Below are 72,089 nucleotides of genomic sequence, written 5' to 3'. Positions count from 1 at the left end.
TTTGCTAGCCCCATGCGGTAGGCAGTGGGACAACATGAAGCTACAGAGTATGTTTACCCAAAGTGATATTGAGGATATCAAGCAAATCAAGGTGGGTGGACCAGGGATGGATGACTACCAAGCCTGGAACTATACGAAGTCAGGACAGTTTTCGGTGAGATCCGCTTACCACTTGAGGATGAGGCTTAGCAAGGGGGCAACCGGACGGCCGGGCCCCTCGTCCTCAGTTAAGCATCACCAGGGATGGATGGCATTATGGAGTACAAATGCGCCAAATAAGGCAAAAATTCATATGTGGTGAATCATGCGGAACGGACTAGCGGTGGGTGCTGAGCTATACCGAAGGAGAATAAAGGACGGCGTCTTCTGTGCGGCATGTGGACGAGAAGAAACGCTCTATCATCGCTTCTAGGCGTGTTCACACTCTCAACTGTTCTGGAAAATCCTGTGGACGGAGAGAGGAGCTGCGGTGGCGATCCCGCCGTGTTCTGTTAGCTCTTCTAGTGCTCTTGCATCTTGGCTACTAGGTTGGTTTGTGGCAGCCTCGGATGATGAACGAGCAGCCATGGTACATGCCACTTATGGGCTGTGGCTAGCACGGAATGATGCAAAGGATGGGAAGAGGATCGCTGCAGCACATGACATTGCGGTGTCGACTGCATCCTACATGGCGGAGTGGACAGCCACTCACAAGCAGAAGCCAACCACGGTGACTACGAGGGAGGTGCAGCGATGGGCGGCCCCGGAGCCAGGTTGGCTAAAAGCTAATGCTGATGGCGCAGTATCTAGACTTGGAGGAAAGGGCGGTGGCGGGGTCATCATCAGAGGTGACCAAGGTGACTTCCGTGCGGCGGCGTGCACTTTCATTGACGGTCGCGTGGATGCCGAGATGGCGGAGCTCATGGCCTGCAGAAGGGCGGTCCAACTAGCACATGAGATTAATGTTCAGCGATTACACCTCGAGACGGACAGCCTGGGGGTGGCAAGCATGCTTGCAGACCCGAACAAGAACCTCTCGGTCTCAGGTCCATGTGTTGAGGAGATCAAGCAGATGATGCATGGATTCAGCGAAAGGAAGGTTTCGTGGGTAAGACGATTGGCAAACTCCGCTGCTCATAAGCTAGCTAAGGTAGGAGTAGGAGATGAACTCTGTAAGATTTGGCTTATGGTGCCACCAGACTTTGTGTTAGATGTGGTCTCCGAGGAGATCCCAAACTTTCATTAGATGAATAAAGCGGCGAGAGTTATCCTAAAAAAAAGGTCTTAGTTGGTTGAATAGTACCACGGTTATTTTCGTTTGGTAATATTTCGTTTGGTTTATTTTCGTCCGATTTATCTTGGTCTCACATCCCACCACCATATGTCCTCACGTTGATTTTTTATCCTCGCAATAAAAAGTTTCCTAACTTTTTCAAAGTTTCCTAACTAGACACGTTATAAACGGGCAGGAACCGATAGCACGTTAGCAATAAAAACTTTCCTAATCTTTTCACCTTTCCTAACTAGCCACGTTACAAACCGGCAGGAACCAATAGCATGTTACCAAACAATAAAATCCAGTTTTTTGGTAATTAATTTCAAATCTCAACTTTCCTAACGCAACAATCTGTACTTTCCTAACAATTAAATAGAGTATGCGGTGACAATTTGTCTCGTTTGTTCCTATCCATCCCAAAAAATCGCCATTCAACCTACCACTAGTGGAAAAAGGCCCATTTGTCCCGGTTCGTAAGGCCCATTTGTCCCGGTTCCCGAACCGGGACTAAAGGGTCGGTACTAAAGCCCAGTACCTTTAGTCCCAGTTTTTATACGAACTGGGACAGATGGGGCTCCACGTGGCCGCTGCTGCTTGCCCAGGCAGGTGGGCCTTTTGTCCCGGTTGATAGCACCAATTGAGACTAAAAGGCATTCATGCGGCAGCAGTTCAGGGGCTGGGGGTGTTTTTTTGAAGGAGGGGGGGGCGTTTTTGGGGATTCTGTAGGGTTAATTCAGGGGTTTCATATATTATGTTAGCTAGCTAATAGAGAGAAGTGTCCTCTCTTATCTCCGTGCTTGGTCGACACAATGTATTATACGTATAGAGATGACTCGACACGCTAGCTAGTAAGCAAATGAAGGAAACCATTAAGTACAGAAGATCATCATGAACAAAAAAAGAGAGAAGTGATCGTCATCAAATTATGTTGGCTTGTTATGGATGACATACTTAGCAATAGGGCCTTTGTACAGATTGAATAGTACCGTATTGAAAATTAAAATTTTGAAATACAATGAGTAGGAGAATCAGCGTCTTTTGTGGCCGCCGAGGTACCTGCAAATGCACTCAACAATACTATGTGGCTGCACACGCTCTTTGCCTCGGTCCATCCGGACACAGTCGGACTCGGCGGTGATGAACGGCGACAACCCCGCCGGCACGGACAGCGTCCGGCGCATGCCGATGAACAGCTTGCGCCCGCCAAAGTTGCCATTGACGATTGTTGTCGTCCCCGCCTCCAAATCAACCCGGTACGACTTTTCGCATATGGTATAGATATCGAAGCTGATGAAGGCTATGCGGGGTATTCGGTGCACCACCATCAGCTCGCCGCCATTGTCTACCAGGTGCAAGGTGTCCAACACATTATGAAGGGGCCGCGACGATCTTTCGATCGGGTCCCCGATCATGGCGACCTTGGCCAGTCGCGGCGGATGCTCATCCGGCGAGGTCTCCACCACCATGACGGTCTCACACACGATGCAGTACACGCGGCCTGCGAACGACAGGATCGGGCCGCGGATCCGGTCTTCTTCGCAGCGCAGCCTCGTCCAGTGGTCGTTGCCGGGCCTCGCGACGGCCAGCTGGCGGTGCTCCCCGAAGTTGACCACAACAGTCGAGTCGTGCGTGATCCCTACGCCGTACACCTCGAGCGCCTCCTCGTTGCCAGTTGATCTTTGGAAGAAACGGTCCGGCTTGTAACCGGAGAGTAGCGCGGTCGCCGGCGGGAGGTCGGTGCGGGAGCCGGTAAGCGGGTTCAGCAGGCAGACGGCGTGGGTCTCATCGTCGTTCAGCAGGAGGAGGAGGCCCTCGGGCGTGGGTGCGAGGACGACACGGCCAGTCAGCTCCGGGAGCTCCATCCGGACGCACTCCCCAGTGGAGACGTTCAGAAAGCGGCTGTGGCGGGGGCGGACGCGGCCAACGCTGTCATCGAGCATTATCCATTGTCGAGGGTGGAACCTTCTGTCTAGGGCGCCGCCGCGCGCGTCGGCGCGCGGGTCCTCAGTGCACCGGCGCCACGTGCTGCACACCGCACGGAGGCGCACGTAGTCGGCGAGGTTGGCGGAGAGCACGCGCTCGGCGATCAACACGGCCGGCCCGAACGACAGGCTCGCCCAGTCCCTCCTGCGGAGGGCACATACGTCAGAGTTAGGCACAATAGAGGTACAGATGAGCAACGGAGGCGGGCGATCGCGATCTTACCAGTCAGAGTGGGCGATGGAGGCAACGACGCGGGAGCGCTTCGCCCGGCGGCGACGGCGACGCCTTTTGGCCAGCGGGATGCTTGATGGCGTCGGTGCCATGTCCGGCTAGATCGGATGAACCTGGCCTGCTGCGGAATTGTGATCGAGAATCTCAACCTGCAAGTTTAATTTTGTGGCGAACAGCAAAGAGATAGACGCCTGACCTACGCAAAGGAATTCAAGAGTTTTTTTTTACACTCCAAGGGATTGAAGAGTTCAGGGTTATATCAAAGGGGGGTTTCCAAAAATCTAGATCAAACCTTCTTAACAAAGTAAAGACAAAACATCTGTCAAAGTCACCTAATGTTTTGTTGCTTCGGCAAGGTCTGTAGTTAGGGTTGGCCTAGTGTTTCCTTGAGGTGTTGTTTTCATGGAGGAGGTGGCGCCGCGTCGAAATAAGTTGCCTCTGCTCTTCCTCCATCTCGTCGTCGCTGCAACTGGTGTCGTCGGGGGGCAGTTGGCCCGGTCGTCTCGCCGATCTCTGGATCCGGCGTGGCTCGTGTCTGGTGGTCGGCCGATGGCGCTCTCGTGGGTGACCGTTGTGTCGGCTGTTGTAGTTGTGTTTACTGTCTTGCAGTTGGGTGTGTGGATGATGGAAGCGGCGGCGTTCCTCTTCTTCGACTACAACAGATGAAGTTGACGGCGTCGAGATCTAGTGACCATGGGGATGATCCCCGGCCTACGTGCCACAGACTCGGTCGTCGCTTGCGGCGACCCACTTCAACGGCTCAAAAAGCATATTTGTGTGCGATGGTGCTCTCTTAGATCTTGGTATGGCGTCTGTTCTCATCTTTTTCCGGTGTTGCCATGGTGGCGGCGGAGGATGTTTGTGGACTATGTTTCGGCGATGCACGAGTTTCTGCAAGGGTGGAATAGTAGTTTCACATCTTGTGGAATTCTTTGTGCAAAGTTGCTTGACAAGCATTTGTGTCTCGTATGGTGAACAGTTTGTCTAATTAATGAAATATACGGTTGCTTCAAAGAAGGTGCATCATAAGGTTTCATCAGGTGCTTGTTTCTTTCAATGAAGTTGTCATAATGTGTTTCCTCGAAATAAATGAATGTACTTGTTTCAAACCGAATAAACCAGTACACAATAACACACAGAAAAACATTTTGAAACGCAGAAACAAGGCTAAGAACTAATGTAGTTATGAAACCAGACAAAATTTGCCACACACACACAGAAAATATAATGTGAATCTTGAAGCAACAATGGACGGCACAAGATAATAGCGTTTCACCAATATATTTTTGACCACCGAGAAAAAAAGGGACGCTCAGGTGTCAACATGCACATGGGAATACACATAGGTTAGTGTCGTCATGCAACTCCACGGAGCAACAGCTGTCGGCCGGCTCACAACATCGCTGGCTGCAATAGTAGCATTGGTCGCATAGAACACTGATGCCTTGTACAATGCAAAGTGCTTCGGGAGGTGTGCTTAGTAAAATATATTTTTTCTTAAGCTTCAGTCATTATCTCTATAAAAAGAATGCTTAATTAAGCATGTATCCTCTATAAATAAACACTAGTGCTTAAACAAAAACCGATTTATTTAGTCAAGCACCTCCCTAGTGATTTAAATGGGGGCTTCCTCCATAAATTTGAGAACAACCAGGAATCTTGTGGTAAGAGTCTGCAGACCACGAGGGCTCATGCATATTTGTCCTCGATGTGTAGGGGCTCCTACACAATTGAGCCAAAATACAGGGGCCCTCCTGTACATTATAAATGTAAAAAACAATACTCCCTCCTATGATCCTATCCATATTACACATTGTTTAAACGGATGTATTTAGCACTAAAATACGTCTAGATACATCGACAAATGATATAAATCGGAGGGAGTACTACTAATTTTCGGCCGCGGTCGGTATGCTCTTTCGATGATGTTGTTTTAGAAAAACCAATTGCAATGTTTTTTATGTCCTTAACTTATTTATTTGATTTCCCACACATGCCAGACAGTCCATGTTTCCTTTTAGGATATTTTAAGAATTTGTTTACAATCCTTCTAAGGATTTCAAGTAAAATGTGTACATTGTGTGTGTGTTCCAATATTTTTGCAGTTTCAAATACTTATTTTTTTCTAAAATTCAATATAATAAACAATTTATAAATTATATGGTTAGTCGTGCATTGCATGTACATGTTAAATAGTTCCCATCAACCGCGGATGGGAGATGTACCGTAACGGTGCGTGACCGTCACGACGACAAACTCCCCTTTAATAATAGTATAGGTTCTAAACCACAATCAATAACTTATATGTATTTTATTTTCAAAATGCATATTATTAATCGAAAAACTAATATTGCATACAACCAAATCTCATGAAATAATTGCAACAGATCTTGCAAAAAAGTTTTTATATTTTCTAGTGATTTAATGGGGGCTTCCTCCGTAAATGTCGGAACAACCAGGACTTTTTGTCCAAAAGGACCACCTGCCAACGCTATTGTCAAAAAGGACTACACGTTGATCAATTTGACAAAAAGGACCCCCTCAGCCGTGGCGGCAGGCGACACGTGTCACCTACTGCCATGCCTGGAGGGGGCGGTGTCGGTGTCAAAACCGGCAGATCTCGGGTAGGGGGTCCCGAACTATGCGTCTAAGGCTAATGGTAATAGGAGGCGGGGGACACAATGTTTTACCTAGGTTCGGGCCCCCTTTATGGAGGTAATACCCTACTTCCTGCTTGATTGATCTTGATGAATATGAGCATTACAAGAGTTGATCTACCACGAGATCGTAATGGCTAAAACCCTAGAAGTCTAGCCTACGATTATGATTGTTGTTGTCTCTACGGACAAAACCCTCCGGTTTATATAGACACAGGAGGGGGCTAGGGTTATACAAAGTCGGTTACAGAGAAAGGAATCTACATATCTGAATCGCCAAGCTTGTGGGAAGAAGTCTTCTATCTTGTATCTTCATAGCCCAATAGTCTGGCCCATGTATATAGTCTGGTTGTCCGAGGACCCTTTAGTCCAGGACTCCCTCAGTAGCCCCTGAACCAGGCTTCAATGACGATGAGTTCGGCGGGCAGATTGTCTTCGGCATTGCAAGGCGCGGGTTCCTTCTCCGAATACTCCAAAGTAGATTCCGAACATAAGAATCGTGTCTGGCTCTGCAAAACAAATCCCACACACAACCGTAGAGAGTATGATATTTTCACAAGTCCAATCTGCTGACAATTTTGGTAGCCCGACATTACGTCATCACCCGACCATTATTTTGAATCATTTTCTAGCCTGCCACTCCATGTTTGGAGAGGCGGTGTTTATTGGCACGTCTTGTCAAAGCAGAGATCGTGTCCCCTTATTGCAGGATCTTCATCAACACATGCGTGGGTAACCCAACCGTTCTGTTGGCGTGATTCCTTGGGAATAGGCATGTTTTAAGGCTGTGGAGGGGACGTTTGATATTCGTCGCCTTTATAAACGGGCTAAGACCTGTCCTTTTCTTTCCACGCCAATCCTTTCCTCTACCTCCCACCTCAAGTTCCAACACCCAAGGGTCAATCCAGTTGCTTCGATTTTCCAGCCATGTCCGGACCCGGCCTTCAAGGCCGGTGGATGGCCTCTTCCGTCACAGAGGAGGATATCTCAAAGCTTAGGGAGGCAAGATACCTGACTGCGGAAATCCTCCACAGGCTTCCTGCTCAAGGGCAGGTTATTCCTAATCCCAGATCCAATGAGTGGGTCGTGTTTATCTCTCACTTCCTCCGAGGGCTTGGTTTTGCTCTCCATCCCTTTGTTCGAGGGCTCGTGTTTTATTACGGGCTAGATTTTCATGATCTAGCTCCAGACTCCTTCCTTCACATCTCGGTGTTCATCATCACGTGCGAGGCCTTCCTCCGTATTTCCACACACTTCGGCTTATGGCTTAAGACCTTTAACGTGAAACAGAAGGTAATTGACGGGAAACAAGCGGACTGCGGAGGTGCTTCAATAAGCAAACTTACCACTTCTCCTTGGCCAAAGGGCTCCGTCGCAGAATCTTCTGACTTATGGCAATAGGAGTGGTTTTACATTACCGAACCCCGTGGTAAAAAGTGGGCAGCTACACCTGCGTTTCGATCCGGCCCTCCTTTACAGCTTGCATCGTGGATTAACAAGGGGTTGGACTAGGGATCTATTGACAAAGTGCAGACGTTGCAAAGTTGCATTCGGAGCCTCATTGAAAAGGGCACCGGTCTCACCAATGTAATCCAAGTAATGCTAGTCCGCCGGATCCTTCCGTGCCAGCGGCGTCCTCTTCATATGTGGGGTTCAATCCGGAAGGTCCACGGACCCTTCAGCACTTCTCCGGCACAATGCTCAGAGGGATGTGGAATTTATTCTTCGGCGCACGAAAACAGTGGCCGGATACTACAGAAGACCTCGGTCTTGATTGCAATCATCCGGATACTCCGGTAAGCACTTAGCTCCCGAACACAGTTTAGTCAAATTCCTCATAACAATGTACTGAAAAACTCTACTCGGCCAGGCTAGCTAAAGAAGGTAGAGAGAATAAGGTGTTCGGCTCCACTTCCCGAAGACTTTGCCGATCCGGTGTTAACAAGGATGCTGGCTTCGGCACCATATCAAGTGCCGGCGAGGGAAGATAATGAGGAGAGTGAAGAGGCCAAGGTGGCCTCCATTCTGGAGGTACACCGGACAATTCATCCGGGGAGATTGAAACTTCCACTTCCGAAGGAGGAAGGGAAGGGCAAGCTGACATCCCTTCTCCTCTTGGGAAGAAAAGGACTGCTTCTGTAGAGGAAGATATCTCAGTCAGGGGGTGATGTTGAGATGTAGTCATTCCGTAAAGATAGGCCCTTAGCCGAATCATAAATGAATCAGGGTGTTTTAGACATATCCCATTCTTTCCTGGCTGTAAGGGTAACATTTAAAATATATGTTTGCAGTCAGGTACGCAGCCCTCCTTAATAGTCCTCCTCTTCGGGGGATCTTCTTCCGGAGATGATGGAGAGCGAGACGCCTCCACAGATCTCCCTGCCTGATAAGGCAGATGACGCCGAGGTGTCGTCCCGGAGGATTTCCCGATCAACGAGTGGCGCGTGGGGCAGTGAAGACCGGGCCCGAAGTTAACACATCGGCAGCCCAGGGTCCGGGGTGTGCGGCCCCTATAGGGACCAACAGCAAAAGTCCAGGACTATCCAATGTCTGAGAGATGGCACAACCTGTTTCGGATCCGGAGGCGCCGGATACATTGATGGACATATTTCAACGTGCGTCCGTCTCGGAGGAACATCGTTCCTTGATGGGTATGGTGGTTGAAAGAGTTTGGTCCGTGAAAAGCGGATTGAATGAAGCCTTTACGAGCCTACTAAGAGGTTTCGAGGTACGTAGTGTAATTTTATTTATCTTATAAATGCAAATTGTGCCTGTGTATAGATAGTAGCCCCTGAGAATATGGTTGCCATCCAAAGGGAGGCGATCAGAGGATCAAAAAATATATGCCCGGGAAGTGATCTGACTAATTGAAACACAGGCTATTACATCTGTGGCAACTGCCCAAGCTACAGAGGTAGCGCATCTGAAGCAGAAAGTTGATGTAGCGGATGATGACATCACACTTATTAACAGGCGGCTCGACAAGGTGCAAGGTATGTCTTTGGGGCACTTAGTACATGCTGGTATTATGAAATGAGCATGATACTGAGAATTTGTAAATGCATAACTGCAGATAGTGCCGCCGCAGTTGAGACTCTTCGGGCTGAACTTGCCCGGGCCAAGGAGCAAGCCAGGTTGAGTAATGCGGCTGCCGAAAAGGTAGCCGCCGATTTAAAAGCTAAGCAGACTGCTCGGCGTCAGTGCGAGGAGAGAATATTTACTATGGCACTTGAGCTGAAGGATGGCACTAGCCGATGCCAAGTTCTTGAGAAGGATAACAAAGCCAAAGAGGCCGATCTTGACAAGGCCTTACAAGAGGCGAGGGAAGCCCGGTCTGAGTCTAGAGCAGCTCGGGAGGAGATCCGGCAAGCTGGGGAGATCGCGGCTGGTAAGCCCTTTTTATTGCAAACTAAGTTTGTCGATCCGAAGTATGCCCCGCTTAATCAACTATGGAGTTCTCCAGACGCCTTTTCGGGCCTGCCGAAGAGTGTTGCCGATGCGAATCAGTTTTTCCACGTGCAAGAAGGGCATGCGACGGAAAAGCTATTCTGGTCACAATTCGACACGCCAAAGCATCCACTGTTGAATGAACAGATGGCCCAGTGGGCCGAGCTCCACAAGATGTCCGAAGCTGCCATGAAGGACGTCATAGTCCGGCTGTGGCCGACTGAGCCTATTCCGAATAGTTATTTCGGTTTGGTGCGGCAACTTGTTGATGCGGTGCCGCGTATCGACGCTGTTAAGCGGTCATCATGCATAGAAGGTGCACGGATGGACCTTGCCCGCGTCAAGACATATTGGGCGAAGATGAAGGCTACCGATATTGCAGCGCAGAATCCACCCGATGGCAAGGACCCTAACATGCCAGAACATTACTTTGAAGATGTTCTAGAAGTTGCCCGCTTGATAGAGGGTCAGTGCTCGAAAGATATTATGTTCGAGTGAAGTGTACTGAAATTGTAAAAACAATGTTATGATATATTTTAAGGCTATGTTTTTATACTTTTGCCCAAAAAGTTTTGGTGCCTCCTGTGCGGCCGTTTTTATATATAATCCGGAAGTTTGCCAGTCGTCGGCTTCAGCCCTCTCGCGTATAACGCGGGGGTGTTTGGAAAAAGCACTTGATCACACTTGACCCAACGTCTTGGTCCGTTAAGGAGGTGTCAGTGGGGCGAACCAGGTAATCAGACTATAGGGCTTTAACACTTTCACTTAGCCATAGGAGTTCGACGGTGGGTCTACGATATAGCCCTTGGTATGTTCACGTTTATCCGAATATGGCACGTTTACATACATCACTAGAATAACGGTCCTTCGTTTAATACGAAGGGAATCACGAAGATTCCGATGAGTCATCGAGTGGTTGACCAGCTCTCACCGCATCATGACAGTCAGTTTTCGGCTTTCTCTATTGAGGTGCTCATCCGGACGAGCCAGGACACAATCGCGGTAGTTCTCCCTTTACTACCCTAGCCGATATAGCGGAACGTAAGGTAGTAAGCACATGAGTCGAGCAACCCAACTATTGACCAAAGACATGATTCGGAGCTAATGCATATAAGGCCAAACTCGCGACGCCAACTCCCTACAGGTGTTCGGACTTTTCAATATATAACGGGATGAATACAGCCCCTAGTAATAGACCTTGTTATCAAGGCACGTATGGCAATCCAACGTGGGGAAAGAACATAGGTGGCGAGAGCATAAATCTCAAAACACAATACGAACCAAGCTGCTTCTATAACATCCACTTTAGTATGGCAAGCCGTATATTTACAGGTAATGCCGATATCTTTCTTGGACATACATGCTAGGAAAGTATAAAACAAAAAGAGATAAAAAGGTTTACACAGGGTCTTGATCTAAAAAAACCTTAATGCGGGGCCCTGCTGCACGTCTGTGCCTTTTTCTCCGTTGTGAAGTGTCCTTGAAGGGTATAGTGTGATGGCCATCTATAAAAGGGGAAACAACCAGGTAAAAGAGTCTGGTGTGGCCATAAGTAAAGCTGGTTTGTTTGAATGAACCGTGAAATATAACTTCTAGAGTCCGAATAGGGTCGAGCCGAACTATGGACTTTTTGTGTGCAGCGTGCCCCCGGCGCCACCCAAGGAATTTTGAGTGTATATTTGTGTATTACGTGGCATGTGTGCTATCTCCTTATGGGGCGGTCAATGGGGGCGTAGCTGCTAATCGAGCTCGGGTTCACCTGAGCTGCCGCACTGAGGTATGCGCCGGATACGCTTAGCTGTGTTTCCGGTCTTAACGATCGATGAGCTGCTCGGCTTGAATAGGCCGTTTTGTGCTTCGAATGCTAGAGTCGCCGTGTATTCTTCTGTATGAAGAGATCTCTCCGTGTTTCCGCTGACCGTAATGACGCCACGTGGTCCGGGCATTTTGAGTTTTAGATAAGCATAATGCGGGACTGCATTGAAACGGGCGAAGGCCGTTGTAACGATTAGTGCGTGATAGCCACTTAAGAACGAAGCTATGTCGAAGATTAGTTCTTCGCTTCGAAAGTTATCGGGAGAGCCGAATACAACCTATTGTGTTAGAGAGCCCGTGCAGCGGGCTTCTACGCCCGTTATAACTCCTTTAAAGGTAGTGCTGCTTGGCTTGATTCTTGACGGGTCCATCCCCATCTTGTGGATAGTGTCCTGATATATCAGATTGAGAGTGTTGTCGCCGTCCATGCATAAGGACTCGAGTGAGGTGGTATCCGTCGATTATTGGGCCGAGCACTAAGGCAGCCGAACCCCCGTGACGGATACTAGTCGGATGATCCCTGCGATCAAAGGTGATCGGGCAGGCCGACCATGGGTTGAATTTGGGGGTCACGGGCTCGACGGCATAGACATCTCGTGTGTGTTTGCGCTCCCTCTTTGGGATATGAGTGACAATAGATCATGTTCACTATTTTGATCTTCGGTGGAAATTTCTTCTGTCCCCCCGTGTTCGGCCGGCGAGATTCGTCCTCGTCTTCACTTTGAGGTCCCTTTCCCTTGTGTTCGGCGTTGAGTTTTCCAACCTGCTTGAAGACCCAACAACTACGGTTGGTATGGTTCGCTGGTTTAGCGGGGTTGCCGTGTACCTGGCAGGGCCTGTCTAGAATTTTATCCAGGCTGGATGGACCGTCTCTATTGCCTTTAAATGGCTTCTTCCGTTGACCGAGTTTGGAGCCCCTGAATCCGGCGTTTGCCGCTGTATTGTCTGGACTTTCTTCATTGTTCCGACGTTTGTTTTTGTTGCGTCGTGGATGCTACGAGCTAACCAGCTGTCCTCGCCCGCGCAAAAGTGGGTCAGGAGTGTAGTTAGGGCTGCCATTGTCCTTGGCTTTTCCTGGCCAAGGTGTCTGGCTAGCCATTCATCCCGGACACTGTTTGAAGGCCGCTAAGGCTTCGGCGTCCGGACAGTCGACGATTTGGTTCTTCTTAGTGAGAAACCGTTTCCAAAGCTTACGAGCTGATTCTCCGGGTTGTTGGATTATGTGACTTAGATCGTCTGCATCTCGGGGCCAGACATAGGTCCCTTGGAAATTGGCCCGAAAAGCGTCCTCAAGTTCTTCCCAGCTTCCGATGGAGTTTTTAGGGAGGCTTTTCAGCCAGTGTCGAGCTGGTCCTTTTAGCTTGAGGGGTAAGTATTTGATGGCGTGGAGATCATCTCCGCGAGCCATGTGGATGTGAAGAATAAAGTCTTCCATCCAAACTGCAGGGTCCATCGTTCCATCATATGCCTCGATGTTTACGGGTTTAAACCCTTCCGGAAAATCGTGTTCCAGCACCTCATTGGTGAAGCACATGGGGTGTGTTGCACCCCTGTATTTGGCTGTCGTGGTGTGGGTCCGACGGTTGTAATGTTCGGTATTGGTTCAGAACTGGTAAATGACCGGCATATTTAGTTTCATAATCATCGTCCCGTGTAGGAGCACGTTCCCTGGATCCATAGATGGACCTGGTTTTGCCAGCCTTTTTATCCAGGTCCTCACGTAGATCGTGTTTCTGGTCCTGAGCCGCAACCTCCCTTCCTTTAAGGGGAGGGGGTGCGGGCTTGTGTGCGGCATTGCTAGTTGCTCTGTCTCAACCACAAGATGGTCGGTCCGGCTTGTCAGCCATATTGTTTTTCGGCGGTATAGGCGCAATAACCTCGTCATCGAATTCGGGCAGCAACTTGCGCTTAGGATAGCTCTTTGTTTGGAGATTACCGCAATATTTTTCCTCAGCATCTAGCACTTCGTTCCATCTGTCATTGAGTGTATCCTGTGTGGCTTTAAGCCGTTGCTTTTGCTTCTTCAGGCTCCTTGCAGTGGCGATAAGACTTTGATGGAGGTGTTCTTGTTCTAATGGTTCTTCTGGGACGACGAATTCGCCGCCGCCCAAGCTGATCTCCTCTTCGGAGACAGGTTGATAGTTGATATCTTCGGCATCGCTGTGGTCAGACGACATCCCCGGACTGTGTTCGCCGTCCTCTCGCGTGTCCTGCTCCAATGCTGGGTCTGCGGGGTCCTTGGCTTGGTCCGGATTATCGTCGTCGTCTGTGACAATGTTGCTTTTTTTTCCTTTTGCCGGATCGAGGTCGGCGCTTCTAACGCCGCCGCTTGGGAGGTTCATCGACAGGCATACCGTTATCGTTGTCGGCCTCATTCTCTTTAGGTGTGTCCACCATGTATATGTCGTATGAGGATGTAGTCGTCCACCGCCCTATGGGTGGTGGTTTTGGTGCCTGCTCCTCTCCGGCATCGTCGTCCATACCGTCGATGTCTTTGGAGTCATAATCAAGCATGTCGGTTAAGTCGTCGACAGTGGCCATAAAGTGGGTGGTGGATGGAAAGTTCTTCGTCGTCCGCATCCCCTTCGAGCCGGACATAGTTCGGCCGAGAGTCCTCCGACAAGGAGAGGGATTTCAACAAGTTTAACACATCACCTAGAGGTGAGTGTTGGAAGATGTCCGCAGAGCTAAACTCCAAGATCGGCGCCCAATCAGGTTTGATGGACGCGGACGCACGCGGTCCAGAACCTATGGTCGGAGACAAATCCGAGGTTCCGGTCACACAAGCCCAGCTCGATGCTGGGTCCGTGTGCGGCTCGAACGCCGCTGAGTCTGCGGCTTCCGTGGCGGGTTTGAGCTTCCCGTCCTCGGACGGCGCGGTCCGCTTGGATCTAGGACCAAAGCGGTTATGGGCGCTATCTCCTGAGCGTGGCCAGATGACAGATTTAGGTCATGTTCATCATGGTGGCAGTGGACAACCGTTATGGGCTCGAATCCGTCGAAGATCAAGTCTCAGCGGACACCGGCCAAAAATTCCAGGCTTCCAAATCTGACCTGATGACCAGGGGCGTCGCTATCGATCTGCTCTAGATGGCCAAGCGAGTTGGCCCGTAGTGCGAGGCCGCCGAATACGAAGATCTACCCAGGGAGGAAGATCCGGACGATTCTAAATCGCAAACCGGATACGTGTTTACATTAAACGGTGGAGCTGTCAGTTGGTGCAGTTCTAAACAAAGCGTCATAGCGGGATCTACATGTGAAGCGGAATACATAGCTGCTTCGGAAGCAGCAAATGAAGGAGTCTGGATGAAGGAGTTCATATCCGATCTAGGTGTCATACCTAGTGCATCGGGTCCAATGAAAATCTTTTGTGACAATACTGGTGCAATTGCCTTGGCAAAGGAATCCAGATTTCACAAAAGGACCAAACACATCAAGAGACGCTTCAACTCCATCCGGGATCTAGTCCAGGTGGGAGACATAGAGATTTGCAAGATACATACGGATCTGAATGTTGCAGACCCGTTGACTAAACCTCTTCCACGAGCAAAACATGATCAGCACCAAGGCTCCATGGGTGTTAGAATCATTACAGTGTAATCTAGATTATTGACTCTAGTGCAAGTGGGAGACTGAAGGAAATATGCCCTAGAGGCAATAATAAAGTTATTATTTATTTCCTTATAATCATGATAAATGTTTATTATTCATGCTAGAATTGTATTTACCGGAAACATAATACATGTGTGAATACATAGACAAACATAGTGTCACTAGTATGCCTCTACTTGACTAGCTCGTTAATCAAAGATGGTTATGTTTCCTAACCATGAACAATGAGTTGTTATTTGATTAACGAGGTCACATCATTAGTAGAATGATCTGATTGACATGACCCATTCCATTAGCTTAGCACCCGATCGTTTAGTATGTTGCTATTGCTTTCTTCATGACTTATACATGTTCCTATGACTATGAGATTATGCAACTCCCGTTTACCGGAGGAACACTTTGGGTACTACCAAACGTCACAACGTAACTGGGTGATTATAAAGGAGTACTACAGGTGTCTCCAATGGTCGATGTTGGGTTGGCGTATTTCGAGATTAGGATTTGTCACTCCGATTGTCGGAGAGGTATCTCTGGGCCCTCTCGGTAATACACATCACATAAGCCTTGCAAGCATTACAACTAATATGTTAGTTGTGAGATGATGTATTACGGAACGAGTAAAGAGACTTGCCGGTAACGAGATTGAACTAGGTATTGGATACCGACGATCGAATCTCGGGCAAGTAACATACCGATGACAAAGGGAACAACGTATGTTGTTATGCGGTCTGACCGATAAAGATCTTCGTAGAATATGTAGGAGCCAATATGGGCATCCAGGTCCCGCTATTGGTTATTGACCGGAGACGTGTCTCGGTCATGTCTACATTGTTCTCGAACCCGTAGGGTCCGCACGCTTAAGGTTACGATGACAGTTATATTATGAGTTTATGCATTTTGATGTACCGAAGGTTGTTCGGAGTCCCGGATGTGATCACGGACATGACGAGGAGTCTCGAAATGGTCGAGACATAAAGATTGATATATTGGAAGCCTATGTTTGGACATCGGAAGTGTTCCGGGTGAAATCGGGATTTTACCGGGTTACCGGGAGGTTACCGGAACCCCCCCCGGGAGCCATATGGGCCTTCATGGGCCTTAGTGGAAAGGAGAAAGGGGCAGCCCAAGGGGGCTGCGCGCCTCCCCCCTTCCCCTAGTCCTATTAGGACTAGGAGAGGTGGCCGGCCACCCCTCTCCCTCTTTCCCCCTTGGGAATCCTAGTTGGAATAGGATTGGGGGGGGAGTCCTACTCCCGGTAGGAGTAGGACTCCTCCTGCGCCTCTCTCTCTTGGCCGGCGCCCCCTCCCCCCTTGGCTCCTTTATATACTGAGGTAGAGGCACCCCAAAGACAACAAGTTGACACAAGTTGATCCACGTGATCTGTTCCTTAGCCGTGTGCGGTGCCCCCTGCCACCATATTCCTCGATAATACTGTAGCGGAGTTTAGGCGAAGCCCTGCTGCTGTAGTTCATCAAGATCGTCACCACGCCATCGTGCTGACGGAACTCTTCCCCGACACTTTGCTGGATCGAAGTCCGGGGATCGTCATCGAGCTGAACGTGTGCTCGAACTCGGAGGTGCCGTAGTTTCGGTGCTTGATCGGTTGGATCGTGAAGACGTACGACTACTTCCTCTACGTCGTGTCATCGCTTCCGCAGTCGGTCTGCGTTGGGTACGTAGACAATACTCTCCCCTCGTTGCTATGCATCACATGATCTTGCGTGTGCGTAGGAAATTTTTGAAATTACTACGAAACCCAACAGTGGTATCAGAGCCTAGGTTATTTATGTTGATGTTATATGCACGAGTAGAACACAAGTGAGTTGTGGACGATACAAGTCATACTGCCTACCAGCATGTCATACTTTGGTTCGGCGGTATTGTTGGACGAGACGACCCGGACCAACCTTACGCGTACGCTTACGCGAGACCGGTTCCCTCGACGTGCTTTGCACAGAGATGGCTTGCGGGCGACTGCCTCTCCAACTTTAGTTGAACCAAGTATGGCTACGCCCGGTCCTTGCGAAGGTTAAAACGGAGTCTATTTAACAAACTATCGTTGTGGTTTTGATGCGTAGGTGAGATTGGTTCTTACTTAAGCCCGTAGCAGCCACGTAAAACATGCAACAACAAAGTAGAGGACGTCTAACTTGTTTTTGCAGGGCATGTTGTGATGTGATATGGTCAAGGCATGATGCTGAATTTTATTGTATGAGATGATCATGTTTTGTAACCGAGTTATCGGCAACTGGCAGGAGCCATATGGTTGTCGCTTTATTGTATGCAATGCAATCGCGATGTAATGCTTTACTTTATTACTAAACGGTAGTGATAGTCGTGGAAGCATAAGATTGGCGAGACGACAACGATGCTACGATGGAGATCAAGGTGTCGCGCCGGTGACGATGGTGATCATGACGGTGCTTCGGAGATGGAGATCACAGGCACAAGATGATGATGGCCATATCATATCACTTATATTGATTGCATGTGATGTTTATCTTTTTATGCATCTTATCTTGCTTTGATTGACGGTAGCATTATAAGATGATCTCTCACTAAATTATCAAGAAGTGTTCTCCCTGAGTATGCACCGTTGCCAAAGTTCGTCGTGCCCAGACACCACGTGATGATCGGGTGTGATAAGCTCTACGTCCATCTACAACGGGTGCAAGCCAGTTTTGCACACGCAGAATACTCAGGTTAAACTTGACGAGCCTAGCATATGCAGATATGGCCTCGGAACACGGAGACCGAAAGGTCGAGCGTGAATCATATAGTAGATATGATCAACATAACGATGTTCACCATTGAAAACTACTCCATCTCACGTGATGATCGGTCATGGTTTAGTTGATTTGGATCACGTGATCACTTAGAGGATTAGAGGGATGTCTATCTAAGTGGGAGTTCTTTAGTAATATGATTAATTGAACTTAAAATTTATCATGAACTTAGTCCCTGATAGTATCTTGCTTGTTTATGTTGATTGTAGATAGATGGCTCGTGCTGTTGTTCCGTTAAATTTTAATGCGTTCCTTGAGAAAGCAAAGTTGAAAGATGATGGTAGCAATTACACGGACTGGGTCCGTAACTTGAGGATTATCCTCATTGCTGCACAGAAGAATTACGTCCTGGAAGCACCGCTGGGTGCCAGGCCTGCTGCTGGAGCAACACCAGATGTTGTGAACGTCTGGCAGAGCAAAGCTGATGACTACTCGATAGTTCAGTGTGCCATGCTTTACGGCTTAGAATCGGGACTTCAACGACGTTTTGAACGTCATGGAGCATATGAGATGTTCCAGGAGTTGAAGTTAATATTTCAAGCAAATGCCCGATTGAGAGATATGAAGTCTCCAATAAGTTCTATAGCTGCAAGATGGAGGAGAACAGTTCTGTCAGTGAGCATATACTCAAAATGTCTGGGTATAATAATCACTTGATTCAATTGGGAGTTAATCTTCCGGATGATTGCGTCATTGACAGAATTCTCCAATCACTGCCACCAAGCTACAAGAGCTTCGTGATGAACTATAATATGCAAGGGATGAACAAGACTATTCCCGAGCTCTTCGCAATGCTGAAAGCTGCGGAGGTAGAAATCAAGAAGGAGCATCAAGTGTTGATGGTTAACAAGACCACTAGTTTCAAGAAAAAGGGCAAAGGGAAGAAGAAGGGGAACTTCAAGAAGAGCGGCAAGCAAGTTGCTGCTCAAGAGAAGAAACCCAAGTCTGGACCTAAGCCTGAAACTGAGTGCTTCTACTGCAAGCAGACTAGTCACTGGAAGCGGAACTGCCCCAAGTATTTGGCGGATAAGAAGGATGGCAAGGTGAACAAAGGTATATATGATATACATGTTATTGATGTGTACCTTACTAGAGCTCGCAGTAGCACCTGGGTATTTGATACTGGTTCTGTTGCTAATATTTGCAACTCGAAACAGGGACTACAGAATAAGCGGGCACTGGCAAAGGACGAGGTGACGATGCGCGTGGGAAACGGTTCCAAAGTCGATATGATCGCAGTCGGCACGCTACCTCTACATCTACCTTCGGGATTAATATTAGACCTAAATAATTGTTATTTGGTGCCAGCGTTGAGCATGAACATTATATCTGGATCTTGTTTAATGCGAGACGGTTATTCATTTAAATCAGAGAATAATGGTTGTTCTATTTATATGAGTAATATCTTTTATGGTCATGCACCCTTGAAGAGTGGTCTATTCTTATTGAATCTCGATAGTAGTAATACACATATTCATAATGTTGAAACCAAAAGATGCAGAGTTGATAATGAAAGTGCAACTTATTTGTGGCACTGTCGTTTAGGTCATATCGGTGTAAAACGCATGAAGAAACTCCATACTGATGGACTTTTGGAACCACTTGATTATGAATCACTTGGTACTTGCGAACCGTGCCTCATGGGCAAGATGACTAAAACACTGTTCTCCGGTACTATGGAGAGAGCAACAGATTTGTTGGAAATCATACATACCGATGTATGTGGTCCGATGAATATTGAGGCTCGTGGCGGATATCGTTATTTTCTCACCTTCACAGATGATTTAAGCAGATATGGATATATCTACTTAATGAAACATAAGTCTGAAACATTTAAAAAGTTCAAAGAATTTCAGAGTGAAGTTGAAAATCATCGTAACAAGAAAATAAAGTTTCTACGATCTGATCGTGGAGGAGAATATTTGAGTTACGAGTTTGGTGTACATTTGAAAAACTGTGGAATAGTTTCGCAACTCACGCCACCCGGAACACCACAACGCAATGGTGTGTCCGAACGTCGTAATCGTACTTTACTAGATATGGTGCGATCTATGATGTCTCTTACAGATTTACCGCTATCATTTTGGGGTTGTGCTTTAGAGACGGCCGCATTCACGTTAAATAGGGCACCATCAAAATCCGTTGAGACGACGCCTTATGAACTGTGGTTTGGCAAGAAACCAAAGTTGTCGTTTCTTAAAGTTTGGGGCTGCGATGCTTATGTGAAAAAGCTTCAACCTGATAAGCTCGAACCCAAATCGGAGAAATGTGTCTTCATAGGATACCCAAAGAAAACTGTTGGGTACATCTTCTATCACAGATCCGAAGGCAAGACATTCGTTGCTAAGAATGGATCATTTCTAGAGAAGGAGTTTCTCTCGAAAGAAGTGAGTGGGAGGAAAGTGGAACTTGACGAGGTAACTGTACCTGCTCCCTTACTGGAGAGTAGTTCATCACAGAAAACTGTTTCAGTCACACCTACACCGGTTAGTGAGGAAGCCAATGATAATGATCATGAAACTTCAAATCAAGATACTACTGAACCTCGTAGATCAACCAGAGTAAGATCCACGCCAGAGTGGTACGGAAATCCTGTTCTGGAAGTCATGCTACTAGATCATGATGAACCTACGAACTATGAAGAAGCGATGGTGAGCCCAGATTCCGCAAAGTGGCTTGAAGCCATGAAATCTGAGATGGGATCCATGTATGAGAACAAAGTATGGACTTTGGTTGACTTGCCCGATGATCGGCAAGCAATTGAGAATAAATGGATCTTTAAGAAGAAGACTGACGCTGATGGTAATGTTACTGTCTACAAAGCTCGACTTGTCGCAAAAGGTTTTCGGCAAGTTCAAGGGATTGACTACGATGAGACCTTCTCACCCGTAGCGATGCTTAAGTCCGTCCGAATCATGTTAGCGATTGCCGCATTTTATGATTATGAAATTTGGCAGATGGATGTCAAAACTGCATTCCTGAATGGATTTCTGGAAGAAGAGTTGTATATGATGCAACCGGAAGGTTTTGTCGATCCAAAGGGAGCTAACAAAGTGTGCAAGCTCCAGCGATCCATTTATGGACTGGTGCAAGCCTCTCGGAGTTGGAATAAACGTTTTGATAGTGTGATCAAAGCATTTGGTTTTATACAGACTTTCGGAGAAGCCTGTATTTACAAGAAAGTGAGTGGGAGCTCTGTAGCATTTCTGATATTATATGTGGATGACATATTACTGATTGGAAATGATATAGAATTTCTGGATAGCATAAAGGGATACTTGAATAAAAGTTTTTCAATGAAAGACCTCGGTGAAGCTGCTTACATATTAGGCATTAAGATCTATAGAGATAGATCAAAACGCTTAATTGGACTTTCACAAAGCACATACCTTGACAAAATTTTGAAGAAGTTCAAAATGGATCAAGCAAAGAAAGGGTTCTTGCCTGTGTTACAAGGTGTGAAATTGAGTAAGACTCAATGCCCGACCACTGCAGAAGATAGAGAGAATATGAAAGATGTTCCCTATGCATCAGCCATAGGATCTATCATGTATGCAATGCTGTGTACCAGACCTGATGTATGCCTTGCTATAAGTTTAGCAGGGAGGTACCAAAGTAATCCAGGAGTGGATCACTGGACAGCGGTCAAGAACATCCTGAAATACCTGAAAAGGACTAAGGATATGTTTCTCGTATATGGAGGTGACAAAGAGCTCATCGTAAAAGGTTACGTTGATGCAAGCTTTGACACTGATCCGGACGATTCTAAATCGCAAACCGGATACGTGTTTACATTAAACGGTGGAGCTGTCAGTTGGTGCAGTTCTAAACAAAGCGTCGTAGCGGGATCTACATGTGAAGCGGAATACATAGCTGCTTCGGAAGCAGCAAATGAAGGAGTCTGGATGAAGGAGTTCATATCCGATCTAGGTGTCATACCTAGTGCATCGGGTCCAATGAAAATCTTTTGTGACAATACTGGTGCAATTGCCTTGGCAAAGGAATCCAGATTTCACAAAAGGACCAAACACATCAAGAGACGCTTCAACTCCATCCGGGATCTAGTCCAGGTGGGAGACATAGAGATTTGCAAGATACATACGGATCTGAATGTTGCAGACCCGTTGACTAAACCTCTTCCACGAGCAAAACATGATCAGCACCAAGGCTCCATGGGTGTTAGAATCATTACAGTGTAATCTAGATTATTGACTCTAGTGCAAGTGGGAGACTGAAGGAAATATGCCCTAGAGGCAATAATAAAGTTATTATTTATTTCCTTATAATCATGATAAATGTTTATTATTCATGCTAGAATTGTATTTACCGGAAACATAATACATGTGTGAATACATAGACAAACATAGTGTCACTAGTATGCCTCTACTTGACTAGCTCGTTAATCAAAGATGGTTATGTTTCCTAACCATGAACAATGAGTTGTTATTTGATTAACGAGGTCACATCATTAGTAGAATGATCTGATTGACATGACCCATTCCATTAGCTTAGCACCCGATCGTTTAGTATGTTGCTATTGCTTTCTTCATGACTTATACATGTTCCTATGACTATGAGATTATGCAACTCCCGTTTACCGGAGGAACACTTTGGGTACTACCAAACGTCACAACGTAACTGGGTGATTATAAAGGAGTACTACAGGTGTCTCCAATGGTCGATGTTGGGTTGGCGTATTTCGAGATTAGGATTTGTCACTCCGATTGTCGGAGAGGTATCTCTGGGCCCTCTCGGTAATACACATCACATAAGCCTTGCAAGCATTACAACTAATATGTTAGTTGTGAGATGATGTATTACGGAACGAGTAAAGAGACTTGCCGGTAACGAGATTGAACTAGGTATTGGATACCGACGATCGAATCTCGGGCAAGTAACATACCGATGACAAAGGGAACAACGTATGTTGTTATGCGGTCTGACCGATAAAGATCTTCGTAGAATATGTAGGAGCCAATATGGGCATCCAGGTCCCGCTATTGGTTATTGACCAGAGACGTGTCTCGGTCATGTCTACATTGTTCTCGAACCCGTAGGGTCCGCACGCTTAAGGTTACGATGACAGTTATATTATGAGTTTATGCATTTTGATGTACCGAAGGTTGTTCGGAGTCCCAGATGTGATCACGGACATGACGAGGAGTCTCGAAATGGTCGAGACATAAAGATTGATATATTGGAAGCCTATGTTTGGACATCGGAAGTGTTCCGGGTGAAATCGGGATTTTACCGGGTTAACGGGAGGTTACCGGAACCCCCCCCCCCGGGAGCCATATGGGCCTTCATGGGCCTTAGTGGAAAGGAGAAAGGGGCAGCCCAAGGGGGCTGCGCGCCTCCCCCCTTCCCCTAGTCCTATTAGGACTAGGAGAGGTGGCCGGCCACCCCTCTCCCTCTTTCCCCCTTGGGAATCCTAGTTGGAATAGGATTGGGGGGGGAGTCCTACTCCCGGTAGGAGTAGGACTCCTCCTGCGCCTCTCTCTCTTGGCCGGCGCCCCCTCCCCCCTTGGCTCCTTTATATACTGAGGTAGAGGCACCCCAAAGACAGACAAGTTGACACAAGTTGATCCACGTGATCTGTTCCTTAGCCGTGTGCGGTGCCCCCTGCCACCATATTCCTCGATAATACTGTAGCGGAGTTTAGGCGAAGCCCTGCTGCTGTAGTTCATCAAGATCGTCACCACGCCGTCGTGCTGACGGAACTCTTCCCCGACACTTTGCTGGATCGGAGTCCGGGGATCGTCATCGAGCTGAACGTGTGCTCGAACTCGGAGGTGCCGTAGTTTCGGTGCTTGATCGGTTGGATCGTGAAGACGTACGACTACTTCCTCTACGTCGTGTCATCGCTTCCGCAGTCGGTCTGCGTTGGGTACGTAGACAATACTCTCCCCCTCGTTGCTATGCATCACATGATCTTGCGTGTGCGTAGGAAAATTTTGAAATTACTACGAAACCCAACACTAATGGTAACAGGAGGCGGGGGACACAATGTTTTACCCAGGTTCGGGCCCTCTCTATGGAGGTAACACCCTACTTCATGCTTGATTGATCTTGATGAATATGAGTATTACAAGAGTTGATCTACCTCGAGATCGTAATGGCTAAAACCCTAGAAGTCTAGCCTATGATTATGATTGTTGTCGTCTCTACGGACTAAACCCTCCGGTTTATATAGAAACCGGAGGGGGCTAGGGTTACACAAAGTCGGTTACAGAGATAGGAATCTACATATCTGAATCGCCAAGCTTGCCTTCCACGCAAAGAAGAGTCCCATCCGGACACGGGAAGAAGTCTTCTATCTTGTATCTTCATAGCCCAATAGTCCGGCTCATGTATATAGTCCGGCTGTCTGAGGACCCCTTAGTTCAGGACTCCCTCAGGCGGGCCCTGCCGCCACGCCTGGAGGTGGTCACCCAAGGCAGGGCAGGTGGATGCTGCCACTCGATGAGGTGGCCACCGCTGCTGCTGCCGCTCCCAGGTCGACAGCTCCTGCTGCAGGCGGGCCCGAACAGCGGACCGGGCCGCCACTGCATGAGGCGGCAGGACAGTAGCTGCTGCATGCACTCCGACAGCTGCCTGTTGCAGACGGCGCTGATTGCTCCGGCCGATAGGATAGGTTGCGACGCGCGGGAATCCGATACCTTGTTTTGCTTTTTGTCACAAGTGACGATGCTCTGAAATCACATTCCCTCCAAAATTTGACGTCTTGTGTACTGATTCCTACACAGACGACACTGATTAAAGCACTGCGTGATTCCCGCTTCAGTCTATTGCTGCAGCCGACGCGACAACACTCAGGCATGCTGCCCAACAGCGTTGTTGTTGCTACGTATGATGAGACACCATGCGATAGGTGAGTTCTAGCTCGTTCTGCCGACAAGACATTGATCCTCTTCTTTTTATATGCACAACCGCGGCTCCGTGCGCAGACTCTCTCTCTCAAAACTCTCTGGTTGCCTTCTCTATCTCTCTGCTCTCTCTAAGTCTAATAAAACACATAAAAATAAAAAGTCGGTAGCCACTTTCACTCGTGATTTTGGGTGATTTAGAGTTGGATTTTGAAGATGGTGAAGTTGAAGAAAATATAGATTAAGGTAAGATCTATCCATTTTTATTGTTTTTGTTTGCATGCATGATGTTTTTGTTCTGTTTGATTAGTTCCTAAGTGTGTTCTCTCTGTTGTTTTCGGCATCATTTCAGCACTTTGTGGAGTCATTTGGAGTTTTTGGAGTAGGATTTGCTGTGCGAAGTGAAGTACGAAGGGGAAGATCAAGGTATGAGCTTTGCAATACATGGCTTTTTTTGTGCATGCAAGGTGGTAATTAGTTAGTCTTTTAGCTCATCATTGGCTATGCGATGTTAGTGCTTAGACGTTAGAAATAATTTCGAACGAAATAGGTTGCATTTATACTATTTTTTAGAAGAGTAGGTTGAAGATGTTGTATTAATGTTAGCTGCGTCCATTAGTATTAATTCGTAACTACTACTTGTGTTGAACATTTAGGTTCGGTTAGAGCCGGAATTTGGAAACCAAATATTTTACGGTATTGTAGATCAACATTAGGCTTTTGAAATGCATAAATTTAGTTTGACATGCGAGGAGATCTTAATATGGTAATTAAGAAAAGGCTTGTATTGTAATTGGTCATTGCATGTGGTATGTTTATTAATAAATGTATTGTTAGGAAACCGTAGGTCTACTTTGTTATGTCGCAATAATCTAAGTTTTCTATGTTAAGACTACATAATAATGTACTTAATGATGTATGTAATTAGGTAAAAAAATCATCTTAGTAGCAAACAAGGAGGAGATGACGTGATTGAAGAAATTGTGTTTCGATCTTCGTTGTCCCTTTTGAGGTGATGACCACATGCATGCAAGTGCTATTTTCATACTCTTGATAATAGAAAGAAAAATCTGTGTGTAATATTTATGTCCATGTGATAATACGTTGACTGGTGACGGATATTTATTTGGACTATTGTGACGCTTAATTGCATTCGCAACAACATCCATATTGAAGCTGAGGCATAAATGATGCCGTAATTTTGTGAATATTTTTTTGTATTTGATGTACTGTTGTGAATGATGTGCATGCCACTGCGAATATTATTATTCATAAATAAATGGTTAGTATCGTATGATATGAAAAATTTATTATAACCGAAAGATACTAATTATTTACCTCATATGATATTAGAATGTTATTATCGTACTATTATGTTTAGAGTCCAAGCAAATGATTCTAGAAACAAACTGAATATATTTAACAAAAATACAGTTATTCTTTTAACCGGCTGATACTAAAAGAATCAATTATTTCGAATATAAATATTGTTATTAAATTATTTTTATCGGATGATATGAAAATCTTTTTAGAATCAGGTAATATAAAAAATTCCATCGTATTATTATAATTTGAGTTTTAGTCGACTGATAATAAATATTCAGTTACTAATTATTTGAAATGTAAATATGAATGTTGGTTAGGTACTATGGAAAATTTGTTAGTGTACTATGGGGATGTCTTACGCGACGGTCCTTTAGGGGTGGATGTGTCCTTGTGCGGGACGACTACAATTGTAGTGGGAGACATGGCGAACGTGGGTTACGCAGCAGTCAGAAGGTGCATCCGAGCGGTGTTTGTCCCAGGGATGCAGGGGGAAAAATGACAATCAAGGTCTTCATCGTTGATGGAGAAAATGATGGGACAGTTGCCCCTTGGGGTTTGCTGCCTGTCACAGGTGGTCAGTCATGGGGATCGTACATGAGGTTTACATAAGGTTAGATGATGACTCTGCTAGAATGTGTTTTGGACTAAGATCGTCATATTGGTGGTTATTATGCCTATCGGACTGATGTGCCAACTCTATTAGAGTTGCTCTTGGCTCGGTTACAGTTGCTCTTGGCTCTCCATCAACTGTGGGGGTTGGATGGATTCCGCCGGCACCACGGGCATGCTCCCAACTACTTATCCATCCCCACATTCAGCTGGCTACCTGTTATACGAATTATTGGTCTTATGGTATTAAGGACAGTATAACCGCACCTAATCCCTGACATCACATCAATTTGAGTTTTTGGCCATCCGTTTTCCCGATTTGGACGTTCCTGACCGTCAGATCTGAAGGTGGCACCACGTATGCCGTTTCCTGGGCCGACTGTCCTAGGGGACGCTACTCTGGGAGAAAAATCCCTGGTTTCTGGTTGATTGGGCCAAACGAACTGGCCCAACAGGAGGCAGTACAGCCTTTGTCGTGGTTCCTGTGCTGACGGTTCTCCCCTTCGTCCCTGAGCGGCCGCACATCTCGACTCGGGGAGACGAATCTATAGCGCCGCCGGCGCCATCCCCTCACGTTTCAAGTATGCCCTCGTTGCCTCTGATCCTCCTCGCTGTTGCAGACCATCCTTTTCTGTCCCCGCCATGTGATTTGGTTGAATCCCCAACAGGGAAGCCCCTAGCTCACGCCTCACGGTTGCGCGAGGCAAGGCAAATGTCACGAGCACCTCCTGTACTGGTGGCCATGGACACGAACAGGCCCGGTCCTGGAGGGCGATCGGGGCGGCCACCCCGACCCCTAATTCCAAGGGGCCCATCTATACCATCCCGCCGGCCGGGCCCTAGCTTCCGAAGAGCGTCGCCGCAGTGATGGTGTTCATGGGACGAGTTCGTCAACAGATTCATGCAAGCCCTTCTACTCCGGCCCCAATACTGTATGCTTCGATCCCATCCTGCCTTCCGAAATTCTCATCTCATCGGCACCATGCCCAGTTTCTCATTAATGCATCTTAATCCAATCGGTTATGTGCTGCCCATGTAATCCATAATCGATATAAGATTAAAACGGAAAAGCTTAACAACGTCTTGTTTGCTCATGTCTCATGAACCTGATGTTATATGTGACATTTCAGCGAAGGATTAGGCAGAGTAACAGCAAAACCAATAAAAAAGGCGAGGCAGGACCGCAGGAGGCACTTATATCTTGTTTGATCTTACTTTGCTTTAAAAGTATCACAATTGGGATTGCTGGGTAAACAGTTGACTGAACCTTGATACCATTATGCAGGTATGAAGAAAGTGTGCGCTATTGTTGGACTTCTTTTTTCTGGTACAGAAATGCGAAGTACACTTGCGACAGAATCATTATTGCCATGACAATCGAATCTTGATATATTTTGTGTGACAAATCTTTACAGAAAACAGATTGCTCACTCAAACCCTATGACCACGACCAGGCCTATGTGTGACGATTGATCTCAAAGCTCCAGGATTACTGTGCCTATGTGCGGCGCCATCCGACTTCAAGATTTCACATGTTCGACCACTAGGCAGCCACATTTTTTAAAGTAATATGATAACCACTAAAATAAGGTGGTACTTATAAATTACTCCCTCCGTCCCACAATATAAGATGTTTTTGCAGTTCAAATTATTGGATAGAGGTAGTATTTGATATGAGTGTATTATTTGACCACTCACCTTTTGGGCGTCTCGGATTTTAGTTTCGCCCCGGACCTCTACCCAGTACAGGCCCTGGAAATGAATATTGAATCGCTTTTCTCATGATTTCTCTGAGAGAGAAATCACAAATAAGTAAGGTGTTTTACTCTGCCCGATGTAACTATACTTCTTGAAGACATATAACATAAAAATTGTTTATCTAGACCCATATGATTTATGATTGGGACAAATAGCGCGACCATATGAGCCTATGGTAATATCATACTGATCTATTTCCAGTTTTTGTCGCATTGTATTAATCTGCATCCGCACTAAATTAACTTCAGACAGGCATCATAGAAGCCCATATGTTTTCTTAGATGGAAAGTATGTATATAAGCAAAGCAGTGGCTGTGTGCCCATGCAGCTACAACAACCCACATTATTTTCACAATACTCAAATTTGTGTGAATATTCAAGGATATGATGCATTTTTTCTAGCTTGAAAAGCCAACCGAGTACATGAGTGCTACTCCGCTAAACCCTATGCCAAGATGTGCTTTCGGGAGGTATACTTTGTTCTTGCTTTGCTTTTTTGGCAGTTGATGTTGGGCTACATCCGGCGGTATTCCTCGCATCATTGTTCAATGCCTATTCTTATGCTTTAACTAACTCATTGCCTTTAGTTTCTGGAACATGTTGTTAACTTAATCCTATTCACTATAGGTGCATGGAGCTTAATTGGATTACATCACGTTTGTGGTACAGATGTATGCATGAGATAAGCTGGTTTTGGTCTGTACAGCTGCAATGTTTACTATTTAAGTCTCATTTACCAGTGTATCTGTTTTTTGTATGTTGGGCCACTGATTGCTACACTTGGCAAAAAATTCACATTAACAACAAAGCCTGGTAAGGCAGCATTAGAGGGAGTGCAGGAGGTGAAATGCATCATTACCATCATGCTCTCTATCTAGAGCTGGTACGATGTGTACACAGTTTGATGAGATTCATACTTTTGGTGGTACGGTTGATGTGTTTTACAGTTCTGTCATCTATGCTTCGGTGCAAAAATGTACCCGCCATTTTCAATTTTTGCTGAGTTCACCAGAACAATTGACCACCTACTTAGTGCCAAATATTGAAATTTCACTTGATTTAGAATGGTTTGCTTTTGTGTTTAACGGATTGAAATGTGCGGAAGATTTCAATTGCAATTCTTTTCACTCCTAACTGAACTGATTCTGTACTTTTTGCCTATGTGATTATGCTTAGTTTTGAGTTCGCAAGAATCTGGTCTGGAACGGAACTCCTTACATGAAGAAGCATTCTAGGTGTCAAATAAGCAAACGAGTGCCAAGAGGCAAGTGGCCAAGGTAGCATTCCTGATGACAAGTGAGGCAATGGCAGCCATGATGTGCAGCGGCAGGCTCCATTGTTCGGTTCAGGAAAACTCTCTCTTTGGTAAGTCCTTGTATCACTCGCGTCATTAAAAATTTCAGGTTTTTTATTTCCTTAACAACGTGCATGCCGTATGTGGATGGAGTGCACAAGAGGAACCATTTTACTCAGCAATCAACAGTTTTTCCTACGGGTATCATAGCATAGACTCACTATAGCAGATGCCATTGACCTCCATAGTCCACCGTTACAACTGATGTTCTTGTGAAGCTTTCTATGCATCATTTTGACTCGAAGGTCTTTATTTTTGGTTCTTTTGGATCAGAAAATATGTAATTGCATTCCTAGATGCGTTGGGCCAACTTCTTGTTATGTTATTTCTTAAGCTTAGAATAGACTTTATGTAAATGTTGTAAACCACTTGTTGAGTGACTTCATTTTGGCAAGCCCTTCACACGTTGTGTCATACAATGTCGTGCTACTGTGTTATACTAAATTAGTTGTGTCGTTTGTCTAGGCTTCGATTCATCAACTTGTTTTTATTTCTCGCTCTTGTGCTTCTCCATGTTTCGCTAGGTATTCTATTGCATCTGCTTGCCATCCATTTATTTTCCGTGCTTCTGCTACTTCTCGGAACAACGCCTCAAGTACAGTTCTATTTTTCTACCTTCCAATTGAACCATCAGGTACTAATTTACAGTTCCAACCATGAATCACCCTTTCCTTTTGTTAATTTATTATAATTGTCTACCCCATCACATGTTGACTGTCCTTGCGCCGACTAAATCCCATTAGACCAAAGATAAAACTATATTCCGCCATACTGCTACATTACTTCTTGCAAACCAATTAATATTAACCTCCCTTACGTTGATCACAAATATATGGGTTGATATATGCAAATTTAATTAGTGTTCATGATCATGTCTTTCTATATTTAAGAAAAATCCAAATAGAAGGGCGCAGCATCGCGCGCCATCAATGATCTAGTCTTGTGATAAAAGTGTCATTCCCATCCCGAGCTCACATGCAACATGACAAGCAGTAAAATCTGAAAGAAAAAAAAATCAAAAATTCAGATCTTTTTAGTAATAGACATTGGCGAGTATTTGAGCTGCGTGCAAATTTTGGTCGTGGGATGACATTTGTGGAGGCCGGGGCAACTAAAACATAATCGATGCTCCAAAAATGTTTTTTTAGCATCGACTTTTTCCTCTTTTTTTTGCCAAGATCTCCATGAATGTTATTCCATCACAAAATTTTGACTAAAAAAATAATTATTTTTTGATTTGTTTATACTCCCTTCGTCTAGGCGTATAAATCACCTTACGAAAATCAATTAATCTCAAAACACTTAGGCGCGGTGCATTAACTCCCACCTCTTTTTTTTACATAAATAAAAGAATCAACCAATAAGAGATGTGAGGCGTGTATGATTTTAATTACTTGAGACTACCAAACACGACATGTAGTGGTCAACTCATTGCATGCAATCGTATTAATTAGCAAATAAATATTAAATTCTCTCGTTTTTCTCTCTGCCTTGGTCGTGATGCACAACCATAGATAACTTATGCACCTAGACGAAGGGAGTACTAATTTCTGGATTTTATCATCCAGGTGCATACGAGCTCAGGATCAGAAACTCCATGTCCCTCTTGTGGATAGAAACTCCATGTCTCTCCTGTGGAGGCTACTCAAAGTCTCAAACACAAATCTTTAGATTCCATGACAGTAAACAATTAATCATTTTAAATAGCCGCAACAGAGATGCTTGGATTGTCCATCGATGCCTAAACAATAAAAGAAACTATATACAACGGGACCAAAGTGTGAAATAGCAACGGAAGATTTATTTATAGTCGAATTGTTTAATTTATTATTCACTTGAAACCTGTAGCATACTTGCTACTAATTGTAACTAGGAAATCCAATTGCCTTATTACTACTACTGTGAGCTAGAAGAAGGGTCAAGGACATGGCCGGCAAAGACCACGGCCCCGGACACCTCCTCCACTATGTACACCGCAAACGGGTGGTCCGCGACGAACTCCCTCGGAGCCACCCTCCTTGCACACTGCTTCCTACGGCCACTGACGGCGGTGCAGGCCACCGCCTTGGTGCCCTCCTCGTTCACCTCGACGACCGCCTTGTGGAACACCTCATCCAAGCGCACGTCGCAGACGCTCCTCTCCACCAAGCCGGACAGATCGGCCTCCTTGCTGAACGCCTGCCGGAGTCCCAGGCTCTCAAGCACCTCGGCGAGGCGGCAGAAGAAGGAGAGCTTGAACTTGGGCAGCAGGAGCTTAGTCACCTTGATCGTATGCTTTGGCACGTGGTCGAGCAGGGAGCCGCGGGCTGCCAGAGCGTTGGTCATGGCGCGCAGCCCGCCACGCGCGTGCGGGAGGAACACGCACATCGAGTACCGGGCCGTGCCATCGCCGGTCTTGTAGGGGAGCTTGAGCACGTCGAAGTCCTTGTGGTAGGAGACGAAGAGGTCGTGCAGTCCCGGATAAAAGGTCATGAAGGGGACGATGATGGCGGCGCTGGCGCCGCCCAGGCGGTAGAACGTGCGGTGCTCGGTGAGGGCCTCCGGGAAGCGGCTCTCCCACACGCCCTTGAAGTAGATGGCGTTGGTGAGCACGAGCCTCGAGCCGTCGGACAGTGACCCCTCCGGCAGGATCTCCGGGATGAGATTGTCCGTCGCCGCCGCCGCCCACTCGTTGATCTCCTTCCTCGTCTTCTCCCTGCTGCCCTCCTACACACGCACACGCACGTACATGGCAATGTCAAAGTCAAACGGCGGCGATCAACGGGGCGCCGAGAAGAAGAATAGTTTCGCGATTGATATGATAATTTATACCTGAGCGAAGTCGATGGCGCCTATCTCAGCTTTGTAGGACTCGGCGGCGGTGCGGAGGTAGGCCGGCGTGAGCTCCATGTTTTTCTGGTGGAACACGCCGTAGGCGTAGGTGATGAGCGGCCCCCCAACAGAGCCGGACGGCTCAGTGGCGCTGAGGCCACGCACGAAGCCGGCGACCTCGTGGGACGACGAGGCACCGAGCAGGGCGAGGAGCTCGTCCAGTGTTGTACCCCGTGCTCCGGCGGCCACCAAGCCGAGCGTGGTGTAGAGGGACAAGGGCGAGAAGGCGATGTTGCTGCCCCTGGTGTCGTCGCCCTCGGCGAGCTTCTTGGCCAGGCGGAGCGCAAACGCGGTCAGTCCCCCGGAGCCCACCGCCGGCGGCGACTTGGACTTGCGTGCCTTCTTGCGCGGCCTCGTCTGACCCCGCTGGTCTTCCATGGTGCATGCACTTGCCGGCCAATGCGATTGAATTAACAATGAGACGGCGGATATACATATATATAAGGACAGTCCAGATCTAATAAACCCTAATCATAAGATGTTTTGGCCGCGAGGTGCCGTCCGATCTTGATGGTCAAACAATAGGGTAGGATCCACCGTTGGATCCAATCTTATCAACCAGACCAGTCAGTCAATAAACAGGTTCAGACTCACGAGTTTCAAAGAACGAAAAGGTTTATTCAGGTTTGGGGAAGCAGAGCGCTTGACAATGAGATGGAACTAGTAATTTTGAAATACTGTATGTATATATGGTGCCTACTAGTTTATATACATGCAATGCTGATAATGAGATGGAACCCGGCCGGCAGCACAAGGATGCTTATATGGGGCACAATAGTTTATACACATACTTGTCAAACAGATCAATATATCTCTACTGACCTAAAATTCGACATTAAAATGGCATGCGAATCTCGATCCTAAATTCCTAATGCAACACTACATGAGTCGGCGGAGATGTAGGCGTACGGCAACGATGAACACCAGGACTGTCGAAGATGAGATGAACTGGGGTCAAGAAATAGATTCTAAATCAAAGCATGACGAGAATCGACTGGCACTTTCTAGAAAAGAATTTCAGATGTGCAACCAATAGTTCTTCCAACAAAAGAGCACCTTTCTATTGGGAAAAATACGAACCACAGTAAAATATGAAGAAAATAAATGAAGGATAAACAAATGGAGGATAAATATTGGCCCACCGACAACTGTGAAATTATGAAAATTCACAATAAAGAATAATGATGTATTAGTACTCTCACGCTTAGTAACATTTTACTTACAAATTTGAGCGGTGAAATTGGGTCTTCGACGCTGATGACGGACTCTGTAATTTGCAGTGCAGCAACCTGAGAATCGACTTTCAGTTGGTACCGCTAATCTAGAAACAACGAACTCAGAATACTATGAGAGTAATTAAGTTGAATTTGGGAGTTACTGCTCCACTCACACCATGCAGAATGTAAGTAAACAGCGCACTGCAGCAGTATACAGCCATGTCCGTTATCTAAGTGCTATTCCCCAATTAGCGACAGAACTAACGGACAAGATGACTAACGGACTAACTGCCAATGCGACTTGAACTTTCAAGAACAAGGGAGGTCCTTGGCATGCGTCTCTGGATTCTGTCAGCATCCTCCGCGGTGGCTTTCTGTTTTAGCGTCCCTGGATGTGGTGGTTTTTTGCAATTTACTCTGCTGCCGGAGTTCTTCGACCTCACCCACTCCGACGACGCCGCTGCCTAGGGCTGCGAGGTGCCAGCGTCTTTTTTTAGTTTTATTATTGTTTTATGTTTAATTATTGTCCACGCTTGGGTGCGGCCGGCCGGGACCAGATCCTCTCTGTCCTTTCACCTGAAGCCTGTTAGCGCATACCTTATATGCCCGAGTACAGAGTACCTGTCCCACTTACTTTGAAATGCAATTTATTTGCTGTCTGGTGCTTTTGGCTGAGAGAAACCAGCACGTACAAGTTAGCAAAGCTAAAGCTAACCATTTTCATGTCAGATTATCAATATTTTTCTTGAAGGAAGATATGTAATCCTTGCTAATTTCCCTCCTGTTCTTGAATATTAACCCAACCAGCCTAAGTGCTACATTGACCTTCAGTGCTGAATGACCATGTGCACCCCTGTAGTAGTCTTTAGTACAGAACTTTAAGAGGATATTTAAGGAGAAATGCCAGCTTTCTTTACTGCAATCACTCACAACAGTCTTTAGTTCAGAACTACACGAGGATATTTAAGAAGAAATACTCACAACAGTTTTTCAAGAGGAGTTCAGAAGAAATACTCACAACAGTTCAGAGGATGCAATCAACTCAAAAGTATCAAGGTCCCAAAATTTAACACTTGTCAGCTGAACCTGTAGAAGTTAATTTGTGGAATGAAGAGAAAGAAAAAGATACAACTTGCCAAGTCTATATGATATATAAATAAATCTGTAGGGAAGATGTTATCTGCCAACATATCCTATGTTCTCGTACATGCTGTACAACATACTATCAGGCCAACTCCACCGCACGACCCCAAATGGACGTCCGGTTTGGCCGGATTTTGTCCCTTTGGGGCGCCGATGGGTTCGCCCGTGTCCGGCCTTGTCCGTTGGGTCATGCGTGCGCCCACCGCGCGGCCGCACCCCAAATCACGTCCGCGTTGAACATGATTAAAAAACAGAAAAACGTAAATAAAATGACTAAAAAAATAAATAGGTGCAGTTTAATAAACATAAAACTTAGTTAGGGGGTCACGGACACAAAACGGCACAGTTTAGCAGTTCATACAGTGCCGTAATTAACATAAAAAAAATAAAAAACGCCGCCGCGCGCTCCAGCTGCGCTCGTCGATGCCATGGCCCTCGCCGTCTTCATCAGTGCCGCCGGTGTCATCATCGTCGCTGACGAGGTCGACGTAGGCCGGCGGCGTCTAGAGATGGGGCGGCGATGTGTGGTACACGGGGACGGCCTGGAAGGCCGGAGGTGCCTGCACCACCTCCTCCCGTGGCGAGGCCTCCCGCTCCGGTGACAGTGGCGGAGTGGCGCACCAGTTCACGCCCACGCCGGTGGCTATCTCTGGAGCAGTGCAGGACCAGCCCCACCCCTGGCCCACCAGACCCGGGTGGAACGCGGCCACCGGCTCCTCCTCCATCACCTCCTCCCTCCTCTCCTCCTCCGTGATGGCTGCCATCTGCAGCTCCGGGAAGGCGACGTCGCCGGCGGGAGAGAGTGCCATGGCCTCCTCCAAGCCGTCCCATTGCCGCTCATCGTGCGTGTTCATGGAGTCCTCCATGACACGCTGCATGAGACGGGCCTCCTCCTCAGCTGTCATGCGAGGAGGTAGAGGTGGCGACAGAGACGGGGAAGGCGACGGCGTGGGCGTGAGGCTGCTCACCTGCGTACACCCGCGCACCTCTAGACGTGGCCGCCGCGGCCCCGACACCGTGCCGGCAAAGTACGACGCGCGGCGCGTGTCGTGCTCGTCCTGGAGCCATGTGTCCCACAACCGGGAGTCGGGGGCATACATGTCGTCGTAGTACAGGTCGTCGGGGAGGAGGCGGCGGCGGCGCTCGATCTCATCACGGCACGCACGGCCGCCCACGGGCACCGGCGGGATCGGGACCCGGTCGGCGCTGAGGTGCCATCCGTTGGGGAGGTGGACGTGGCTCCACGGGACCAGCGTCCTCGTCTCCCAGTAGCGCCGGCACACGTCCGTGCAGAGGTACTGCCGGTCGCACTCGCCGGCGGGCCTAGGGGCGATGGTGAAGGGGGCCGGCGCGGGGGCTCGACGGGAGGAGCGCGGCGGTGACGCGGGCTCCTCCTTCTTCACGGAGCCGCGGCGACGGCCCGAGGAGGAGCCGGCCTCGCGGTCGTGTTTCCCCTTGCGGCCGTAGTTCCAGAGCCCCATGGTTGCGGCCGGCCGGCGAGTTCAAGGACGGGGAGCGGCTAGGATTTGGTCGTGTCGGCTTTCGATGGGGCAGAGAGGGGCCGGAGTGGAGAAGTGGAGATGAGGACGATGACCGGTCCACGGGTCCCATTTAAGAAGGACGGCGACCGTTCGATGGCCGGGTGACAGGTGGGGCCATCCGCCCTTGCGCATTTATGTTGGCAGATGGGAGGTAGGTGGCCTCCTGCCACGCGGCCTCGACGCGGACGAGCGCGCGTCCGTTTGCCGTCCGCCGCGACCCAAACCAGGCGCAAGTTTGCGCTCGAAATGGGTCGGCCCGGAACAAAATGGACAAGATGGGTCCGGACCGTCGCGTGCTGGGCCGTCTGGTTTGTTCCTTTTACCCCAAACAGACGGGGGCCGGACAAGATGGGGTCGCGCGGTGGAGTTGGCCTCACCATCTAACATGTGGCAGTAAGAACTCATGGGGAAGAACATCATAACAGTTCGGTGGACCTTCATGAAGCCTAAAGTCATGCAAAGGCTTTCCAGCAATCAAATCCTAGATCTAGCAAGGTATTTCCAAAAAACAATCAGTGACCCCAGAAATATTTCTTCTTACGCATACCCCATATTTTCATGTTTGTACCTGAAAAAGACCGAGACGTCATTTTTTTCCAAAAGGGCGCCGGCCGTCCTGACCGCTGACAGAGATTGCCACCAATCATCTACCTCCCCTCGTCTAGGCATTTGCGCAACTGAGGCCGCTCCAATCAACACCCCCAACCTCTAAATACGGGGGCACACGGGTTGGATATGGAGCGTGCTCCATAAAGTATGTTCGCCGAGTGGCAGAGGGTCGGATGATGACTATGCTACCATGCGTTTTGGACCAAAATTGTCATATTAGTGGTTATTATGTCAACCAGACTGATGCGGCGGCTCTGCTAGAGTTGCTCTTGGCTCTCCATCAACTGTGAGGGTTGGGTGGATTCCGCTGGCACCACGGGCATGCCCCCAACTACTTATCCGCCCCACAGTTGGCTACTTCTTATACGAGTTATCGATCTTACGCTATCTTCTGGCAAAAGTGTCATTCTGATCCCGAGCTCCATGCATCATGGCAAACCAGAAAAATAAACAAATTTAAAAAATTCAGATTTTTTAGCAAATTTTCGTGTTGGAATGACATTAATGGAGGTCGGGGCAACGAAAACATAATCGGTGCTTTCTTTTTTCTTTTTTTGCCGAGACCACCATGAATGTCATTCCATCAAAAAAATTGATATACAAAATTTCTATTAATTTCTGGATTTTATCAGAAACCCCATGTCCCTCTTGTGAATCGACACTCCATGGCCATCTTGTGGAAACTACTCAAAGTCTCAAACACAAATCTTTACAGACTCCATGATAACAATCATCTTAAATAGCCACAACATCGTTGTCACCACATCCATGCAATCGTATTAATAACCAGCTTATACTCATAGGTCCATCCGTCACATCATAGTTCATAGATCAAAAGGGTGAATCAAAATTGAGGTTAACAGAATGCAGAAATGCTTGGATTGACCATCAATGCCTAAACAATAAAAGAAAACATGTACAAAGGGACCAAAGCATGAAAGAGCAACAGAAGATTCATAGTCGAAATGTTTAATTTATTCACTTGCAACCTGTGGCATACTTGCTACTAATTGCAACAAGGAAATCGAACTGGACTATTACTACTGTGAGCTAGAAGAAGGGTCAAGGACATGGCCGGCAAAGACCACGGCCCCGGACACCTCCTCCACTATGTACACCGCAAACGGGTGGTCCGCGACGAACTCCCTCGGAGCCACCCTCCTTGCACACTGCTTCCTACGGCCACTGACGGCGGTCAGGCCACCGCCTTGGTGCCCTCCTCGTTCACCTCGACGACCGCCTTGTGGAACACCTCGTCCAAGCGCACGTCGCAGACGCTCCTCTCCACCAAGCCGGACAGATCGGCCTCCTCGCTGAACGCCCGCCAGAGACCCAGGCTCTCGAGCACCTTGGCGAGGCGGCAGAAGAAGGAGAGCTTAAACTTGGGTAGCAGGAGCTTAGTCACCTTGATCGGATGCTTCGGCACGTGGTCGAGCAGGGAGCCGCGGGATGCCAACGCGTTGGCCATGGCACGCAGCCCGCCACACGCGTGCGGGAGGAACACGCACATCGAGTACCGGGCCGTGGCGTCACCGCCGGTCTTGTAGGGGAGCTTGAGCACGTCGAAGTCCTTGTGGTAGGAGACGAAGATGTCGTGCAGTCCCGGATAAAAGGTCATGAAGGGGACGATGATGGCGGCCCTGGCGCCGCCCAGGCGGTGGAACGTGCGGTGCTCGGTGAGGGCCTTTGGGAAGCGGCTCTCCCACACGCCCTTGAAGTAGATTGACAAGCAAAATTCATCCTTCACAATGCACGGTTCAAGTTATTCTTCATCTGAATGGTTTCTACTCGTCGATGATGTCCGGGTGATGCGAAGGTTTCCCGTGAGGAGCTGTGGTGTATAGGCTGGGGTTGGTGGTCAATGAAGGACACTCTTTGGCCTTCACGTGAACTAAGAGTGGCTCTCCGGTCTGAGGGAGACCGAAGAGTGGTCTTCGGCCCAACAGAGTCTGAAAAGTTCCTCTTCGGGCCAAGCGAGGCCGAAGAGTGACCGAAGAGACTCTTCGGCCTATGGGAGGCCGATGGGGTAATAGAAGTGTAATTTACGAATTTGGACATACGGTTTTGGGATTTGTTAAAAAATGATAACATTTTCACACAAAAAAGCCGTGTTTAAGACTAAGAGATCATAGCACACAAAAAAAGAGAAGGTCTTGAAGTGGCCCGAGGTCAAGGCAATGAAAGTGGCATGTGAGGAGTGCAAGGCGGCAATTGAAGAAGAGAAGTTGTAAGTCCTTGCTGAGGAAGAACCAACGAATAAAATGGAGCAAGAATACATAATCATGTTCACGAGCCCTGTAAAAGTTGACGGCTCGCGGAATGTTCGCGAGGATGATGACCACAACCACCAACTTACAACGACTCTAGTCCATATCACTACATAAAAGGCAGGGCGTCCAAAGCCCATCTCGCCGGATAGTACTTCGCTTGTTTTCATGTGCCAGGGTGCCGGTTGTCCCAAGCCCACCTCTTCGGATGGTACTTTGCTTGGTAACAATGTCGCACATCCTACAAACACCAGACTACTTGCGGATCATGGACAGAGGCCTAGGCAAGGTAATAGGCTGAGAGGGGATCCATTTGCCCAATGCCGCCGCCCAGTTCTGTCGTCCAGCAGCAGCAGGCCAGCAGTACCCCAGGACAGCTGAAATCAAAACAATGCGATCATACACAGAAGCTCTTGGAATTCATGGAGGTCGTCTTGAAAATCAGGTAATGGTTGTTTGTGTGCTTCTGCAGGACATAACCCCAGCCCATCTCATCTTCAACAGTCAAATCTAGATCAACAAAGCTATTTCTCTGTTTGATTTCAAAAAATTTACATTGGGGTTTCCAGTTGAGTACATACTAGTATTATCCAAGCAAGATGACTCACAATGCAATAGAAAGGTTGTAGGGTTTCAGTATGCAATGCCTGCGGTGATATGCCAAATGAATTAGCCTGTCTGAGCTGAACTAACCCAGATTTTCCTAGTTCCTAATCCTATCAAGTAACAAATTTTAAATCAAAGCATGACAAGAGTCGACTAGCATTTTCAGGAAATGAAATTCAGATTTGCAACGATGTTCTTCCACTAAAAGAACACCATTTCTATTGCGAAAACGTGAAATTGGTCCCCTCACTGCTTAAAACAGAATTTTCAAGATGAAGGACGAGGGCGGCGGCGAGGCGCACCTCGCAGCGGCAGAGGACGAGGATAACTGCTTCTATAGACTGATGTGGAATAATTAATAGGAGCCCATCAAACAAAAGTGAAACATTACAGTACAGCTGTGTTTATTTAAATTTTCAGAGGTAACAATAACATTTCATTTGAAATTATGCCACCAATCTAAGCATGACAAAAGAAGCCAGCAATAAAAATTGTGTACTGATCTAAAACAAAGGGCACTTAGGCCTTTTCCACTAATGTAACCCATACTGCAATGGCAGTCAGCACATGTAGAAGGGCTTATCCAGAAGACATGGCATGTATACCTAAATCATACTGCGAGGAAATCTCACATAGAACATAAACAATTCTGGCTTAGCCGAACAGGGACACACCGAAGTGTCTCATACAGCTACACACCAGGGACTACATTAGACATGAAAAGGAGTACAGATCAGACCATAAAAACTAAATTTTGCATTATCCATGAACAACACACCATCTCCATCTGAATCTTTGTGAAGATTTCACTCGAAAACGCAACAGAGCATCTCACCCATGGCTGCCTATTTTTTTTATCAGCAGAACATCATTCATCAATTTGGAGTGTTGCCAACTGCATTCCTCCATCCTCTGGTAGGCGGGACAGCAATGACACATATGGGAGAAATGGCCTAGACCTCTCATAGTCAGGGTGAATGTGATATACAACAGTGCTCTCATGATGATCCAGATCATATGCAATCAGTTCACCATCCCAAAAAGATACCAAGAAGATTATATTGGCATGTGGGTGTACTCCAGTGAATTTTAGCGCCAAGTCGACCTGAAACCTCTTCCTTGGAGCAACATTTGAAAGCTTCCGCAACGGTTCCCAAGGCACGAATATGTCATCAGGGCAAGGCGCATCCCGCTGATAAACACCAACACTAAGAGCATAAACCGATATGGTGAAAATTTTATCTGAGCCCCGTCCTTGACGATCGCTGGAGTCGATATAAAGCAGCTTCCCGGCAGACTTACCGATGAAGATCTGGATGCTCGGATCAACGAATGTTGGCAGCGGAACGGTTCTCCATCTCAGCCCTTGCGCATCAACCATTGCCAACGCAGACTGATCTGGGAGCAAGTGCAGACACCCCTTGCGGAAAACTCCGGGCTGACGATGGCGCAAGGTAAATCCGCCGTTCCACTGGCTTTCCCTTGCCACCCATGCACCAGTTTCCGAAGAGTAAATGTTCACCCTTGTGACAACAGGGCATCGGAAACCCTGGGTCTTTTCCATCACAAACTCGAACGCATGAAACTCTTGGGTGGGCGCATCGCCGTCGAAGCCCAGGTAAGCACGGCGGTGGCCGCCGGTGTAGCCGGAGTGAGGCAGCAGAAAGTAATCGCCGGTGGCCGGATTGGAGACCATGTAAAGAAACTTTTCATCACGCTGACTGCAGGTAAGGGGTGGAATGACGCGGGTGAGGAACAGTCCGTCGGAGGAATCCTCGGGGGAGAAGAAGCAGTCCGTGCGGTCGGGCCTTGGGGACGCTCGCCCAGGGGAAGGCGGAAAGGTCGGCGTAGCTGACGGCGAAGCCCGGGGCCTCGTCGATCGTCGGTGACGATGTGGAAGAAGCCGGCCAGGGTCTGCGCGATCCTCCTCCGGCTCGCGGGGTCGGTGATGACGGCGCGCCAGGCCGGGCGGGCACACGCGCTCGCAGATGCGGAGTGATTTGTAGGGCACGCGGGAGAGGATCTCCGCGGTTAGGTCGTCGGTGAGCCTCGAGAACGGCTCCTCCACCGGCTTCTCCATGGCTTGGTAGGTAGGCTGCGACGGGGGATGGCCGCCGGCGGCGGAGTGGCTTTTAGGTCTGGGGATTCCACGGAGTGGCGACCGGTGAGTCGGTGACTGAGGCCTCGGAGGGGAATGGTACGGGATAGACAAGGCCCACCATGAACTTGTTTACAATAATTTAATAACTAAAATAAAAGACAATAAAGTTTAGAAGTTTTTTATAGAAGAAGCTTGACATTCTTTTGTACTAGTATATAAATTTTCGAGAATAAAAGTCCAGTGTTGACTTCAGGGCTTTTTTTTCTAACAGAAGTCAACGGAGGTTTTTTTTTGATTTTTTTTACAAGTACAATGGAAGGTCAAGTTTATTTTAAAAATGTTTTCAAAATTAGTTGACTTCTTATTTAATTAGTATAAAAATTCATATAGAATGTATACGCCCATAGACCAAAAGTTCCCCTCCTACTTGTAATGTCCTAAAAGGTCATCCCATGGATCCATCCATCGAGGAACAAGAGTTTGAACGGAACTTGTGTCAACTGTTTGACAGTCTTGTTAAATATACCACTCTGGTACCAAAGCCATAGACAAATTTACTCAATATGTAATGGTTCATGTAATATCAAAATAAATTATTACAAAAAGTGACTATCAGGGGGATCTGTGTGTCCGTTCCCGATCTCCAGGCTCCGAGTTTGCTAGTCTACCGGCAGGTCCTCGATGAGGTGGGCCACGGCGTTGACACGCGAACGTGTAGTGTTGAGGAAATTTTTGTACCATGTGTTGTGTTACATTTCCTTTGCCATATCGCACGACTCGATGAGGAGATTGGGTGCGGTGCAAAGGTCTCCTCGATCCACAAGCATGGCGAGGGGTGGGGGATCGACACTGCACTTAATCCCCACTTGCTGCTAGGTGTGTGTGTGTGTGTGCCCTTTCTCATTCGCACTCAAAGTTCTTCGTAGACCGCACCCGTTCGCCATCGAGATCCACTTTTCCCTAAATCGAGCGATGAGCTCATCGACGATCGGTGAGGGAGGAGTGGCTACTGATGTTCACAGGAGGTGATGCGTGCAAACTGGCGATGATATGCGAGATCCAATCCGGGCACAAGACCAAGAGCTATATGAAGCAGGAGTCCATGGTGGTGTTAGAGGAGGTGTCTGTTCGCTGGGGCAGAAGAGAGGCACATGTTGGAGGTGGCTTTTCTCATGTTTCATTATTAGGCTTTGCTCCACAACAATGAGAAAGTGGACAGACGGGAAAAATGATCCAACCCAACCGAAGAGGAAGGCTAAATCATCATCAGCTACACAAAATGCACAACAATGACGATACCGATGATGGTGATGATGTTGGAGACGCAATTGTGTTCAATCATATTAAGGATATAATAATGCTTTCCCCTTGAACCCCTTGCAGAAAAAGTAGGAAAATGGACTGAAATTGTTGGATAAGTGGATTTGCAGTATCTCACCAATCAAAACAGCGAATATTCCCATTGGTCATTATCGAGCCTCGTGACTCCGGCCGTGTCGATATCTTCGTATTATATGTATCCATCTTGACTCGTCTTCGGTGTATCGATAGTTCGTTGTATTACACTTTGAACTAACCTAGAGGCCGTGCTTAGGCAAAAATCAATATCAGTGAAATAATCTCAGAACTCTAGAAATCGTGAAGAATTTCTTTCATTTTGTTAAATATCGCAAATATAGTGGAAAAAACTACATTTATTTGAATGGAATTGTTCATTGGGTTCGACTTGTTGTTCGACTGAACAGATCATAGCACGCAAAATTAAGTTGGAGGAAGTTCAAAAATATAAGGACTTGAAGTGGCCTGAGGTCAAGGCAATGGAAGTGGATGCCAATGTCCTTGCTCGGGCTACTCATTTATTATTTAGAAGCTCAAGAACAGACTCTCAGTGGACAAATTTTGATGCTCAAGAAGAGGAAGATTGTCCAGAACTGAGCCATGTTTTACTGTACTTTATTTGTTTCAAAATGAAGTGCTCAGGATTCTGTCCCGTGTTTCACTGCAACTGCATACAACTAAAGTATGGTTTATCAAATGCAAGCAGTCAGACAGCAACGTAGCCCTCCAAAATTCACTAGATTGGAAAGCAGATGCCCTTTAAACCCACAAACAATTGTAACATTCAGACAAATTTGGACTTAGATTCAGAGGTCAATTTCCAAACCCATGCAACAAAACATATCAGATCCATACTCAATTCTATAGCAACAATAGTTTAGGCGGGGTACAACCCAAGCAAAAAGTCTTTAAATTCTAGCTTCAGGGTATTCCTGATGGGGCAAAATCCAGAACTAGTTGGCCGCGGCCCTGTTCCTGGGCGCAGCCTCGGTACCTGAGTTAACAAGCAGCAGAAAGAAGATGCATCAAAACTGGTTCAGTTATCGAAGGATGTTCCCAGCGTTAATAACTTCTGATAGAGATCGCAATGTACCTTCTCTGAAGTTGCTCTTGAACCTGCGAGGCACGTGGCGCATGTACCTCATCCTTCCAGTGCCGGTGGTCTTGCGCCTGATGGCCTTCACACTCCAGTTGTCTGAAGATACGAATGAATCACTACGTTAGCACCGAGTCAATCAAAAACACCAAAAGTGGCAGAAGCACATTTAAGGCTGGTCACAATGGGGAGGAACTTAGGAGTAACATCACACACTCCAATACAACTTTGCTTATGTGGCACATATTTAATGAAGAGAGAGGTGCTTGTGGTAACTAGCTAAGTTACCGGAACATCACACACTCCAAGAAACAATGAGTCTATAACCTAATAAATACATCGTTACATGACACTACATAGATGTTCCTACCCACTATGGAGGTAGTAACATAGTCTAGGGAAGTGTGTAAGTTACTAGCTTATGTTCTTGCCCATTGTGACCAGCCTGAAGGTAGTAACATAGTCTAGGGAAGTGTGCAAGTTACTAGCTTATGTTCTTGCACATTGTGACCAGCCTACTAAATCATATGACAACAGAAGACCAGTATTACTATACTATGCAGAGGAAGTGCTATCCAATAAGAACAAAGAACACAAAATTTACTAAATATACTGAAGAACAAACACCATACAGTAAGCTTTCTGTTTGTTAAATTGCTCAATCTTCATTGATGAGAATAGATGACAGTCATGATCAGGTAGCAGCGATGATCATGATCATATTGAACAGACAGAATGGCTTACATTTAGAAACAGAGGGTGTAGTAGTCAGTATTTACAGCTAAGCATGGTAGAAGTCAGAGAAAACAAGTAAATAAGATGGCATGTTAGAAGACAAAAGGAAAATAAAGGAAGGAGAAATCATCAGACAGAAGTACAAATTATGGTCCTGTCATATTACTGCAACTTCAAGAAAACAATATCATGAACAGAATAGCATTTCAAAGGACAAAGGTAAATAGAAGATGAAGCATGGAGAAATCATCAGACTTAAAACTACGAATCACGGGAGTGAAACTCCTGTCATATTGTTGCAGTTTCTCATCATCACTTGAACCACAAAAGATACTAGGCAAGGCAGAAAAATGGAACTACAAATTGTAACAGCTATAAATCATTGGAGTTAAACTTATCCACATTGTTCAATTTACAAACTCATTGGAGTAAAATTATATTTGTTGTGAAGATAGCAGGGCTTCCTTCAGTATGTGGATAGCATAGAAAGGCTCAAACATATCAGGGTGTATCATCAGAGACTTAAATACTAAGAATCAGAGGAGCATAGCTCCATCATATTGTTGCAGTTTATTCCTCATCACTTGACCCTCACCCTCAAACATATAAGCATGCATGGACACCAAGAAAACAGGCTATAACAATTTATAGTTTGAAAACTACCGATAAGAAATGCAGACATTATTGCTCAGAACATGAAATATCTTCTCATCAATGCCAAATGGCATCTCCGAAGTCTGACATGCGTTGTAGATTTCATGATTCATCACAGCATTTTGCAAACCACGGAAACAGCACCGAGCAACCAAATACAGCCGAGAATCTCGCGAACACAGACATCATCATTCACTAACAATTCCAATTGGGAGATCAAACTATGCATCCAACAAGCTACATGAACAGGACACGCCGAAAAATTATGGCCCGAGATAACGAATCGGCTGGTTGCATCTCAATTCGAACAGCCACGGCGAGATGACAACCGCATCCTAATGTGGCGAATCAAATCTACACGCAGGAGCAGCGCCCAACAGACCTGGAGATCTAGAACGGAGGGAGGAGGAGGGCGGAGCTTACACTTGCGGATGCGGGCGGCGGGGTAGCCGCAGGAGGAGCAGGTGCTCTTCTGGAGGTGGAAGCTGCGGCGGCCGCAGCGGATGCAGAGCGTGTGGGTCTTGTTCCGGCGCTTGCCGAAACTGCCGGTACCCTTCGTCTGCAAAAACAAAACCACGGCGACAGGAGAGGGTCAGCGTCTCAGCGACAGGCAACGGCGGAGCAGCGGCGCCGGCGGGGAGGGGGGCTAGGGATCGTAGGCGGAGACGTACCATCGCTTAGGGTTGGAGGAGGCGAGCGAATGGGAGTGGCGGCGGTTGAGGCGGAGTGGCGCAAACCCTACCGCGCTTTATAAGGGGGCGGAGCCGCCGGGTGCCGCGGTGGGCTTTGTTTGTCTGTTGGATTGTTGGGCCGTGAGAATGAGGACGCTGCTTTTGGTCCATCTCGCTTCGACACAAGCCCGATCAGGCGCTTGCGTGAAGAAAAGAAACGTGCACTTGTAAAAAAACATTTGCCTAAAAAAACTTGTAAAAAAACATGTCGAGAAAATAAGTGCAATATCCCCCCAAATGCTGAAAAAAACATTTTCAGCCTAACGTAAGCCGAAGAGCGCAGCCATGCAGCTTTGGTCTCCCGTTCACGCGAAAAGGTGGGCCCCAGAGACTTTTCGGCCTACTGTTGACCAAAGAGTACTTTTAGGCCTATTGCTGACCAAAAAGGCCTTTTCGGCCCAGCTACGTATCTCTTCGGCCAATGCGTGACCGAAGAGTCCTTTTCGGCCAACCGCCGACCGAAAACACCCTCTTCCGCCCACACGAGGCCAACGGGGTCATAGTTTTGATTTTTTTTTTTGCATTAGGTGCTATATCATGTGTTGGCTTCCTTCTATGGTATTTCTAGCTAGTTGGATACTTGGTTTTCTACTATGGTAAATAAATAACTCCTTGACATTCTCAGTTCAGCTTCGTATAACCTGAATATATGTTTATATGTTTACTAATAAAATGGCTTCTGGTGTGTAATTTTTCTTTCTTTCAAATCAGTGTACTCTCATCAAGCCTAGTTCAAAATAAATAAATAATTCGTAAAACAAATTTACAAAGCGCAAGCAAACTACAAGTAACTACCACTGTGTAAGAAAATAGGCACGAAGAGATCACAACATTAACAGGCATCACAAGGAGGTTCACTTCACTCTGTTGTTTGCTCATGGATTATATCACTCCACCTTATTCCCAAATACGAGACAAGTTCAATTCTTCCACATGTTTCAATGATAAGCTACAACGGTGAGGAAGTATACATGAAGACCAAGATCGCTTGGATATCTCACATAACATTATTTATGCGTCAAACACACCAATCATCCTCATATCAAAGGCACACACACGGTAAACTCCAGGTTAATTCTAGAAGATATTCTCATAGACCAAACAAAGCCTCCTATTACGGACCAACATGTGGCCAATCGAGTTGCCACACAACCTCAATCGGCTCCATCTCCGATGCTTGGCGCACCGGCCTGACCTCAGCATCAACACCATCAACAATGCTCTCGTCATGATGGCTATCTGGGAGCTCTTGAGTTTGTAGCATTTTTGCGCCTTGTTCCAACGCCTCCTTCTCATCAACTTTCTGAGTAACTACACAACATATACACAGTCATATTGTTACTATTTGAAACACTTGATAATTTTTACATCGTTATCTAATATATACACACGCACAACTAATACATGCATATTGATCTCCTTCTTTAAAGAAAAGGGACATGCGGGATCAGCTCCACCCGAGAATCGCGTATGCGCAATTCAAGAGGGAATAGCGGGATTTTTACTCGACCAGGTCATAGATCCCAAAGGAGAATTCCTTTACCCGCTACCGAAGTAATGCCTCCATGTAGTAGAAATTGTATATACTAATTTATAGTGTGTGTGTGTGTGTGTATGCGTGAATGGTCGTGCGAGAAAGTCGATGATCGGTTCTACGAGAAATTCTATTTATATATATGCATAACGTGTAAAATATGTATTAGCATAAAATATGTTTCAAATGAAAAAGAATTAAATGGAAAACACAAAATTAAAAGAAAAAATAAATCATAAAACTAAAAGCCCCTTAACCTTTTAGTCCCGGTTGGTATTACCAACCGGGACTAAAGGTCTCCCAGCCCCAGACCGCGGGCTCGTGCCACGTCGTGGGCCATTAATGCCGGTTCGTGTTGAACCGGTACTAAAGGCGGGGGGGGGGGGGGGGGCTTTAGTCCCCATCCTTTAGTGTCGGTTTCCAGAACCATCACTAAAAGGGCCATATAAGGCGGGGCTATAGCCCGTTTTTCTACTAGTGACATCCACCGCAACTATGAGGCATGTTAAAATTTTCCGCGGTGAACATATGTGACCAAAGGAGGGTCATGTTAAATTTTGAAAAAAAAAGAGATCATTTAGGCGTTTTAGTATATTGATTGATTTTCTAGGGGTATAATGTGCAAAAATCAAATTTGAGCTACATGCACACGTGGCATTGCACCAAAATGGATTGGAAAAACATATGTGTCACTGCATGCATGTTTAGTCCCCATGCAAGAAATTTCAAACATTTCAAATCCTGATTTTTAAAATCTAGTAAATCCAAAACTTTGTTGAAATTCATGAAACTTATCGTGTTGTCATATGGACACCAATAGACTGTGGTATTGTATTTTTTTTTGTCAAATTTGAGACAAGTTTTGATGCAATCTTTATTTTCTTACAAACAGGAGATTATGAATAATTGGGAACCAATATCTCAATGTCTTCAATAAGGTAACAACACAGAAAGATGTCGTAATTGCCAGGTATAACAAGATTATGATGACATGTGTGGAACGAGGGTGTGATCCCTTACAATTTCCCGTGGATTATCGATGGGTTACTTGATGTGTTTGATGTTTCCATTGCAGTGTTTGAAGTAGCGATTCATCATCCCCGACCATGTGGTATTGCTAAGTACATGTGTTCTTGCGATATCATTTCGATTGTGTCCAATAACACACTGATCATAGGATTGTTGTCGGATGCACACGGTGGCCTGGGTCAGCTTGGACGGTGTCCCCACTCAAACCATGTGAAATGAAAAGGAAAACATGTAATAGGTTTAAAAATCAGACTAAATTGCATTAGAATTCCAGTTTCATATGTAGAAGTTGATTGAAATTTTGTGAAGTGGGTGTGTTGTGCGCCTCTACTTGTGAATTATGAAAGCATATAGTTTTTTCTATCATTGAAATGAAGTTTGTTGCCTTTTCCTAAAAAAATGTGCAACTTCTGAAATATTGTAAAATTGTTGCGGAATGGATCTAAAATCTATCCTAACTTGATTTGAACCACATTGCAATTTAAGTCACAAAACTGAAAATTTCAGTTGGTGGCACTTTCCGAGAATACATCCAAATTTTGTTTTGTCGAATTCTTATGAAATGTAATTTAAATTCCTGAATTTCTACTTGTGGCACTTTTCTGAATATATGTGAAATTTCTGATATTTGTTAAATCTATGTAGAATTTATCAGAATTATATATTAACTTGCCGTGAAATGGATTTGTAAATTAGTGAAAATTGTGATATTCCATTTTTCAGAAATGTATCTAAAATTCAATTCATCGCAACAATCTAAGTGCATTTGAAATTGTGTGATGTTTCCGTTGAAATACAACGGAAACACCAATGCCGATCCGGGCAGACGCGGCCGTCGTGGATCACGAGGACACCGCCACCATCAGCGTCTCAGGATCCCCAGTTGAACAGCGAAACATATCCAGTTTAGGCAAGTAAGACAACACTGTATCGATTTTCTAGGCCAGCAAATGAATTAACTTAAGATTATTTGTTGGTATAAATTAAATTTCACCATTGAAACAGTATACTAATTGATCTCGATTTCTTCTTATGCTACCTAGCAAGAATGCGAAGAGCTAGGCCAGAAGGTAAGTAAGCTGACTGCAGTGAACGGCACGCTTAGATCAGAACTCGGCCAGCTTAAGAAGGACTGCAAAACCATGGAAACATAAAATAAACAGCTGATGGTGAATGCCACACCCCTTTCTGGCCATGCCCTTGATGGCAAAGTTATTTTCATAACTCAAATCTTTCTGCTGACTGTAACCAGTGGTTTTCTGATTAATGCAGGGTAAAATACTAAGTCACGATAATAAAATGCAGCAGTCAGAGGGCCCTAGCGTTGGGACTACCCAGAGCATCCAGGTCCAAGCGCCCGAGCCGCATCCAGGTCGAACCCCGAGACATAAATTTTATCCTGCCATGAGTTTGTAACAACCTTGGTCAAATATTATTATTCTTATTCCTCTCTGGTTTTAGACAAGAACAATAGAGAATCTTAATCCTTCTAATGTCACAGTCCCTGTAGTAGAGCACCTGCTGCCTCAAACTTCAGAGAAGATGTGCACGAATGGCTGTTTTGGTCGCAGGTTACTCCAAGAAGAAGTAGCTAGAATGCCCATGTATTGGTGCATACAGATTGGCGATTGGGAGTTTTTTGAAGGTTAGAATTCCAGCATCTCAGCATCTTCATTATCCAATAGATTAGAAAAGGTCATAAGTTTTGACTGTGTGCCCATTTGTGTGTGCACGTGGGTAAAAGATCCTTGGACATTTTCGTTTTTAGATCTTTGGAGCATCTTGAGCTAGCAATCCAATATACAATATCACTTTTTGTATTACCAAAGCTCAAGAGAAAATATTTTGAATATTGTCCTAACATTATTAGGAATCTGCACCTGAAAGTTATAATTCTTTTGCAGCAAACAATATAGAGAAACAAGAGCCCAATTACGGAGTAGTAGATCATACAAAGGACTGGAGCCAGTCATGGTCCAAGAACGACAGGGAAATTAAACTAAGCACAACATGTCGGAATAATAGCAGAACTAAAACCCTCTTCAGCCCACATAGGTTGTTTTCTTTTCAAAACAAAGATACCCTGATGCATGACAAAGTTGTGGCGTTGATCCCAAAATTATGCTTCTATGGTATACAATATACACTATAAACCTAAGAGCGGGTAGCTTCAGCTTACTTCTGTAGTATGCTTTCTCAATGATAATCTAGCCCATTTTTGATTATATTACTCAGTAATCCTATTGAAAAGCTATATTAAATCCTAACTTTTGGCTCTTCTGATAAGAAAATTAAGGTGAGGAACAACATCTTGCATTGACTGAAAAATACATTTAAATATTCTGACTTCTATAATGTTCTGTATGTATTTTTACCCAGGATAATGTTGCAAGTGGCAGCGAATTTAGTAGGGGCATAGCAGCGAATTTAGTAATATTGTTGTGAACTCATAGGTAAAATCAGAAGGGAGCCTTGGCGCAGTGGTAAAGCTGCTGCCTTGTGACCATGAGGTCATGGGTTCAAGTCCTGGAAACAGCCTCTTACAGAAATGTAGGGAAAGGCTGCGTACTATAGACCCAAAGTGGTCGGACCCTTCCCTGGACCCTGCGCAAGCGGGAGCTACATGCACCAGGTTGCCCTTTTCATAGGTAAAATCAGTCTCTGTCCAATACAGAGTTGGCATAACTGAGCGTGATCAGGAGGGTAGCGTTATTACTTTGGATTGCTTTACATAGACTGGTATGGCTGATCTTCCCTTCCGTTATTATTGTTGCTTTATGTTTTACTGCCGTTGTTCTTCACTGGATCTTTGGGTTTACAGCTGATAATTGGCATCCATCTTCCAGCGACTTCCCAAACTTTTACTTGCTGAAGTTTCTATTTTATTTTTTCTTTCACTTGATCTTCAGGTTTACAAGGTTATTAATTGGATCCATGTTTCAGCGACCATGTAGAAGTGCATTCGATTAGCTTTCTGCATATTCACAGTTTAGGTTGTTCTGAAATTCTCTTATCAATGCACATGTTTCCTTTTTTATTTAGCATGTGAAGTTCCTTATTCAACACTGATTTTTTGGCCAAATCTGATGATACAGGTTCACCATTGATAAGAGAGAAAATTATTCAAGAAATCGTTGATATGAGAGGCTCCATTGGTACCTTCAGAAAGCCGCATCCCAATGTTGTGGGTTACACTTGGGGTGAAAATCAGCGGCATAACAAGAGAGGTGCATCAATATAAGTGTGGATAAATTAATTACATAAATGCTGCAATGGTGCATTTGTTTTTAGATTCCTGTTGTTAACATGGTACCAAAAAGGTATGCGTGCATGCTTGAAAAAATCTTAACATTTGTGAATCTAGCTATTCAACCATCCTTGAGTGATATATATTTCTTTGTACATTGAAATACAATTGAACAACAAGGAGCTTATATCAGTGGTGTATACGCTCCAAAATTGCGGTATCTACCTTCTGCAAATAACATAAAAAATAAGGTTGGGGTTTACAGGGTTATTAATTGGATCCATGTTTCAACGACTTTGTAGAAGTGCATTCAATTAGCTTTCTGCATATTCACAGTTTAGGTTGTTCCGAAATTCTCTTATCAATGCACATGTTTCCTTTTTTATTTAGCATGTGAAGTTCCTTATTCAACACTGATTTTCCGTCCAAATCTGATGATACAAGTTCACCATTGATAAGAGAGAAAATTATTCAAGAAATCATTGATATGAGAGGCTCCATTGATACCTTCAGAAAGCCGCATCCCAATGTTGTGGGTTACACTTGGGGTGAAAATCAGCGCCATAACAAGAGAGGTGCATTACTATAAGTGTGGATAAATTAATTACATAAATGTTGCAATGGTGCATTAGCTTTTAGATTCCTGTTGTTAACATGGTACCAAAAAGGTATGCGTGCATGCTTGAAAAATCTTAAGATTTGTGAATCTAGCTATTCAACCATCCTTGAGTCATATATATTTCTCTGTACATTGAAATACAATTAAACAACAAGGAGCTTATATCAGTGGTGTATACGCTCCAAAATTGCGGTATCTACCTTCCCCAAATAGCATAAAAAATAAGGTTGGGGGTTTTATGATGTTGCCGCAAGCTCTTTCTCCCCGATGCGTCGCTCTCTAGGGTGGCTTGGGCGGAAACACTAACCGCCATCACACGCCGCCCCCCTCTCCCTCCTCCCCCATCGCTGCCATTGATGGGCAGAGCCCATTGGCGGCTGATGGCGGCGGGATCTGGTTCGCACACGCTCGCGTTGGTTGGGAGTGACCCTCACGGTGGTGTGGGTCGTGGAGCTGCTCTTGACGGAATTTGGAGTTGGTGTAACGGCGCACAACGGGGATTCGCGGTGGAGAGGTGCGTGGCTAGGGCTCGCGGAAGGAGAACGTCTTGGCGCGGTGGCTCCTCCTGGAGGCGACTGCGCGGGACAAGGTGGCAACATCGCGGCTAGGCCATGGCGGCGTGGTGGAGCTCGGCCAGGAGTTGTTGCGCTTGTGGCGACCGAGCACACCAGGGTTCCTGGCGCCTCCATCGTGGTGCACCCTCTAGGTCTTGTGGTCGTGGTTGATGGAGGCGGAGGCGTGGGATGGATGGTCCCGATCTGGGTCGCATGGCCATGGCACATGCATCTGTTGGGTGTGGCCTGACGGCTGCGGTGTGCGGTTGTGACGCCCCTTGGTCAGGCATGGAGTGAGCTCGGTATGCTCTAAGCCGTGGGGATGCTGGTAGATGGGTTATGTGCTTTTGCCTGTGCGCGTCTTGGGTGGACCATGACATCTCGGTTACGGTGGCGAAGTGTTGCGGTGGTGGCGGAGTGGTTAACTTGGACGGTGTGGCCCCAATCTGGTGGCGGCGGAGTGGTCAACTTGACCAAGTTGCAATAAAATCATGATATTTCCCCTATTCAATTAATTTGCTCCTACACATCCCATGGTGTATGCATGTCTAGAAAGTAAGGATTTTGTTTCATAATTCATCAAACTAACTATTGAAAATAACAGTGAACTGAATTTGGAGATGGAGGGAGAGACACCCCATGTTGATTATGAGAGAGAGAGAGGGGTTGAGGTAGAGAGAGAAACTTACTGTGGTGCTAAAGGGTGTCGGTTGGTCTATAAGAGGGTGGAGTACGGGTCGCTGGAATTTATATTTGACTAGCCAAGTAGAAGGGGAGTCTTAGTTTCTTTTACAATTTAGAAATGGTTGTTAGTTTATTCCTTCTCATTAAATGGTTTGCTTGTTCCTTTTTACCAATCGAGTAAATAGCACTGGTGGTCTATGAACTTGCACTGCGGGTGCACTTTAGTCACACAACTTGCAAACCGGAAGAACCCGTCACAGAACTTGCATTGCGGGTGCAATCAAGTCACACGCGCCAGCTGAACCGCGCCGACGCCTGGTTTTCTCTGATTTCAGGTCACGCGCGTCGCACGTGACGGCCGCTTTTTTTGCAGATAGCCCCCTGAAGTCTCAAGCAATGCCACATTGAAACACTCCTCTGTTTTCTCTCGCTGCCTCTGTTCGTTGCCGATGGGAGAGGAGACAGGCGGCACCGCGCCGTCATGGAGATCGTCGGCGGACAGGGTGCCGGTCCAGATGGTGTTCCATCCGACGGTGGAGTTGCCGGTTCTTCGCACTGAATGGCACGGGGGTCCGACTTACGGTGAGTTTCCCCCTCCCCCAATTTTAGTTAGGGTTTTCTCCTTCATGCAATAGATGAAATACTGGTGGTGCATCTAATTAGTTTTAGGTCTGAGATGTGCAGTACTAGGTACTTTACATGGTTGGTACCTCTTTTGTATGTTGGGCTGCATCCTAGGGTTAGTTCATATTGCCTCCGCTCACAATCAGTCCACTTTGCAAATGTAGGATATGATTCGGTGAAATTCAGTGTGGAGGTGCATCATGGTGGGTTTTTTGCGGGAAAAGGAGTGAATCTGACATATTTGGATGAGAAGATAACATGGTTTGACAACCTGGACAGGAATACACTATGTACTGATGTGATCTGCTATATGCTAGCACAACTTAGTTATCCTGATGAGGAGAAAATTATGCTATGGTGCCCACCTGGTAAAACTCTTGCAGATGTGGTGGAAATTAACTTGGAAAATGACTGCTTAAAGATGGCTAGAGCATCTGTTTACTCCAAGGTACTGATTCTGTTTGTTAAACATATCAGAGAACAGAATCAAGAGGAGGAAGATGACATTGCAACTAAAGGTTCCCCTGCACTACCTACAGTTATAATGAGCCCTTTTAGCACAGAGAAGATTAGGAAGATGAAATCAGAGACAGTGGCAGGTAGTTCAGAAAATGCATCTACTGTAGAGCAACAAGCAGACGCAGATGGGTCAGAGGGCCAAGAAAAATCAGATGTGTCAGAGAATTCAGAAGTTTCAGAAGAAGAGTACGATTGTGATTCAGACATTGATCCTACTTGGTACGACGGTGATTATGGAATGGAGGAGGAGGATGATAAGGACTATGATAAGAATGTAGATGATGTTGTGCATGATGCTATGGTTGAGAAGGGCAAAAACATAGGAGCTGAATATAGGCATGTTCCTGGGTCAGATGATGTTCATGAGGATGATCTGCAACTGCCAGAAGAGGATGACTTGGAGAAAAGACATAAAAGTGACTCCGATGATGAGGAGTACAAGGCAAAGAAAAAGAAGGAGAAACCTATATATAGGTTTAAAACATTTAACCCTGCTGTTGACATGGAAAACCCTCAGTTCAAGCTAGGAATGGTATTTGATTCAGTGGATCTACTTAGGAAAGTTGTAGCACAATATGCAGTAAAGAACAGGGTGCAAATTAAGAAGAAAAGAAATAACAAGCAAAGGTTTGAGGCTGTGTGTTCTGAGGGTTGCCCTTGGAAGCTTGTGGCTGTCAATGACAACAGGACACAGTCCTTCCTTGTAAAGACTTATGTTGGAGAGCATACATGTGAAAAAGTTTGGGATGTGAAGGAACTAACAGCCCCTTTTCTTGCCAATAAATATGTAGAGAAGTTCAGAGACAATGACAAGATTTCACTGTCTACCTTTTCAAGAAAAGTCAGGAAGAAATTCAACATGGAAGTTAGCAGGCACAAGCTAGGGAGAGCTAGGAAAGCAGCATTGGAAGTTGTGCGTGGGGATGAGGTGAAGCAGTACTCATTGCTTTGGAGATATGCAGAGGAAGTAAGACATAGCAATCCAGGGTCATCTTTCTATCTGAACCTAGAGAATGGCCTATTTAGTACTTGCTACTTAAGTTTGGCAGCTTGTAAAATAGGTTGGCTGAAGGGCTGCAGGCCAATCATTTGTATTGATGGCACGTTCATAAAGACAAAGTATGGTGGCCAATTACTCACTGCAGTTGGTATTGATGGCAATGACTCAATTTATCCTATTGCAATGGCAGTGGTGGAGACAGAATGTTATGCATCTTGGAACTGGTTCCTTTGTACACTGAAGCAAGACCTCAACATAATTAACACAAGCACAATCACTATCATGAGTGACAAACAGAAGGTAAATCACTGTTAATGTTCAGTTACTGCTTCATATTCAGAAGTAGTGTTGCAATTCAGTTACTGTTCATGTTCAGTGCTAGTGTTGCAATTTAGTACTGTAAATCACTGTTAATGTTAAGTTCATACAAACTAAGATATAACTGGTTTTCCTCTATTAGGGGCTAATCAAGGCTGTCAATGAGCAGTTCTGTGACTCAGAGCATAGGTTTTGTGTGAGACACTTATACCAAAACTTGCATTCAGTGCACAAAGGTGAGACAATAAGACAACAAGTGTGGGCTTGTGCCAAATCCACTACACCAACCATGTTTGAACTAAACATGGAGAAACTGAAGCAAGATAACCCAGAATCTTATGCTTGGTTGGAAGATAAAGCACCAAATCAATGGTCAAGGGCTTTTTTTCATGAGCTTCCTAAATGTGACATTCTATTGAACAACACATGTGAAGTTTTCAACAGGTAACTGAATGTTGTTCTTACTTAATTGCCTGTCTTACTTAATAGTCTGTCTTACTTAATTGCCTGTCTATAACTGCAATAACTGACTATTGTTCTTACTGAATTCCACTAGGTACATACTAGAAGCTAGAGAACTACCTGTGTTGTCCATGTTGGAGAGGATAAAATCACAGTTAATGCACAGGCATATGTCAAAAAAAAGAAGCTACTCAAAAATGGACAGGCAATCTAACTCCCAAAATCAGAGACAAATTAAGAAAAAATATAGAGTTGTCTGCCAATTGTCATCCTGAGGAGTCAGGCATGGGTGTCTTTGGTGTTTTGTCCAATGACAAGCAATACATAGTCGAGTTAAATATGCATACATGTACTTGCAGAAGGTGGCAACTCACAGGTGTTCCCTGCAGCCATGCATGTGCATGTTGCAGACATGAAAGGATTAAACCTGAAACCATGGTTCCTTCTTGTTACACTGTGGAAACATACTGTTTAGCTTATGGGGTACAGATATATCCAACTAGAGATAAAGATGAGTGGGCTGCTGTATCTGCAACACCTATTTTACCACCACTATATGAGAGAAGAGCTGGAAGGAGAAGGAAGAACAGAAGGCAGCAACCTGAGGAGAGTGAAGATGGCACCAAACTAAGCAGGCATGGTGCTATTATGCATTGTGGTTACTGCAAAGAAGCTGGTCATAACAGAAGTGGCTGCTCAAAGTTGAAAGCTGCTGTAATAAGAGAAGTGGGTGGGGATGATGAGGAACAAGCTGAGCAAGTTCCAGAGCAAACTGAGCATGTTCCAGAGCAGCCTGAGCAAGTTCCAGAGCAGCCTGAGCAAGTTCCAGAGCCAAATGATCTAGTTAGATCAAAAAGTTGTAGAGGAAGGAAGAGAAAGCCCACTGACAAAATGAATGAACTAGTACAGCAGCTGATGGAAAAGGCAAAGAAAAAGAAGTCCAAAATGGTTATTGATGAGAATGGAGATGTTGACTTTCCAGTAATATTAACTGTGAGTTCTACTTTTTCTACTTACTAAAAGAAAATTAATTAAATCCTTTACTTACATAGTGTTTGTTGATGTTGTCAGCATATTCAACATAGAACTATGAGGCCACATTTGGACCCAACACAAGTACAAGACAGCATGGTACATATTTTATCACATGAGGTACTTATAAAACAGTTGGTGAAATAATTCGTTTCACAAATGACATGAACTAACATATGGTGAAATTGACCCTGTCCTCATCTTATTTATTTATGTGTTTAGGGGCCAGCACAAGGAGTACCTGTTTCTAGGATGCACCGAATTCCAGATGAAAGTGCATTTGTTACTGAGCTTAGGGCCAACATTCCAAATGAACCAGCACACACAACACAAAGAGCAAGAGGAGCAAGAGGGGCAAGAGGAAGAAGAGAGCAAGAGGAGCAAGAGGTGGGTCAGTGGCAGCAGGAAGAGGACCAGCACATGGACATGAACCAGACCAACCAAGAAGAAGAGGAAGAACAAATTCTAAGAACAAGAGGGAAAAGGAAAAGAAAAACTAGGGGAATGGAGTGGCTCTTACTTGGGGAAGGAACAAGTAGAACTGGACATGTGTAAGAGGAAGCCCAAGATGAGTTCCAGGTCACCCAGAAGATTGAGATGCCTTATGTTCTCATGAACTAGTAGTACTAAGTAGTATCAAGTGGACATGTGCTACAATTTCATTTTGTTGTAGTATGAAGTGGCAACTAATTGAACTTCTGTAGTGTTATGTACTGGTCTTTTGGTGGATACGAAACTCTGCTGAACTACTACTTAAACTGTGGCTGAAATTATGGACCGATCTTCTACATATTTGCAATCATATATGTAGAGCATACTTTTGCACACATGAAACAAAATCAGCAAATTCACATAAGCGACAACAGTTGTAACAGACAACATTCAGGATTATAACATCAAACTGACAGTAACAAACTAACAACACGACACGACAAGTTCACATTCAACATTACAGACCGACAAATTCAAATGAAAACACCAAACTACTGATCATCGCTTAAGCTGTGCCATATTGTCCAGGGCCAGTGCCATCTATCTTGCCGCGCCAGGTGGTGAAAGTATGCTTCCGGGTAAGGTCTTCATCTTCATCAGGGAGAATTCTACAGCCAAGCCTTCAGTTAGCAATGGGCCACGATCAACGACCTCTTTGACATGCATAATCACTGGAAATTCTACGGTTGCACGCTCTGTGGGAGAATTTGGAGCCGGCGGTGAATGTGCGTTCTCGTCGTCGGAGTCTGGCTTCCATGGCCCCGTAGGAGGTGCAGGAACAGCCACGGTGAGCACCTTTGGCACACCTGAAGGGTTGCGCAGCCACGCGGTCACCAGCAACACCCACTTGTCGGTGGCCGGGAGCATGTCAATGAGCTCGCCGTCGACACCGGCGAGCACCAGGTTGACGGTGTGTGGATCCCAAGCCTCCTCCGGCAACCCCTCCAAACTCAGCAACGTCTTGTACTTGAGCTCCCCCGGCTTGCCACGCGAGAAGCTTGACCAGCGCTGAAAAGAAATCCTGCTGCCACAACAACGAAGCTGCTCCGACGCGTGCACCACACGAGTGCAATCATCTGTCGACTCGAAGCGAACGAAAAAATGGAATGGTGGGCAAGTGACCTCCACCTTGGTTGTCGTCCGTCGGACAGCACAGTGAGACTCCATCGCCGCCGCTAGTGCCTCCGGCGTCACCACGCTCCGCGGCTGTCCAATGATGGTGGCGTACAGGACACGGCCATAGAAATCTCCCTCGAGAGCCGCCATGCCAGCAGTGCGAGCGATGACAACCCGCCCGCACTCCGGCCGCAACTCCGGCTGCCCCGCTGCCACACCTCTTGAGGAAACAAACGTGAGTCCCGGATGCGAGGCCATGCCACAGCGGGCGCCGGAGACCTGCCATCGCGGACGCCGGCGACGACGCGGCTGGCCAGTGCCACGCTCTCCGAGCTGCCGCCTGCCATACTGTCCGCCATGATGATGGCGGCACCACGGCTACTTCCGGCGAGGGAGGAGGAACAACTCCAGCCAGGAAAGCCGCCACCGCTCGAGCTCTCGCTGCCGTCACCACCGCCGCCGCCCATCTGCCGCCGCCGTAGGTGTGAGAGGAGAGACGAGAACTAGGGATTTGGTTTCGATTTGGGAACTATGGTTCGATTCGGTTATAAATCTACAGAGATTGCAATACGGCCCTCAAACAATATCGCGAAGGACTTTTCTGCAAAAGTACTGAGAAAACCGGGCGTCGGCGCGTGTGACTTGATTGCACCCGCAATGCAAGTTCTGTGACGGGTTCTTCCGGTTTGCAAGTTGTGTGACTAAAGTGCACCCGCAGTGCAAGTTCATAGACCGCCAGTGCTATTTACTCTTACCAATCATCTACCATGGAATGTTATAAATAAGTTTTTGTTTTTAGTCCAAAGCGATATTTCCTCCCATGTTTTTTAGACATATGCATACATGGTTGCGCATCGCAGGCTGGTGCAATACTAAAACCGGTTGATCATTCCTTTTTATGGATGCATTTTAGAATTTTTATTTTGAAAGCAGTCCTTCAACATGCGGTGTATTTTCGGACTAAAATTTTGAATTGTAGGGGTAATCGACTCTTCTGTTGATATGATTGGGAGGTGGCATGAACAAAGTAAAGCGGAAGAAAGCGAGCTTGGACGATGGGCGGCGGTACCAACCTGCAATTGTTTTGTGTTGGTCAAACAGGGGAGGTGTTAGGCACGAACCAATCAACTAGGGCTTCTTGCTTTGACTGTATTGCCATGATGAATAAATGAGCCACGATGAAGTTCAAAAAGTTGTCTTAGCCCCTGTAAAGGTTAAATTTTCTCTTTAATGTTTAGGCTTCCTGGATACTATAGTATAGTAACACTGAGCAAATTAAGTTGGTCCACAGTTGAGGGAGAGGGGAGGGGGTGTGAGAGAGAGGGTGAGAAAGAGAGAAAGTGCGAGGGTGGGAGAGAGAAGTGGGCGGAGAGAGAGAGAGATGGAGGGTGGTAGACAAAGGGAAACGTTTTTGTGCGGCGCGCCGACCGAGCGTTGGGCCGGTTGCGCCGCGTGCATTCGATCACAGCAAATTGTACTTCTCTCCTCCTCTCCTCTCCTTATCTCTTCCCAATCGGGGGACACACGCACCGCGCCGCGCCTCCCCTCCTTTCCTTATCTCTTCCCAATCGGGGGATCTTATCCACTCACTCTTCCTGGCCCCCTTCTTCCAATAGCTGGAGCGCACCGCTGCCATGAATTCCGACGACGCCGGCGACCTCCTCTAGCCCGACGACCTCCACAACCCGCATCCTACCCTCTCTCAGTCTTCTTCCTAGCACAACGAGCTCCACTCTATTCCGGCCGCCGGCGGTGCGCTGCCTAACGCCTGGCCCGGAGCTGGAACCGGCACAGCGAGGTGTTGCAACCCGCCGCCAGCAATGCTGGAATCAGCCACCAGAAAGCTGCAATCGGGCGCCATAGCTGCGACCAGCCAGAGAAAAAGCTGGCACTGCCCACTGGTAGAGCCACAACCAGCAAGCAAAAAAGCTGCAATCGCGGCGCTCGCGAGCTACAACGATGACGAAGCGGATGCAACGGTGCTGGAACCAGTAGAAGGAGATGCTACAACCAGCAGTAACGATCCACGGCAGGTGTTGCAACCATAATTGTCGGAAGGTGGAACCGGCTTTTGTTTTTGCTACGACCGGCGAGAAATTTTGCTACGACTCGACGACGACAATCTATGGTATTTGCTGGAACCGGCAGTTTTGTTTGCTGGAACCAGCTAATTTTTTGCTTCAACTGGCTTTTTTGGTTTCTCTGGTTGCTCGGATTTTTGTTTTTTTTGCTGGAAAACAGTGTTGTAAACTCGATGGCGACGGCGAGCCAGGCGGCGGGCGCCGCCGTGCTTCGATTGGTTGCTGGAACCGGCTTGGCGGCAAGCTGCGTTAGGCTTTAGTGGAGTTGCATCTGGCAGTGGGTGTCGCTGGAAACGTTTGCAAAATTGGGAGGCCGTGCGACGACGAGGACGGCGAGGGGCAGCGAGCTGCATTTGATGGCGACGACGGCGGCCATGGAGGACGCCGGGTGGGGCAACCACGCTATGCGAGTGGGCGTGTTGTGTGTGAGCGAATCAGAATTATTTTTGGGAGGAAGAAGAAATCAACGGATGTAGACATCCAGATCGGACGCTCAGGGGCTGACCGGCCGAAAGTTAGGTCGGCGCACAGGTGACTATTAGTCGCCGTAGACAAAGTGTGGGAGCGAGAGACAGATATATAGGGTGTGAAAAAGAGTATGTAAGGATAGAGTGGCACTGACATGTTACAATGAGAGGGAGGAGACATAGAGAGAGCTTTAGTGTGAAATATAGCACAAGTGCACCGTTACGTGTTTGAAATTCAAATTGTGTGTTCATGGAGGTGGAAAATATTTTGTAGGAGGATATGAAACACTTTCGACGAAAATTAGCCGTCATTTTGCTCGATTGAGAGCTGAATAAGCTAAAAGGAGGTCCCATATATCATCAACCTGACGATGAAGAAACTTTAGCTAATTCTGATCTCGAGATCCTAGAGAATCCACCTAACATAGTCGAAGACAAACGTCCTGCCCCAATCACTATCATGCCCATGGACCAACGTGAATTACTTGCTGACCTATGGAACTACATCATGTCGATCGATGATGCCGGGTGTTTGGGGTAAGTATCATGTATCAATAATTAATGTGCACATGTACATTATTATTCTGAAATACCATCCAATTTTTAGGAAGGAATGGGTCCGGAGCTCGACACCCCATCCAATGAACTCAAGTCTTAAGAAACTTCAAGGCATACTTAACATGGAGCAACCTATGGACAATGATTGCTTCAACACCGATGTGCGTATACTGGCATGTGACAAGGGAGTATTGTTCATAGACCCTCCTATACACTACATGGATCTAAGATTTTATGTAAGTTATCGTAACTCTTCATTCTATGTGGCATTAGTATAAACATGTTGAAATAATATTTCTTTTTTTACTTAGTCCATGATACTAAAGTCAACACGAGGTCAGAAGTTTTGCGAGAAGAAAACTATCCAGACATTGGCAACATTATTTGATAGCTGGCCTGAGATAGACAAAGACATCTCATTGTGCAACATGGTAAGTAAAGTATTTTGTCTATTGTTATCATAGTTTATTGTTATTTCTAATAGCTCCATTTGTAGATTTATCTTCTCTATGCATCTATGGGCCGATACATCTTGTACGTCATCGACAAAGAGGCACGTTGTCTATATTATGGACCCTATTCAAACATCACAATCGTCAGAGGATAAAAAGTTGAGTCACACATTAAAATTAAAAAGTTTTGCAAGGGATTTCAAAGAAGCACTCGAAATAAAGCTGCCTGGTTGGAATTCCAATATATCTAAATGGCAATGTTTATTTCTGTTTGGTATTCCAACGAGTATAGATGGGTAATTAATTCATAATAAATGCATTTATTTTTGTTATCATTATATTCTTTATATTATTAATTTAAAAAATTGCATGAATGTGTCTGGCTATTTTGTTTTTCATTTTATGCTCTGGTGGAACGGTAAATAATTGGTCAAGCCGGTTTGCGCGGTGAGTATTGTCCGTTATATGTTTTAAGACCTTCAGTGTAAAATTTTCATACTAACTACATATATTGTTTGTGCAGGATGTGTATGAGTTGAGAAAGCAATTTTTTATTATACTTGCTAAAACATCGTGCGAATAAAGCTAAATGCAATTTTCCTGATATTGTGAAAGAATTTTTTAAGCGCACCATCTAGATATTGATAGTTTTGTAATAGATGTGAAAGTCGAACATCGCTCAATTTGTTACATGGATATGTTGTTAATCTTTCTTTTTGTTATCAATTTACGTTGCAAAAATGGACTTCAATTATTCAATGATTGTGTTTGTTTTATATTGTTTGTACATGTGAAATTTAACATGTAACTCTTGCAAACTATTTCAAGAGCCCGTGGCAACGCACGTGCACCCTACTAGTAAAGGCTACTGGTTGGCTGGTGCAGCACACGGTCCACGTAATGTGACGTGTGTGCTCGTGTCCGTGAAGCGGGTGTGTGTGTGCTATAATTTAGTTTCGCGTACCGAGGGATTTTTTTTCTGAATAATCAAGGGATGGTTAATCGTCGGCATTATTATTATTGTTGTGTGAACACAGTGTATAACATGGAAGTATGTATATGCAGATTATACTACTATATCAACGTTCTTGCATATTGTGGATTAGAGCAAATTTTATAAATCGTGTGTGGATATTTTGTTATTATATTCTAGCATTCCTTTTTCCATTTCTTTCTTGTTATAGGGTAATAGCAATGCCTTAATTCATTCTTTCTTGGAATAATAATATCTTCTATTTTTTATGCCTGTATGTTTTTATTTTGTTTATGTAATACAACGACGCAGCAAGAAAAAGCCACACTCATACATAGTTATTTTTTGCAAATTATGGAATGCTGCAAGTTCAATGAAACATGTATGCATATATATGTCATCATTCGCATTTTACTATTTTCTTTCGGTTTTGCCAATCAACAAGAAACTGAAATTTCAATCGCAAAAAGAAAAAGAAACTGAAATTTATTTTGTTTCAGTCGAATCGGTGACCATCCGTTTCATTGTGTTGTGATTCCTATTGGCATTCATTCTACCTTATTTTTTTTTTTCATATACATCTTTTTTACTAATATTAAAAATGGTCGATGCGATTTTTTCCTCAGTTGTACTTATTTTTTTCCTTCTAGTTTTTGTTATTATTGTTGCTTGCTCGTTTTTTCATTGTTGCTTGGTTTTGCATTCATCAGCAATTGATGCTGCTAATGGTGCGATATAGTTAATTTTTAACGTGGATACTGTATAACTGAAAATGTACGTCCTCAAGTTTTATGCAATCCATGTGTAAATCATACTATTTGTGTGAAAATGGCACTACTGCATGCTTATTCTTGCATATTATGAGACAGTTCGATTTCTATAAAAATTGACTGCAATGTTTTTGTCAAATTTATTTTTTCATTCTTCTTTAAGGTTGTATCAATGCCCTTAATTCATTCTTCCTTCAAAAATTATGAATTTTCTAGTTTTTTGTCTATTTAATTTTTTAAATTTTAATTACTACTTATTTAAAGTTTTCTTCATTTTCTATCTTCTTTTGGGAAATACCCATGCCATAATTCATTCTATTTTAAAATAGCAACTATTTTACTTTATATTCTCATTGTCTCTCTTGTGCCAATGTTTTTGGCTGTAATTTTGTTGGTTTGTTGGCCCAGTTTTTGGCTATCAGGTTTTCTCCCATATTTGCGAATGCGGCAGTGTTTTGATGTTTTAATGGTGCAACACTATTTCATTTTGTGTTATGAAATCATTTTTTTTTGTATTTGAACTAATTACTTTTATTCCTTTATTTTATTTCTTATTTATGGTTAATATAAATGTGGCTAATTCACTCTATCTTAGTTTTCATGCTAGTGCTAGTGTTTCTGTCCCCAATTTTTATTGTTGTTGCTTAGTTGATTTTTTCTTATCGGATTTTCTATTGTATTTGTCCATATGTACATTTTAGTTATTATTTTGTTAGCTACTATAATATATAATATTTTTTATTTAGAAAACAAAACTATACTATATTTAATGTTGTATGAAATTAAAGGAAAATGAGATTAGTACACATTATGTGTCAGTATGCATAATTACCTGCCAAGTTTGGTAATTATTTCTAATCAAGTTGAAGCACCAGTCAGCACACAAGATGAGCTCAGGCATACGCATGTTGTAGCATCACAACCTCGCAAAAAAAAAAGCATCACCGGAGTCTTGGTAGGGCTGGCTACAAGAGGGCCATCATGAGAGTTTTAGTGGGCTTCAATAGGGAGCATCCAGCACGGCATTGGGCTCTGGATAGCATGGTTCGTTGGATTTTTTTTTGCAGGTGGTTTGTTGGATGTTAAATCAAGGGTGTGGAAAAAAGTGACTAAAACTGAAGTAAATTTCAGGTTCCTGATGCATAGGTGCTCCCAAATTTAACTATTACTAGCACAAATGCCCGTGCATTGCGACGGGGAGAATACCAGTTCTTATGAACCACGATTTGGTGCCACGGAGAATACCAGTACCATCTTGATCTCAGCTGCTAAAGTAGACGTTTGTTTACAATCTATCTTTTATGGCAGATTACTGCGAGGGTAAGTTGACTAAGTCAGAAAAAACTCGCTAATAATTCCTTGACCATGGTAACGAATATACTATAATGGAAATAAAGAACCCAGTTAGTAGAAAATTAGTTTTATGAAGAGCAAAGCATTCGTTAGCAAAACTGAGTTACAGTTTATAGAGTTGTAGAATTAGAGAAAGAAAATGCGTCGAAACCGATAGTTGCAATGAAGAAGTATTGAATATAAACTGCAACTATGGATCTTTCACTTTGCATAGGTTTTACTTGTGCATGCAGAGAATAATTTCAATTCTAGTTTATGGTTCATGTATATGGAACACCTTCAGCCCAGCACCCCACAGGACTTGAGCGACCCACACACTAATCTCTTAGTGTACAATTTTTGGAATCACAAGCATATCTGCATGTACGTGCTCGCTAATATCCTAATACAACAGGCAAGAATGATACACCAAGTTCCCAACTGTCTTAACTGACGGACAACAATAGTTCCACTTCCACATGGAAGTTGAAGTTGACTGACCTAATGATGTGCTCATAAGAATGATTTCTGTCAAGTCATGAGCAATTATATGAAGTGGATTTCAAAGTTCTGTTTGAACAGAAAAGCCATGAGCAATAAACGATGCCTGCACATGTACTAATTAGGGGTCATCACGGAATGGAAGGAGGTCTACAACAGTACTCTGCCGACAAGACTCACATCTCATTCCTGTAGGTAGCGTTTTGGCATACTTTGATATGGGGTTAGATGACTAGGGATGTAGGATTCTGCTTCTCCTGATGCGCTGATGCATCTTTGCTGAGTAGTGTAATGGATGGTGTTGATGTATCCCAAACTCCATTTTCGTAATGAAAATGGGGCCCGGGTGGTCCCTTTTATCGAAAAAGAGATGACTAACATCTAACTGAAGTTAATACAGGAGCAGTGGTGCACCAGAGGTCATGGATGGAGGAGGGCACGGGAAAGGATGAAGTCGAGGATGCGGGATGACCATCAGCTAGTTCTAGCCGCTGTAGGGCGTGCGAGCTCCCCGTGGTCGGAGTCCATGACATCCGCGGCGGTGACGAGCAATCGGAGACGGCCATGGTGGGTGTTTGTGCGCCGAACAAACCAGCTCCTATTTTCTGCTTTCTTCTCTCCCTCACCCCCTTCCTGCCCAGGAGCCGCTGCTGCCATGGATCTGCCCGGGAAACCGTGCTCCGGCCTTCCTCGTCGTCACCAGTGCCTCCCCCCTCGTCCTCCGCTGCGGCAGTAGCCATCTCCGCCGCCGACAAGGGCGTCACCCCTCAGCCGAGCACGCGTCCAGGCGAGGCGGCCTCCATCCTCCGGCACGAGCACGAGGCCACCTTCCCGTCCTCCCCCGAGGCCATGGCCGTCTTCACCGCCGACAAGGGCACCGCTTGCCGAACGGACTGCGGGGCTAGGACCGGCAGAGGTCGAAGTGGACTGCCGGCAGGGTCGTGAGGTTAGGTTATTTTTTTTATCTCGACCGTACCGGTTCGGCTGACTTATTTTATGTACGCGTGTCAAATTTCAAAAGACATAGGGACTTTCTTGCAAAATCGCCGTGATGCTGAACCCGGCAGACTCAACCCGTGCTTCATTATTAGGGAAAAGACTTCATATCGATGAGGCCCAACAAATATATTTATATTGTGTGTGCAGCAAATGTTGAAACATAGAAGATTAGGTTGGTAAATTTTGAAGCAACCGTGGGACACACACAACCATGCATGGTAGAAATGAGTTTTTCACCCGGTGGGTCGACATGGCCACTTTGCACACTTGCTGCTGCTGACTCTTGTTGCCGAGGTTATGCTGCCCAGCCAGATATTGGCGATGTGGCGGTTAGCTGCCTCCGTCAGATGGACGCCGTCCCAGTACAAGCGAGCGGATGGATCCGGGCACGTCGTTGCAGCAGCATCGCCGCATGGAACCGTCGAATTTAATCTGTATCGTCCAGCCCCTCCACAGCACACCATAAGCACGTCTTGTTCAAAACCTGTGATAATCCATGCATCAGAGTCAAACCACCTTTCCATGCAAAATGAAAATTTGTATATGTGTAACTAACATATATAGATTCTTTTCTTTTGCTTGAGTTGGCGACTGACCAAACTTGTGAGGCGACTACACCATGTCCATGATTGGGCCGAAGAAATCGGCGTAGATGATCCTGGCGTTCCAGTGCTTGGCCTGAAGCTTGGCTAGCTCAGCCTGCAGTAGCGAGTTGTGGAGTCGTATATATGCTTTGAGACAGCCGGTCCTGGAGTCGTATGCTGATGGTGGTGAGGCGTCGGCGAACCTGGTCAGGATGGGCGGCGAGCATCCCGACGGAATCACTCCAGGGACAACAAGGCTCCTCGCGCCATGCATGGTGATGAGCCTCTGCTCACATAAGCAATTGGTTTATCATGGATGCTGCTTCGATCAGTCAGTACATGCATCTACTAAAGTTAGTACAAAGTTGGGTCATCTATTTTGGAACGGAGGGAGTACTTGATAGCCTGATGGAGTACGTAACGAACCTCGATGGCCTTGGAGATGCTCGCGACGACATCAGGAACGAGGGACCTGACCTCCTGTACCGTTCTCTGTTGGAACGACATGTGATAGTCGTTGACTCCGAACTCCCCCACGAAGAAGAGGGATCTGCCGAAGAATTTCTTACACTCTGCATGCGTACAATTTGAATTCTCATCAGCCTCTTACTTGGGTAATGATAGCTAGCTACAAGATAACAACGAACGATGACAGTGAATGTTCAAAGTAACCTCGGGTTGTGCGATATAAGGAAGGCTTCAGGGACTCAAACCACTCCAGCTGCACGCCTAAGCTGGTGTTCAGCGGGAACTTGCTGGTGGCACTGGGGATACCCCTCTCGTGGAAGAAACCAGCATCGACTGCGGTTGCGGCACCAACGGCAAAGTTGGCGCCTCGCCGGAAGCTACCGTTGTGCGCCAGGTTGGGCGGGACATATGGTAGGCCCAAGTTCTCAGCTGCACCCAAAAAGAGCCTATAGTTATAGCTAGGCTGGATTCCACATACGTACGTTTTGTAGTTGCCGGCACTGGCCGTCCCAAGAACAGCTGATGTGAGCACGTTTTTTTATTTTTTTTTAGAAAAGGAGGATGACCCCCGGCCTCTGCATCTGGGAGATGCATACGGCCACTTTATTGATTATTCTCGAGGACCTTACAAAGTATTACAACAATGTGTCTGAGTCCACCATCTTGGCAACATATGCCCCTACTCCTATCCAAAATGATGAAGGGGTGCTAGCTGGGCCACTATCCAAACCACTCACCTAAGCCTAATATTAAAAGCCGGAAGCCGAAACTCATTCGGAAGCCCCAGCCGAGCCACATACCAGGTCTGGGACACAATCCGATCAGACGCACTCGTGTGTCGTCGCCGCATCTTCCACAGGTCTTCAGATCATATTGAGGCTTCTACCTTGTCTGGCCACTCAGCCATCGACGTCACCATGACGCCAGATAGCAACCTCCTCCTGCGCGAGCCCATCTCCGCGCATCGGGTGCCGAGTCTCCACAGCGCCATGCCATCGATCTCCGCCGCCATCCAATGTGTGAGATGAAACACCGCTCCACCATCCCTCCAGCCAGCACTTGCTCCAAGACGATGCCCCCAGAAGGGAAAGCGATAGAACACCATCATCATCCGATCCGGAAGACCCAGATATGGGGTTTCCCCCTGAGCATCCCGAACCTGATGGCGCGTACTGCCGACGATGCCTCAACCATCGGCATTAGCTCCACCAGACGAGCGTCGCCTACGTCGCCGCAGCCTCCAAGATGAAACTGACCAGAATGCATATGTCGACATCGCACCGCCGCCACTTCCACCGCCGCTTGAGCAGCCCCCGAGCAACGCCTTCAGGAAGGAGCACGCCACCGTGATGTCGTCGTCGCTTGGAACAGGGGGGTATGAGGTTTTCATCTGAGCTCCTGGGAGGGGTGGAAGGAAGGAGGTCCTCTCCGAAGCCTCCAACGAGGGAAGCAACACCCAAAGGCACTGCCATCGGAGTGGCCGCCACGCCGGCCAAGAGATTCCCCCGGAACCCTTCCAGCCACCGGATCTGCAAGGCCAGCACCCAAGAACGGTGACCGAAGCGACCAAGGGCCGGATCCGCTGCAGATCGGAGTAGATCGGGGTCGAGGACGAACATCACCATGGCCACCAACATCCAGCGAGGATCTGCCGCCGCAGCCGAAGCCCACCACCTCCCCGCCATCCACATGACCAGGGAAGTGGCCCACCTGTCCACGCCGGCGCCGCCCGCCGCCAAGCTACGCCGCGTGCCACCAGCCATGGCCGCCGCCATGGATCCGAGCTGCAGGCGGGCCGTCAGCCGCGATGCCCCGCGGGAGAGGAGAGCCGCGCCACGGGGGGAAGGCCAACCCCAACAGATCGGCTCTGGGGAAACCCCCCCACGCGCCACCACGTCGCTCGAAGCGGCCTCGCGCCGTGCACGCGGGCCCCTGCATAGCTGCGTCCAGGGCGCGCCGGACCCCAGATCGGGTCCAGCCCGCGCGCCGCCCACCTCGCGCCTCGCCGCGCCTCCATCTGCCGCTGCCTCGGAGACCAGGACCTGGCGCCCCGCCGCCGCCTTCTTTGGGGCCGGCCCGAGCTTCGCCGGGGGCGTCCTCTGGCGGCGGCAGGACGGCTGGGGGGAAGGGGAAGAGGGTGGCGGCGCTAGGGTTTTTTACCCCCAAGTCGCCAGACGAGGCGATGCGAGGTGTGAGCACGTATCGATGAAGTCGATGATGAGCCGCCCGTCCCCGTTGCGACCAGTGTGGCGGCCGAAAAAGCTGGTGCCATAGGGAGGACGGGTGACGGGGTCGAAGATGGAGTACCATTCGAAGACCACAGGGTTATTGCCTGTGTCAGCGAAGGAGTCACCGAAGCTGAAGATGGATTGGTAGCAAGGGACGCCGGACCGGGAAGAGACCGCCGGCGTAGACCATGAGACAAAGACTAGCAAAGCGACGGACACGAGCTTGTGCATTTTGAGTTCTTCACTGGAAAATGGGAACAACAACAATATATATTGAGGAGGCCGGCCGGGCACGACATAGCGGTATGTTACTCCCAAGTCCCAACTTCCTTCCAACGAACGCCGTTGAAATATGCAAACAAGAAGATAAAATAGTCAAGCTGGTCTAAAAATAAAGACGTCTGTGATGGCTACCAAGCGTTATACTACTTGTCTACCCGGCAGAGTTTGGAGTTAAACTATGAGGGCATCTTGTCCACCAACGATAAGTGGTGCTGGCCCATTTGCTTCCGGGGCCATAGAGTCCTAGTCAACCTAGCGGCACAACGTTCGATGGAATCACGAGCTAGGACCAACTTGTACAGACATTATTGTGCAACCCTCACGGCGTCCTAAGTCTGGTCATAGTGGGAGCAACATAGATACTAGTAACATAGATGCCACATAAGCAAAAATGTTGATGTGGCAAATAGTTAATGAGGAGAGAGGCAAATAGAGTAACCTAATATATTACCATCATGTAACGCTTTCCAATGCAAAATGAGTATACAAGACAATAAATAAGCATGTGTATGTGACTACACATATGACACTTTCCACTATAAAGATAGTAACATAA

General features: G+C 46.3%; 2 protein-coding genes, 1 long non-coding RNA gene, 2 other non-coding genes and 2 pseudogenes across 5 annotated transcripts; 1 reads left to right on the top strand and 6 right to left on the bottom strand.

Annotated features, from left to right (window-relative positions):
• The first annotated feature begins 27,096 nt into the window (after window positions 1-27,096).
• LOC123133255 (uncharacterized) lies at window positions 27,097-30,101 on the top strand. Its single transcript, XR_006465206.1, has 2 exons — window positions 27,097-27,168; window positions 27,256-30,101. It is a non-coding gene; the product is annotated as an uncharacterized lncRNA (long non-coding RNA).
• A 1,377-nt stretch (window positions 30,102-31,478) lies between these two features.
• Window positions 31,479-32,962, bottom strand: LOC123133254 (serpin-Z2A-like). The gene is made up of 2 exons (XM_044552767.1): window positions 32,511-32,962; window positions 31,479-32,405 (listed from the first exon to the last, which is right to left on the bottom strand). The coding sequence occupies exons 1-2, from the start codon at window positions 32,946-32,948 to the stop codon at window positions 31,596-31,598; spliced, it is 1,248 nt and encodes a 415-aa protein (XP_044408702.1). The 5' UTR covers window positions 32,949-32,962; the 3' UTR covers window positions 31,479-31,595.
• An 11,139-nt stretch (window positions 32,963-44,101) lies between these two features.
• On the bottom strand, window positions 44,102-46,669 carry LOC123135524 (60S ribosomal protein L37-2). Its single transcript, XM_044554626.1, has 4 exons — window positions 46,549-46,669; window positions 46,301-46,436; window positions 44,486-44,587; window positions 44,102-44,386 (listed from the first exon to the last, which is right to left on the bottom strand). The coding sequence occupies exons 1-4, from the start codon at window positions 46,549-46,551 to the stop codon at window positions 44,346-44,348; spliced, it is 282 nt and encodes a 93-aa protein (XP_044410561.1). The 5' UTR covers window positions 46,552-46,669; the 3' UTR covers window positions 44,102-44,345.
• On the bottom strand, window positions 45,468-45,546 carry LOC123140330 (uncharacterized; annotated as a pseudogene).
• On the bottom strand, window positions 45,733-45,814 carry LOC123140328 (small nucleolar RNA Z199). Its single transcript, XR_006469946.1, has one exon. It is a non-coding gene; the product is annotated as a small nucleolar RNA Z199 (small nucleolar RNA).
• On the bottom strand, window positions 45,905-46,001 carry LOC123140353 (small nucleolar RNA R64/Z200 family). The gene has a single exon (XR_006469959.1). It is a non-coding gene; the product is annotated as a small nucleolar RNA R64/Z200 family (small nucleolar RNA).
• Window positions 46,670-68,204: 21,535 nt separating the features above from the next.
• LOC123133253 (GDSL esterase/lipase At5g45910-like) lies at window positions 68,205-71,482 on the bottom strand (annotated as a pseudogene).
• Between the last annotated feature and the right edge of the window lie 607 nt (window positions 71,483-72,089).

The sequence above is a fragment of the Triticum aestivum genome, chromosome 6B (assembly GCF_018294505.1).
Source record: "Triticum aestivum cultivar Chinese Spring chromosome 6B, IWGSC CS RefSeq v2.1, whole genome shotgun sequence".
NCBI classification, from domain to species: Eukaryota; Viridiplantae; Streptophyta; class Magnoliopsida; order Poales; family Poaceae; genus Triticum; species Triticum aestivum.
Note: the sequence above shows the minus strand (reverse complement) of the source record. Positions and strands in the feature narration are given on the sequence as shown.

Bases quoted from the DNA above. Each gene is read 5' to 3' on its own strand.
- LOC123133254 (XM_044552767.1), bottom strand. From the start codon at position 32,948: ATGGAAGACCAGCGGGGTCAGACGAGGCCGCGCAAGAAGGCACGCAAG. The intron at 32,406-32,510 runs GTATAAATTATC...GTGCGTGTGTAG, and splicing joins GCGCCATCGACTTCGCTCAG to GAGGGCAGCAGGGAGAAGAC.
- LOC123135524 (XM_044554626.1), bottom strand. The intron at 44,588-46,300 runs GTAAGCTCCGCC...TCGTATCTTCAG, and splicing joins CGCCGCCCGCATCCGCAAGT to ACAACTGGAGTGTGAAGGCC. The intron at 44,387-44,485 runs GTACATTGCGAT...TTGTTAACTCAG, and splicing joins CAAGAGCAACTTCAGAGAAG to GTACCGAGGCTGCGCCCAGG.